The 71,425-nt window shown below is 41.9% G+C and overlaps 3 protein-coding genes across 3 annotated transcripts; all 3 read right to left on the bottom strand.

The window, feature by feature from the left end:
* Positions 1-6,838: 6,838 nt before the first annotated feature.
* On the bottom strand, positions 6,839-14,857 carry Mmp10 (matrix metallopeptidase 10). The gene is made up of 10 exons (XM_051199613.1): positions 14,843-14,857; positions 14,044-14,288; positions 13,809-13,957; positions 13,291-13,416; positions 11,770-11,934; positions 10,677-10,818; positions 9,724-9,857; positions 8,862-9,021; positions 8,215-8,318; positions 6,839-7,035 (listed from the first exon to the last, which is right to left on the bottom strand). Exons 1-10 carry the CDS (start codon positions 14,855-14,857, stop codon positions 6,935-6,937), a joined length of 1,341 nt encoding a protein of 446 aa, XP_051055570.1. The 3' UTR covers positions 6,839-6,934.
* Positions 14,858-19,399: 4,542 nt separating this feature from the next.
* LOC127232919 (interstitial collagenase A) lies at positions 19,400-28,258 on the bottom strand. The gene is made up of 9 exons (XM_051199245.1): positions 28,022-28,258; positions 27,778-27,926; positions 27,453-27,578; positions 26,402-26,560; positions 26,187-26,304; positions 22,233-22,366; positions 20,592-20,754; positions 20,036-20,139; positions 19,400-19,677 (listed from the first exon to the last, which is right to left on the bottom strand). The coding sequence occupies exons 1-9, from the start codon at positions 28,192-28,194 to the stop codon at positions 19,577-19,579; spliced, it is 1,227 nt and encodes a 408-aa protein (XP_051055202.1). The 5' UTR covers positions 28,195-28,258; the 3' UTR covers positions 19,400-19,576.
* A 10,454-nt stretch (positions 28,259-38,712) lies between these two features.
* On the bottom strand, positions 38,713-49,855 carry LOC127233235 (stromelysin-1). The gene is made up of 11 exons (XM_051199627.1): positions 49,807-49,855; positions 47,354-47,535; positions 46,264-46,508; positions 46,029-46,177; positions 45,698-45,823; positions 43,897-44,061; positions 43,589-43,733; positions 42,490-42,623; positions 41,761-41,920; positions 40,081-40,184; positions 38,713-38,971 (listed from the first exon to the last, which is right to left on the bottom strand). The coding sequence occupies exons 1-11, from the start codon at positions 49,853-49,855 to the stop codon at positions 38,871-38,873; spliced, it is 1,560 nt and encodes a 519-aa protein (XP_051055584.1). The 3' UTR covers positions 38,713-38,870.
* Positions 49,856-71,425: the final 21,570 nt, after the last annotated feature.

A 71,425-nucleotide genomic window follows, 5' to 3' on the forward strand; every position in this document is an offset into this window, starting at 1 on the left:
CCCAATATCCCCCCAACCCACTCCCATCCCATACCCCCCCACAATACACATGGAGGGTGATGCCTTTCAGAAGGGATCATCAAAATCTGTCAAGTCATTTGGAGTAGGGACTAGGCCTCCCTCCTGTCTGTAGGTTAAGGGAGTATCCCTCCATGGGGAATGTGCTCCCAAAATCCTTTCCTGCATCAGGGATACATCCTGGTTCCACTATCAGAGGTCCCTTAGTCTGCCCAGGCCTTCTAACTGAGACCCACGTTCAGGGGTCTGGGTTGTTATCAGTTTCCCAGTTATCAGTATTGGGGTCCATGAACTCCCCCTTGTTCAGGTCAGCTGTCTCTGTGGGTTTCTGTAGCCTGGTCTTGACCCTTTTGCTCATCACTCCTCCCTCTCTGCATCTGGATTCCAGGAGTTCTGCTCAGTGTTTCACTGTGGGTGTCTGCTTCTGTTTCCATCAGCTACTAGACGAGGGCTCTATGAGGGTGGATATGTTAGTTATTAATCTCATTATCAGGGAAAGGCGTTTATGGTAGCCCTTCTACTGTTGCTCAGATTGTTAGCTGCGGTCACTCTTGTAGGTCTCTGGACATTTCTCTAGAGTCAGTTTTCTCTTCAAACCTATACTGGCTCCCTCTAATGTGGTATATCTTTTCGCTCTCATCTATTCGTCCCCCGACTCAATCATCCTGATCCCACATGCTCTCCTTTCCTCCCCTTCTCTTTCTCCTAGCTCCCTCTCCACTCACTGCCCCTCACCACTCCCAATGTGCTCAGGAGATCTTGCTCCTTCCTCTTCCACGAGGGACCTTGTATGAATCTCTTAGGTTCCTCCTTGCATCCTAGTTTCTCTGGCTGTGTGAATTCTAGGCTGGTGATCCTTTGCTCTATTGTATAAAATCCATATATGAGTGAGTACATGCCATATTCCTCTTTTTGTGACTGGGTTACCTCATTCAGGATGGTTTCATCAAGTTCCATCCATTTGCCTGCAAATTTCAAGATTCCATTGGTTTTTCTGCTGAGTAATATTCCATTGTGTAAATGTACCACATCTTCTTTATCCACTCTTCAGTTGAGGGGCATCTAGGTTGCTCCCAGATTCTTGCAATTACAAATAATGCTGCTATGAATGTAGTTGAACAGATGTCTTTGTTGCATGGATGTGGATCATTTGGGTATATGCCTAAGAGTGAGATTGCCAGGTCCTGAGGTAGACTGATTCCCATTTTTCTGAGGAACCGCCATACTGATCTCCAAAATGGCTGTACAAATTTGCTCTCCCACCAGCAATGGAGGAGTGTACCTCTTTCTCCACATTCTGTCCAGAATAAGCTGTTATTGATATTTCTAATTTTAGCCATTTTGACAGGAGTAGTAAGATGGTATCTCAGAGTTGTTTTGATTTGCATTTCCCTGATGGCTAAGGATGTTGAGTACTTTCTTAAGTGTCTTTCAGCCATTTTGGATTCCTCTATTGAGAATTCTCTCTTCAGTTCTGACCCCACTTTTTAATATGGTTATCTGGTGTTTTCGTGACTAGTTTCTTGAGTTCTTTGTATATTTTGGGTATTAGCTCTTTGTCAGATGTGGGTTTGGTGAAGATCTTTTCCCAGTCTGTGGGCTGCCGTTTGATGTTGTTGACTGTGTCCTTTGCCTTACAGAAGCTTCACAGTTTGAGGAGGACCCATTTTTTAAGTGTTGTTCTCACTTAATAAATGTCTGTGCTACTGGTATTAATGTTCAGGAAGCAGTCTCTTGTACCAATTTGTTCAAGGGTACCTTCCACTTTCTCTTCTAAGAGGTTCAGTGTGGCTGGATTTATGTTGAGGTCCTTGATCCATTTATACTTAAGTTTTGTGCATGGTGATAGACATGGGTCTATCTGAAATCTTCTACAAGTCAGCATTCAGTTATGCCAGCACCATTTGTTGAAGATGCTTTCCTCCACCATTGTATACTATTAGCTGTTTTGTCAAAAATCAAGTGTTCGTAAATGTGTGGGTTTATATCACGATTTTCATTTGGATTCCATTGGTCTACCTGTCTATTTTTGTACCAATACCTAGCTGTTTTCAGGACTATAGCTCTATAGTAGAGCTTGAAGTCAGGGATGGTGATGCCTCCTGAATTTCCTTTATTGTACAGGATTGTTTTGGCTATCCTGGGCTTTTGTTTTTCCATATAAAGTTGATTATTATCCTTTCAAGGACAGTGAAGAATTATGCTGGGATTTTGATGCAGATTGCATTGAATCTGTAGATTGCTTTTGGGAAGACTGCCATTTTTACTGTGTTTATCCTACCTATCCAAGAGCATGGGAGATCTTTCCATTTTCTGGTATCTTCTTTAACTTCTTTCTTTAAGGACACAAAGTTTTTGCTATATAGGTCTTTCACTTGTTTGGTAAGCATTACTTTATATTGTTTTTAGCTATTGAAAAGAGTAATGTTTTTCTGATTTCTTTCTCGGCCCCTTTATCATATGTATATAGTAGGGCTGCTGGTATTTTTGAATTAATCTTGTATCCTGTTACTTTGCTGAGGGTGTTTATCAGCTGTAGGAGTTCTCTGGTAGAGTTTTTCAGGTCACTTCTGTAAACTATCATATCATCCTCAAACAGTGAGAATTTGACTCCTTCCTTTCCAATTTGTATCCCCTTGATCTCCTTTTGCTGTCTTATTGCTTTAGCTAGAACTTCAAGTACAATATTGAAGAGATGGAGAGAGAGGGCAGCCTTGTCTTGTTTCTGACTTTAGAGGAATAGCCTTAAGGTTCTGTCCATTAAGATTGATGTTAGCTGTTGGTTTACTGTATATTGCTTTTATTATGTTTAGGTATGTTCCTGTTATCTCTGATCTCTCCAAGACCTTTATCATGAAAGGGTTTGGGATTTTGTCAAAGCATTTTTCAGAATCTAATGAGATAATCATGTGGTTTCCTTTTTCAGTTTGTTTATATTGTGGACCACATTGATAGATTTTCTTATGTTGAACCATCCCTACATCCCTGGGATGAAGCCTATTTAGTCATGGTGAATGATTTCTCTGATATGTTCTTAGAATCAATTTGCCAGAATTTTATTGAGTATTTTTGCATCAATATTCATGAGGGATATTGGTCTGTAGTTCTTTTTCTTAGTTGTGTCTTTGTGTGGCTTGGGTATCAAGGTAATTGTAGCCTCATAGAAACAGTTTGGTAATGAACCTTCTGCTTCTATTGTGTGGACCAATTTGAGGAGTATTGATATTAGCTCTTCTTTGAATTTCTGGTAAAAATCTGCACTGAAACAATCTTGCCCTGTTTTTTTGTTTGTTTGTTTGTTTTTTGTTTTTTTTTTGTTTTTTTTTTTGGTGGGCAGGCTTTTGATGACTGCTTCTATTTCATATAGGTTTATTTAAGTTGCTTATATGTTCTTTATTTAATTTGGTAAGTGATATCTATCCAGATGTTCATTTCCTTTGAATTTTCAAATCTTGTGGAGTACAGGTTTTGAAAATATGACCTGAAAATTGTCTAGATTTCCTGTGTCAGTTGTTATGTCCCCATTTCATTTCTGATTTTTGTTGATTTGCATGTTCTCTCTCTGCTTTTGGTTAGTTTGTATAAAGGTTTGTCTATCTTGTTGATTTTTTTTCTAAGAAGCAACTCTTTGCTACATTGATTCTTTGTATTGTTTTCCTGGTTTCTACTTTATTGATTTCAGCCCTCAAATTGATTATTTCCTGGTGTCTACTCTTCCTGGGTGAGTTTGCTTCTTTTTGTTCTAAGGCTTTCAGTTGTGCTGTTAATTCTCTAATGTGATTATCCTGTTTTCTTCATATGGACACTTAGTGCAATGAACTGGTATGTTGTGTCTTCATTCTCATTGATTTCTAGGACACCTTTAATTTCTTTCTTTATTTCTTCTTTGACCCAGGAATAGTGCAATTGTGCATTGTCCAGTTTCCATGATTTTGTAGGGTTTTGTGTGATTTGTGTTGTTGTTGAATTCCAACTTTAAAGCATGGTGGTATGATAAGGTCCTGGGGGCTGTTCCAATTTTTGTTTTGTTTTGTTTTTTGTTTTTCATCTGTTGAGGTTTATTATGTTACCTAGTATGTGGTTGATTTTAAAGAAGGTTCTATATGGAGCTGAGAGGAAGGCATATTTATTCTTCAGTGTTTGGATGGAATGCTCTATAGATGTCTCTTAAACCCAATTGGAACAGAACTTCTGTTAGTTCTTTTGCTTCTTTGTTAAGTTTCTGTCAGGTGGTCTTGTCTAGTGGTGAGAGTGGGGTATTGAAGTCTCTCACTATGAGTGTGTGAGTTTTTATGTGAGCTTTAAGTTTTATTAGCATTTCTTTTATGAATGTGGGTGCCTTTGCATTAGGGCTGTAGATGTTTTGAATTGAGACTTCATCTTGATGGACTTCTGTGATGAATATGAAATGACTTTCTTCATCTCATTTGATTGATTTTTTTTTTTAATTATAACTTGTTAGTTATTAGGATAGCTACACCTGCTTGCTCCATTTGATTGGGAGATCTTTTCCCTGAGGTAATGTCTGTCTTTGAAGCTTAGATGTGTTTCTTGTATGCAGCAGAAGGAGGGATTCTGTCTTTGTATCCATTCTGTTAGGCTGTGTCTTTTTATAGGCAAGTTAAGACCATTAATGTTGAGGGAAAGTAAGGACCCTTGATTGTTAATGCTTGTTTGTTTTAGATTTGCTGTTGGTGGTGGCATTGTGAGTATATTTGCCCCACTTTTTCTTTTGGGTTCTGGTAAAGTGGGATTATCTATTGCCTATGTCTTTATGAGTGAAGTTAACTTTTTTCGGTTAGAGTTTTCCTTCCAGAACTTTCTGTAGGGCTGGATTTGTGGATATGTATTGTGAAAATCTGGCTTCGTCATTGAATGTCTTGTTTTTTCTGTCTATAGTGATTGAGAGTTTTGCTGGATATAGTAGCCTGGGCTGCCATCTGTGGAATCTTAGTATGTGTAGAATATATATCCAGGAATTTCTGGTCTTGAGAGTTTCCATGGAGAAGTCATGTATCATTTTATAGGTCTGCCTTTATACGTTACCTGGCCTTTTTCCTTCACTGCTCTTAATATTCTTTTTTATTCTGTATGTTTGGTGTTTTGATTATGTGGTGAGGGAGGGGTGAGGGATTTTTTTTTTTTTTTGGTTCAGTCTATATGGTGTTCCTGGTTCCACTGTCAGAGGTCTCTTAGACTGCTCAGGCCTTCTAACTGAGACCTATGTTCAGAGGGGCTGAGTATGTCCTATGCTGGTTTCCCAGCTATCAGTCTGGGGCCCCATTAGCTCATCCTTGTTCAGGTCAGCTGACGCTGTGTGTTTCTGTAGCCTGGTCTTGTCCTCCCTCTCTGCATCTGGATTCCAGTTCAGCTCAGTGTTTAGCTGTGGGTGTCTGCTTCTATTTCCAACAGCTACTATATGAGGGCTCCATGATGGTGGATAAGTTAGTCATCAATCTCATTATCAGGCAAGGGCATTTATGGTAGCCTTTCCACTGTTGCTCAAATTGTTAGTTTGTGTCAGTCTTGTAGGTCTCTGGACATTTTTCTAGAGTCAGTTTTCTCTTCAACCCTATACTGGCTCCCTCTTTTATGGTCTCTCTCTTCCTCTCTTTCTGTCTCTCTCTGTCTCTCTCTTCTCTCATCTATTCCTCTCCTTACTTAATCTTCCTAGTCACACGCGTTCTCCTCTCCTCCCCTTCTCTTTCTCCTAGCTCTCTCTCCACTCACTGCCCCCCCCAATATGCTCAGGAGATCCTGTCCCTTTCCCCTTCTGTGAGGGACCTTGTATGAATCTACTCTTTTAGTTTTATTGGTTAGAGAGCTTTCTCTAGCACAATAATGGAAAAATGCATCTATCCAAAAGGATGAGTGAGAGATGGATCTATGCCAAGAAAATATAAAATTACTGTTGAAATCTCATAAGCTAAAAAAAATCTTGTCTTGTTCAAGGGGCTGTAAGAGTAGATACTTTAATAATACCTATCATCTGTAGTTATATAATAATTTGTTTTTTGTTTGCTCGGTTTATCTCCCACCATTTCATATGAAAATCAATGATGCAGGGTTAAATGTATTTTTGACTCAGTCCTGTGCATTGCATCTACGACAACAATAGGCATTTCTGTGAATCAACAATAATGTACCTTGTATGGAATAAAACACTTTTGTGTCAATGCTGCTTTTCAATTAAGATATGTGTGCAAAATCATGTGACCCAGGAATGTCCAGAAACAAAAGTCTAACAAGACTGTTTTGATGAAGGAGTGAAGTTGTTATGAGAAATCCCTTCTCCATGACAGTCAGGAATCCCAATGAATAAATGAAGGTATGTCTAAACCTCCAAATTATTTTTGTGTGCCTACACCTTGGTTTGTAGGCTTCAGCATTCTAGAAGGCTCTTTACCCAGTCTTCAAGGCAACGACTGATGATCTCATTCCTCTTTAGGTACATAGAGAATACAATGTGTATGAGGCAAAAGTAAAGATTCTGTTGGTACAGAGGACAAGAGAGGGTATGTGATAGCCAGGTGGCTTCATCCATGGAGTATGACTCCATTGCCTCTACTGTACATTATCTTTCAGATGTTCAGTACTCAGCATGACTAATGCTCTGAGCAGGAATTACTCTAGGACACAAGGAATGGTCCAAAAATAAAGCTCTTTATTACATAATAGAATATGCATGGAGATGCATGCTCTCACCTGCTGAGATGAGAAGTTTTCTCTTCTGCAACACAAGTCAAGAGCAAGCCCAGGGTTCAGGGGATGCTCGCTAATAAAGATGCCTGCTAGTCTCATCTTCCCGAGCACGCAACAAAGCATACAGGAATAATTATTCATTCTGACATGTAATAAATTAGGTGAGAAACAATGAGACACATTGTCCAGTGTTTGTAAATATCTTCTGTGCCAGTCAGCACAGGAGCCAGCTGTTACTCTTCAGGGTGTGTGTCACTGTCCTGGCATTGGGGTCAAACTCAAACTGTGATGATCCACGGAAGAAATAAAAAAACCCTGCAAACACAGATGAGAAAATTGATGACACTTCCTTAAAGAAATTGAGTTTATGATATGAATAATTAAGAAAGAACAGAAGCTGATGCGACAGAGGATGAGTTAGGTGATGTCTGTCTGGCACCAAGCGGAATAATTTGCATGATTTTGACTCATTGATGAATCCTTACCAAAAATGTCTGCCAAACCAAACGAGGACAAACTGAAAATTAGGAAAGTGCTAGCATTTTTCCAAGGCAATGGCCCAATGAACAGCAGAGTGAGGATTCCATCCAGCATGCTAGAGCAACAGAATATACTACTACTAAACAGAGAATTCAAAGGGGGCTTTAATATTTAAGGGTTCTTCCCTTCTTTCCAACCTCCCTTGCCCAACGAGCTCTTAAATCACGGCATGGAAGGCAATGGACCAAAGGAAATGAGACAAATGATAAAACTCAGAGAGTCATTTTCTTCTTGTGTATATTATGGGCAAGCTGTTTTAATAACAACATCAGTAGTCTCATGATCATCATGACTGAAGTCTAGGAGATCCCCTAGATAAGTCTTCGGAGGGAGCAAGCAAATGCTTTGTTTTCCCATAAGCCCATTACCAGCAATAGAAGTTTGTCTTTTGAACATGTGAAAGGACAGTACTATTTATTTTCTACTGAACAATGTAAGTAATTTCAGACTCCGTCAGGAGCCCAGGCACAGTAGAGGGGACCGGAGACAAGGGCTGGTTGGGGATGGAATCAGCTTCCAGCCAACCTGGCTCACACTTGGTTGTCTCTTATATGACACAGAGGTATTGAAGATTATTCTGAGGATGTCCCAGTGTTATGGAGTGGAATCTTAACAATTGTTAAATAAAAACAGAATTTTAGACCCAATTTGCATCAATTACAAGTTGACATTTCAGGATTTGAGTAAAAATGACGTAAGGCAAATTATTTGAAAGCTTTTTGATTTCTCACTTCATTATTGACATTTTAACAACCTTATCAAGTCTTGACATCACATAAAATCAACCAACCTTGGTAAGTTTCAGTGAATATTATTTAAAAATTTATAGGCAAATGCTTATTGTGACATTTTTTTATAGTAAGATATGAATTAAAATAGCCCCACCTACACTTAACTGTGATGCCATAAAACACCCAAATGCCCCCATTGTTAATGACATGAAGTTCTTCCTACCAAATGCCTGAAACACAGCATCAACTTGTGGCTTGATTCCTGGAAAGTCGTCTTTTATCAGCCTGGGGAAGCCTTTATCCATAAGACCTCTCTTCTCATCAAATCTGCAGCAAGTAAAAGGAATTCAGATACACATCTTGACAAGTCTCATCTTACACATGGTGTGACATGGTGTGACATGGTGTGAACAGTTTAGTTCAGGGTCCTAGGACAAGTTTTCAAATTGTGCAGTGCTAAACATTTTTTTGGGGTTGTGTGTGGGAGGAAGATATAATAACAAGTGAACATCCTGTGATTGTAAGCATCTCTTGTTGAATAATGATGTCCTGAAACAAGGAAATCACGCTATAGTCTATAGAATTTCCACATATGTATCTAAGGTCTATTTTCTAAGCCTGGACATACAAAACTCAAGGATTGACCTGCCATAAATATATAAAATCTACATAAACATGATTAGTGACAATGGAGTGAGGGAGCAATGTGTCTGCATACACGGCCAGTAATGCACACCAGAAAAGCCCTTTCTGTCTGTGAAGTTGATCCACCAGGGAAGGTGGGAGGGAGGGAGGGAGGGAGGGAGGGAGGGAGGGAGGAAACTAACTTCCATAATTAGGCTTCAAGCCAAGTTTCCCACCATAGCTCACCTCCAGTATTTGTCCTCAACAAAGAAGTATGTGGTCTTCTTCTCCTCATCACTTACAGCTGCATCAATCTTCTTCACAGTGGGGGGGAAGCCGAGCTTGTGGAGTGCTTTTGGATAACCTGCTTGGACCTCATTCCCTCGGACTGCCCAGAACTGGTTTCCTGTTGAAATATTTCCCAAGAAAGTCTGTTTGAGTGAAACTAATTGGTTTTAGACATGAGAATAATAAATATGAAAGATGAAGTCTTGGTTTTTATTCCAACCCCTAACCCATGCTTATAGTTCATAGCTGGCGTTTTTTACAAATGTTTCCTGGCTGGGTGTGGTGATGAACACCTTTAACCTTGGCACTGGGGATTCAGAAGTAGGGGAATCTCTGAGTCCAGCTTTCTCCACACAGTAAGATTGAGATAAGCCAGAGCTATACAGTGAAACCTTGTTTCAAAAATAATACTTTCTGAATTGGGGGAAATGGTGAATGAACAAATAGATGAACAGATTCACTGCCCTTTCTGTGTCCATTTTTCTGTCCTTATTCTGTATTTCTATCTTCATTTATTCTGAGTTACCATAGCCAGCTCTAGGCCTTTCTCCCTTGGCCTCTTGTTCTACACTTCTTAGACTTCCCTCCTAAGGTTCCAACTTCTTAGACTTCCCTCCTAAGGTTCCAGCTTCTTAGACTTCCCTCCTAAGGTTCCCCTTGGTAAGTCAGACTTTTAAAATGCTTATTCCCAATCACCAATTCTCATCTACTCATCTTCCAATAAAACATCTAAGATTTAACAAATGGAGAAAACTCATACTTCAAAGGGTTTTACAGTAAACTTTATTTCAGCAAAGTCAAAAATTGGTACTGTTCTTACCTTTAAAGATGAAAACGCTATCTTTGCTATGAGCTTCATAGGCAGCATCTAAGTGTGAAGGAAGGGAGGGCCAAAATGTCGAAATCAAATGGACTTCAGGCTCGGGATTCCAGCGTGATATGCGCCAAAAGTATCTGTAATATATGAAAACTGCAACAGTCTTTCTCTTTAAAATAGTAACACAGAAGGGCACAGGCTTCTGGCCGACGACATTCAGCTGTCCACAGCAGTGCACTACATGTCCCACATGTGATCCCAGGTGATGGAAGCAGCCGGGGTGACACGGATGTCGTCAGCACCCTAGGAGCACCGTGTTCCAACAAGAACACCCAGCTCAACTCCACTCACAAGTGTGTAAAGTAGTATATACTTTATGACTCTGTTAATGTTTATAAGTGTTGTGTACCTTTTTAGATGCGAGCACCTTGGTAAAGTGGAGCAGAGCGGATTGGTATCAGTAGGAAGGAACACATAGGCAGGGGTCTGGGAGAGCAGAAATGGAAGGACCTTTTTCCTGCGCTACTCAAGAATTGTGCATGAGTGTTCATCATCTTTCCTAAAACGAGCTCATTGAAATAATAGCACTAGCTAGCAAGGATAATGATACTTGTGTGGCCCTAAAGATGGCTGGCACTTTTAGAAGTTCCATGACTTGTGATATATAAAGACTGAAAAATAAAAATAAGAGATCAAGTTCCCTTATTTTATGGATCTTATAGTCATCTCCTTGGAGCCTAGAAAGAATTGTCCACACTCTGGACAATTCCAAGAAGATCTTTAAAAATGCAATATATACCAGAGATGAATGATTTTGAAATATGCCAGAAATATGTCATAATCATATAAATTATATTTATTATATACATGCATTATATATATAACCCCAAGTTTATTTTCTTTTCTGAGCACTGAAGCAAAAGAGTAGCAAGGGAAATACAATGTTGTAGTCTAACCTGTCTTTAAAGAAGAGGACTTCCCCTCTCAGGGTGCTGACTGCATCAAAGGACAAAGCAGGATCACACTTTGGTGGGGTCTCAGGTCTTGGAGAGACAGAGGACATGGGTACCACTGTGGCATCAGAGGAGGCATGTGGTCCTGGAGGGAACAGGTTAGGGGAAGCAAATGTTGGAAGATCAGGGCTGCATCTAACAATTTACACACTCTCCAAACTTCTTCACTGCTGAGGGGGCACAGTAGGAGCCATCTTGTCCCCAGGTCCACGCCACACACTGCTTTCTGGCAATCTGACCCTCTGGCTTTCGCACCCAAAGCTCCCTCCCTAACAGTTCATCTATACTCCACAGCTCTTTGTAAATTACTGATTGCCCCAGCCTTAGAAGGACTTCTATTCAAGTCTCCGGATCTCCTGACAACCTGGATGTCATCTAGAGTAGCCATCACTCCAGGCTCCTAACATCAGGGAAGCAGAATATCATCCCATTCAGACAGGTCCATCTTCCTGCCTGCAAGTTCTGTTCCCCTTCTTACAGAGGCATAAACTCCCAGCAGGGTAGACTGACACATGTCCTTGTGGGCTCCCATTGCTGCTGATTTACCACATTTGAGATAGACTCAGTCTGTGGCCTTGGTCTGTGGGCAGACACTTTTAAAAGACTTGTATCTCATTTGGAGTAGGGACAGATTTTGATGATCCCTCCTGGAAGGCATCACCCTCCCTGTGGAATTGGGGGATGGTAAGGGAGGGGGTTGGGGGACATGGGAGGGAGGGAATGAGGGAGAGGGAACTGGGATCAATATGTAAAACAAGAAAAAAGTAAATATACATACATACATACATACATAAAGACTCCATCATTTTGTGGAGTTTTGGGCTTTGAAATTTGTTTAAGCACCAAGCCTACACTAGTTTCTGATGCTATCAATTTTATATTTCTTCTGGGTCATCAGGGCTGAGGTAAAGATGAACTTAGGATCAGCCATTCACACCTTACTGCTATTAATGACATGTACAGTGTTCTAAAAGAACACTGACAAGATCAAGCAAGCAAATAAAGAAGACTCTAGGCCTTTTGTCTCCGTGCTCACCATAGAGGGACTGAATGCCATCTATATCATCTTGAGAAAGCTGGAACTGGGCCGGGCTGGTGGAGAACCTGTAGACTGGGTACATCAGAGCTTCTTTTTTGTCCGAGTGGAAGAGACCCAGGGAGTGGCCAAGTTCGTGAGCAGCAACCAGGAATAAGTTGGTCCCTGTTTGAGAAAGCACAAACCTCAGGCAGGGTCTAGCAGTTACCATTCCACAGACACGCACACACTACTCCTGCCGACGGCACTGGGATCACATACTGCCTTCGCCTCATATGTCGGCTCACTGATTGGCATACTCCATCACATGACTTTCATGGTTAACGTGAAGTCAGTGTCATTAGCTGCTCTCTAGCATCATCTTGGTCAGAATGCTAGTTCACTCTTCCTGTATCAACAGTGGCAAGTCCTGTTTCCAAAAGAGATTTCTTTGGCAGGACCAAGATGAATCACACGCCAATGAAAACACATCTTTATCGTCTAGAAGTCAGAAACCATTGTTAAGATTTAGTAACAAAACTGGTTTTAACCACACTTTAAATCAACCACAAACTATTTATATAATCTTCAACCTCTTAAGTAACAAGACTATGGGGAATTTCATCACCATCATCAAATTTGATTGTTATAAAAATGTTCCCAAGAGAGAGCTTAATGGGAATAAATATATTCACAGTGCATCATATATGTTCATGAAACCATCAAAAACTAAATTTTGGAGGGAACCCACTTGCTAGCAATGGGCGCCGTACAAAGAGCACAGGTCCCAGTATAAACAGAAACATGTCCATTGCCTGTTTCTGTGGTGAACACAGCTGGACTCAGTTTCCTTGCACTATGAAAATTTCTGTTTGTGGAAGCAAAGGTTCAGGCAGTTAAAGGGGAGAAATATCGTTCATATCCCGTGGTAGTTCTGTAGACCTGCACAGTTAGTAAAGGCACCCTTCACATTAACCCACGGACACTTAGAAATCCAGACACCGTGAGTGTTTCAACAGTCTGTGTCCAAACTCCAAATGCTGTTTACGAATTTTAAGTAGAGTGCAGTTAATAGTAGCCACTGTGTTTGGACACCGTAAAGTTTTCCAGGAAAAGTTTGGGGAGGAGAAAGGCTTCCAAGTTAGCAAAGGTAGCATGTATATTTAAACAGAGCATCTTCCTTTAATTTCGGGCATTTTCTCCAAAGCATTGCATTTAAAAGGAAAAGAGGCAAATGAGAATTCGAAGGGCAACTTTCACGGTCTTAACTGGCACTCATTCAACACTACTCTTTTATCACTGGGTGGTAAACGGTACTAACAGCCTCTACGAGATCCTGAGTTGTGGAAATGACAGCTGATAGCACTTATTTGGTACTTGGTGGAGGCAAAAGACGAAGCAGTTTACAGTCTGTTAGTGATGAGATGGATAGAGCCTCCAGTTACCAACAGATAATCAGAAATGGAACATAACAGAACATTCCATTTGAGTCTTCCTCTAGACAAGTTATTCTTGGAAAACTAATATCTAAACTCACCCTACCTGATGGCCCCAGTGTCCATTTCTCATCCTCATCAAAGTGAACGTCTCCGTAAAACCCAGGTCCTGGTGGGTAGGCATGAGCCAGACTCTGTCCTGGTCCATCAAAAGGGTAAAAGTCTCCATGTTCTGATGGGAAACAAATTCATGGAAATGTAACTATAAGAGAGCACATTGGTGTCCCTCAAAGTCCTCATGTTAAAATATAATCTCCATGTGACAGGACCAAAAAGCAGCTCCTGTAGAAGATGCTCAGGGTGTGACGCTCTGTGATGGTTAATGCCCAGGTGAATGGAGCCAGGGGCCCTCTTGGACACTTCTGCTACAGGAGCAAACGCACGAGCTCCCTAAGAACAGACCCTCCACAAACTGAGTCTGCAGCCCCTTTATTTTGTATTTCTAATTTTTTGGAACTCCAAGCAATACCTTTGTGTTGTTTACAGATTTCCCAGTGTAAGGCATTTCATTTTAGTAGCCTGAACAGCTGGAACACCAGCTGAGTGATTATGCAACCGCATTACCTCCAGCTGCGAAGGAGATCATTATGTCAGCCTCTCCTTCCCAGCGCCTGGAGAACTTGAGTGGGGTCACCTCCTCCCAGACTTTCAACGCCTTCTCAATGGCAGAGTCCACACTCTCTTTCGGTAGATCTGGCGTATAATTCACAATCCTGCATGAGAAAAGTGGAAGAGGGCCATGTGTGGCGCGCGATGCCTCTGACAGCTTAACACTAGAAATGTTGGAGCCGTTCCTTACCTGTAGGTGAGGTGGTTTTCCTTCCACTTCGGTGAACCTGGAAAGGTGCTGAAGGCACCAACATCGGGGACGCCACACCTGGGCTTGAGCATCACATCCATAGTGCTGGAGTCCAGCTTCCCTGTCATCTCCAGCCCGAGGAACTTCTGCATTTCTTGGATTTTTTTGACAATGGGACTACTGTCCTTTCTTCTGAATACTTGTTCCTCATTTTTTTCAAAGTTGTAGTACTTTTCTAGATATTGCTAATGGAGTGACAAGTACAGTTTTAAAGCTGTGACTATGAATTTTAAACCATTTATACAAACATCAAAATCTATTTTAATTATAACCAATGTATTGAGACAAAAGTAGGTGTCACACCTAATTTGATTTTTTCACTAAGATGCCCCATTTTATTATTTCATTGCAATTTAATATGCTACCAGGGTAAGGAAACTGGAAAGTGTGTATGTGCATTAATTGAATATACCTAAGTTTCTCCCATCTCCATGATTAACATAGAGCTGCTAATGGCGAATGGTGTTAGGTAAACTCATTTTCTCACACATGAAAACTGAAGGCATGCATTATTCCTTGAAGTGGTAGAAGAAAGATAATTCAGAAGCAAGAGAGACTTCGTCCATTCCCCATTGTCTCTTCTCAGCTCGTTCCATTGCATTGCCATCCACGTTTCCTTGCCTCTCTCCTTCTCCGGAAGGATGGGGTTTCTACCTCTCTCTCTTTCCTATTTCCAACTTCTAATCAAGTCGTCTACTCCAGCTGGAAGGCCAAGGAGGCTCCGTCATGTGTTTCTTACCTGTGCAAGATCCATGCTCGGACGGCCTTGCTTCACTGCTCCATGCAGAGGATATGCTGAAGAGACTGGCAGGCACAACATCACCAGCATGAGCAGTGGCTCCATCCAGACAGCCGTTATTTTAAGAAGCGCTCCTTCTCTAGCTCCTGACTTCTATATCTTCGCCTTAGTGGCCACTCTTTTATAGGGAGTCGGTGTTTAGGTCACTAACGGCATGACTCACATGTGCGTTTATTTTTAATCTGAATGACTGCGTGCTCATTCACAAACACTCAGCATGAAGACAGAATAGCTTACATCAGTGAATCCCTCAACCTACTAAACTTGAAAGAATGCTTAATCTCAAGGAAGTGGCTTCTGTGTTTGTAAAGAGGAAAAGGAACTGACTGGAGAATTAATGTTTGTAGAATATTTAGATGTTTTGAAAACCGTGGTTTTTGTTTGTTTGGTTTTTTTTTTTTTTTTATACAACAAGCATTAGGCTCAAATACATGCAGGCAAGGAGTAAATAGATTAATAGGAAAAGATTCCAAATGTAACTATGAGGACGGCTATCTAGGCAGATAATGAATTTTTTTTGAGTCCTCGAGTGTAACAGGTATTACTGATTTTCAGATGGATTTACTGTCACTTGGGAGAGAAAGGACAGATGTACTGTGAGAAGACAGCCAGCACGGGGGAGGCAAGGTCCAGAGGTGGCGATCAGGTGTCCACAAGCGCCTGCTTCCTGAGGATGCCATCAGGCTTTGCTTCATGATGGCGGCCCCATAAAGACTTGTCGAATAGAAGTCAGTTAGTTTCATATTAGACGAAGATGCTCCCCCATCTCCTTTCTTGTCTTTGATTTTTAGTTTTCATCCTTTCCCTTCTTTCAAAGTACAAGTGATTGGGGTTTACAATGGAATTTCCAGTCCTTTCTCATTAAAAGAATTTTCATTAAACTGACTCTAGAGAAATGTCCAGAAACCTACAAGACTGACCCCCCAACTAACAATGTGAGCAACAGCAGAAAGGCTACCTTAAATGCCCTTCCCTGATAATGAGATTGATAACTAACTTATATGCCATCCTAGAGCCTTCATGCAGTAGCTGATGGAAACAGAAGCAGACACTCACAGCTAAACACTGAGCCGAACACCTGGAATCCAGTTGCAGAGAGGGAGGAGTGATAAGCAAAGGGGTCAAGACCAGGCTACAGAAACCCACAGAGACAGCTGACCTGAACAAGGGGGAGCTCATGGATCCCCAGACTGACAGCTGGGAAACCAGCATTGGACCAACTCAGACCCCCTGAACATGGGTCTCAGTTAGAAGGGCTGGGCAGTCTAAGGGACCACGGACAGTGGAACCAGGATGTATCTCTGGTGCACAAAAGAACTTTGGGAGCACATCCACCATGGAGGAAGACTCCCTTAGCCTAGAGGCAGGAGGGAAGGCCTAGTCCCTACTCCAAATGACTTGACAGATTTTGAAGATCCCTCCTGGAAGGCCTCACCTTCCCTGTGGAGTGGGGGGGGGGGGGTGGGACAGGGGGAGCATGGGAGGGAGAGGGAACTGGGATCGATATATAAAATAAGAAAAAATAATAAAAACAAAACAAAAAAGCATTTTCATTCCTTGCCTTGGTGAAGCTGAATGTTTTTCAAACATAGAAACGCTGCAGTAGTTAGTATGCCAAAATTAGCTCTTTAAAGACATATTTATTTTTACTTATGCATATGTGTACATGTTTCTCTGTGTATATGCCATGTGTGTTCAGGTGCCCTCAGAGGCTGGAAGCGGGAGTCAGATCCCTTGGAGTGGAGTTACCGGTGGTTGTCAGCTGCTCTGTGGGTGCTGGGGACTTGAACAGGTCTTCTGGAGGAGCAGCTCTTCGTTGCAAAGCTGTCCTTCCAGCCCCACAAGCTTGCTTCTTAATATAGAGGTTAGAGGGTGCCAACATGTTTGAAACACATTCTTCTTCCAGTGAAAGGAGAGTAACCCTACTCACATCTGAAGTTTGAAATCCAAATTAATGGGATAAAAACAAGTAAATAAAGGGGTGAACTTTTTAGTAGCATCTAGCTCCTTAGCAGAGGGAGGGCTGTCAGCTGAGACCTCCATAAATCAGGAGGCTCTGAGGCCTCCAAGCCACAGCTTGTGGGAGGGGTGCATGCCCTAGGCCAGCCAAGTCAGCTTGTGAGAGCCTAGGTGCTACCCAGAGACTAACCGAGCTGAAAATCAGAGGCGAAGATAACTGTTAGCAGAGTCAGACAAAGTCAGCAAGTGTACAATTTCATCACATGACTGCTTTTTCTATGGTGTGGGAAACATCACTGGCGGTGTTAGTTTTGATGTGTACTCCATGCTGGGAGCAAGCCCCTTTTCATTTCATTCTCATGGCTCATGTAGATAGAGCTTGTTGGCTGGGCATATTCCTAACAGCCCTGAGGTGCTGACTTGACAGGTTCTGAGATGCCTTAATGTTCGTTTGAGTCATACTTTTGTTGGTGTTGGCACACCCTGCTGATGGTTCCTGCGTGCCCGAGAGCTATGGCTGTGACTGTAGTTGACTAACCATGAAAGGACATGCCTCCCAAGAGGGATTTTGTTGGATAAAATTACTCCGCTTTAAGCCACCACACCTGGAGAAGATTAGGGCTATGGAGTCCTGACTGTTACCTATTAAATTCACTGAATATTTATGCAGTAAAGCAAGCAGTCATATTCAGTTCATTAAGGAAAGGTTCAATTCAGTCCGCAGAACAGAGCTCCTATCTGTGAGATCTCAAGTATGCACTCATCCTAATCTGCATTGTTATTATTGTTGTTACCTAAGAAGTTTGAGACTAGAATAATAAAAACAGGAACAAACTCAAAGCCATCTAGCTAACCTCAACTTACTTGAAAATAAAGGGTGGTTGTAATTGCAATTCCAGCATAGGGAAGGTGGTAGGAAATCTCTTGAGTTTCATTGGCCAACCTGCTCAGACTGTTCCAGTGAGTTCCAGGCCACTGAGAGATGCTGTCTCAAGAAGGAAGAAAAAAAAATAAGGAAAGAAAGAAAAAAGAAAGACGGATAGCATATAAAGAATGAAAACTTAGTTTTCTGTTTGTGGTGGTTTTGATAGGAATAGCCCCAATAGACTCCTGTGTATGGATGCTCAGCCCATAGGGAGGGCACCATTAGGAGGTGTGGCCTTTTTGCAGGAAGTGTGTTACTGTGGAGGCAGGCTTTGAGAGCTTAGAAGCTCAAGTCTGGTCACTGTGACATGGTTTCCTTCTGCTGCCTGCTTATTGAGATGTGGAATTCTCAGCTTCTCCAGCACCGTGTCTGCCTGGGTGCAGCCATGTCCCACCATGATGCTGATGGACTAAACGTCAGAAATTGTAAGCCACCCCAATGAAATATTATTCCTTTAGAAGAGTTGCAGTGGTGATGGTGTATCCTCAAAGCAACAGAAACCCTGAGACACTGTCTGACCCACACAGGCACGTGGACATGCACCTACACTCAGAAGTGCCTCAGACACCAATATGTCCCTTTCCTAATATATACTTTATAGTCTTGGGGAAAACTGCCCCCCCCCCGGCCTTCCTAAGGACCAGAGTCTAGTGCAAGGTGCTTCATTTCCATGCAACCAAGTTCCAGTCTCCCTGCACCTTTCTGACTGCTAACTCAACGCTGTGAGACTGAAGTTTTGATCTTTCTATCATATACTACGAAACATCATTGTGTGCACGATATGAGCTGCCAGGCAAACAGCACTTGGGAACAGCTTCTGGATTCCTTTTGGAATACCAAGTCCCATTTCAATAACTTCTTTCTTGTCTAGCCTTGTAGCCCTGCCACATACATCATAGCCCAGTATTTGGGACCCACTCTGAGCACTGTGCCTTGGTAGGTGACAATAATCAATAAGGACTAGCTGCCATAATGCCTGCGCTTATGAGGCATATTCTGTGCAGGTGAACTCCACAAGAGTACAGACATTTGAAAATCTTGGATAGACTAATTTCTCATGAGTATTTTTCATACTGTTTATTTTCCATTTCAAATTTGAAAGAAATAGCAATTATAAGCGAGGCTTTATAACCAGGTAGTAACGATGTAATGAAATAGAAAGCTTATAAAGCATTAGAGACAAAAGCAGCTTTAAGTATCAAATCTTTATTTTGTACAAGAAGCATCTCTTAGCTGGGCATGGTGGACATGCCTGTAATCCTCGCATTTGGCACCAGCAGCAGAAGATGAGTGAGTACAATGCCAGTCTGGGCTGTAAGATCTGTTTTAAAACCAGAGCCAAAGCACCAATGCATTCTCCTGGCATAGAGCTATTCATGTGTTCTAGAACTGCTTTTCTTCTGGGGAGAGCTTGTCTGCTGACCCTCCTCTCTTGAAAGAGAGGCCTAGGATTAATGTCATAGCCACGCACAGATGGCCTCCTTTAATAACTTATCAACCAGGAACGCAACCTTGTTTGACTGTCAGTCAGTTGTGGCACTAAGCTGTTTTAGTTCGTAACTATCGTGAACTGAAGTATGCAAGATGAGCTATAAAACATATAAAATATGAAATATAAAATATGAAAATATACAAGGTGAAATATAAACACAAGTGTACCTCATAGCTTTGTGTACCAACAATTCTAGAAAGTAAATACAATATAAAAATGCTTGGCTCTTCAGAAAAATATCTTCTTTTACATCATGAGACGTGTATTTTCATTGACTGGCAACAGGCTGCCAGTATCCTTAGCAGTTGAACCAGGTGTTAGATCCCCGGGTAGCATCAACCATTCTTGTCTGGAGGTTAAATCTGTGTTGAGTTGTTTGGTGGAAGAAATAAAAGTACCCTAGAAATAAAATGAAATATAGTTACTATATTATACATGCAGTTTCCAGATTTTAACTTAATCCTGAGTACTGCATGACTTCAGTATATGTATTTTTAACATTTGTATTTTAATTTACATGTACTTTTTTGTGGCTTTTCAAGACAGGGTTTCTCTATATAACAGTCTTGGTTATCCTAGAACTCATCAGACTGGCCTCGAACTCACAGAGATCTGCCTGTCTCTACATACTGAATGCTGGGATTAAAAGTGTGCACCATTACCACCTGCTACATTTCCATTTTTATATTTCTATAAAATAGCAATACTGTTACTTTTAGTATTGTAACAAATGGAGAAAATACGTTTATACTCTTACCATTTTTCTGGAAAACATCATCAACTTTATCACTAATTCCAGGGAAGTCCTCTGCTATTAATTTGGGATAACCTGGATCCATGGACCGTCTATATTCATCATACCTAATCAAAAAGTGGTTAGAGATATCAAGACCTTTGACCAAACATGCAGATTGCTTAAAATATTTATGGGAAATACATCAGCATGGATTGCATCCACATTTTTAATTCTTGAAATTAGAAAAGAATGAATTGGGTGAGGGAGGAAAAGTTGGGTATGTCAAAACATGCATAAGGTCCCTCTGAAGTCCAATGAACTACACAGATGCTCTCTTAAGGTAGAATGCTATGTGAATGGTTAAGTTTAGGCCAAAGTAGCTCAAGAAGTTGGATGCCCTTACTGTCCTATCTTTTCACAGCTCCAAACAGTTCCATAAGCTCACTGGATTCCCTTTTGGTCCACAAACTAATGGATGTTCAGTGGCTATAATCATTCACAAAAAAGGAAGTTGGCCAAGGCCATTTCTGTATTCAAAGGACTGGTCCCCCAGTGTTATTCAGATTTCAGGCTTTACCTCCAGTACCGGTCATCAACAAAGAAGTATGTCTTTCCAGTCTCTTCCTCACAGACAGCAGCATCAATGTTTGTCACATAGCTAGGGAAGCCAAAGAAGCTGTGGATGTCCACTGGGAATCCGCTCAGGACACTCTGTGTGCGAACAGCCCACACCTTATCGCCTGCCAATCAAAAGCCACAGATGAACTTCCTTGTATTTCCAGCTAAGCTCCATAGACTACAGCAGTATCCAGCTACAGACCGCAAACATCCAGGGAAGGCTCTGTGTTAAATGCTGATACTAGGATTCAATTTCAGACCAATTACATGAGTTTACCTTTTGTTTGTTTGATTGACTGGTTGATTATTGTGTTTTTGAGACAGAGTCTCACACTATAACATAGTCTGGTCTAGAATTCACTATGTAACCGTGCTGGGCCTCCAATTTGCAGCAATCCTCCTGCCTTAGCCTTTTACATGCTGGAAATAAATGTATGAGCCACCAGGCCTGGTTTGTATGTGTTTTTTTTTTTTTTTTTTTTTTTTTTTTTTTTTATTTCTTTCTAGGCCATTCTATTCTGTAACAAGCTTTGAGAGTTATCTTTTTTTGCCCTATTTTAGTTGAAGCTCCTTTCCAAAGCCAGATACTCAGACAAATACTTCTAAAGTACTAGGTTACCTCAGTGGTAAGGAAATTCAATGGCATCTTAAAAGGTAGATATGTAAATTTATGCAGATTCCAGAGTCTGTTTACAGTACCTAAGCAATATATCATAGGAAACTGATGTGTTCTGAAGGCAAGGTCACTCTTGTTCCCAAACATGCTTATTTTAGCTCACATGAAACGGTGCTTTGAAATGCTGTGTGTGCGAACTTCTATTTAATTTCACATAATAAAGGCTGGAGATATGCTTTTCCAGTCTGAGCTGCATTCGCTCCTAGACTCTTTGATCTCCCTGAATCACACAGATTCATTGAATTCCACGAGAGACTTTGATTCTCTCATACATTAATCTATGAATGAGTTGCCTGGAAAACTTAGTAAAGTTTAGATTCTCTCAAGGAAGGTTCACAGCAAGACTTGAGAGTCTGTTTTGTCTTTCGAGGCAGAATGTCATCAGGACAAGAGTACTGGGAGCTCGACTGATTTCACACACCCCTCCCCCCCCCCATATAGTGTGGCATCAAGGAAAGAGCCTTAGAATGAGAGTCAGAGGAACATGTTAGCACTTTCCAGGAGAATCAGGTTAGCAGTGTCTCATCTGCCTACCTGGTGAGAGCTGCCTTCTCTCCCAAGGGGATGGCTCACGTTAAAATGGGGTCTAGGAAACTGCATACACAAAAATGTTCTGTGTCATCCTTTGTTGAACTGGCTCGTGTCTCTCAATTTTATTTCTGACCACTCTCAGTGATACGAAGGAAGTTTAAAACACAGCGATCCTTTGCAAGTTCTTTAACAAGCCTAAATAGTTATATCGGATGCTAAATATTTGTATATTTATATATAACTCTTAACTAAGCTGATGGGCTCCCATTAACTTACTTCATGAGATTTAGATTTTTCAGAAGCACACTCAGTGAATATAGCTAACCATTGTATCTCACTCCAAAGCTAAATGAAAATCTCATTATAAAACAGAGAAACAATCAGAAACATTACCTTTGAAAAAGCGGACTTCATCGATCATACTAGCTTCATAAGCAGCATCAAGTTTACCTGGCAGATTTGGCCAGAGTATACCTATCAAATTGAGCTCAGGTTCTGGCATGAATCTGTTTACACGAATGTAGAACCTGATTTGAAAAGAAGAGAGAATACAGTGAGTCTCCCAACAGTCTCCACCCCGCTTTCCACTGGAGTGCTGCCATCAGCAAATGTCTACTGTCTCTCCAAAGGAGAGGCTGGACATGAAGGCTGCCATTCAATATGCTTGACAGAAATATTCATGCTGTGGCAAATCTTAAAAGTGACAATAATATATCATTTGGACACAAATGGCATAAACAAACTCAATAGAAGGAATAAAAGGTAGGGGATCCAGCTCAGTGGTAGAATTCTGGCCTGACATGTGTGAAGTCCTGGGTTTGAGTCTCAGTACTATCAACAGGTTTCAGGGAGGATGACAAACAACGTTTGATTTCTATTATTGTTAGTTCTAGTACAGTTACATGTTGGTCTTGTGATTAACAACCAATTTGTATGAGCTTTCAAAATGTAATTGCTTTGGTGAGCCATGGCTGTGGCACGTAACCAAATGCAACTCAATGTCCTGTACTCAGTGATGGTTGTGATCCCTGAGTATCTGAGGGTGTATGGATACTCCTATGGATGCCTAAACCTGTGAAAGGCTAAATGTTTTATATAGGGTATAATTTCTAACATATGATCTACGAGGCTATCACCTACAGGCCTCTTCAGTGCCACATCCAATCTTTCTACCTAGCCAGAAATTCCACATCCTTTGGGACAAGCCCTGTGAGTCTCACTGACCCTCTCCAACCAGTCAGATCTAGCCTGGGTCCCATACCCACAGTCCCAGCCTCTTCTGGCTACTCCTGCCTCAAACACAAAATTCTAGGCTTCTGCTATGATACCACCTTCCAATCCACATGCTCAACTGACACTACATCTAATGTTTCCATACAGCCAAATCTACCTACTGGGATTGGACCAGTAGGCACATCCTGTAATCAGTCCTGTGTCCTCTGAATATTCCTCCTAAACCATTTCCAAACTCTAGGCCCAACCTACTCACACATCTCTTCTGTCCCAACCTGCTCTGTCCACATCAGATTTAGAGCTATCAAAAGATGCCCACATGCCCAGATCTTATTGAAAATATACCAACAATAGAGAATGAAAACTCAAACCAGTATCTTCTTTTCAAAAGCCACCAGTCCTATAGAAATGTTTGCTAGTAAGAATAGCCTAGTAAGAATAGCCTGAAGGTACAGAATTTAAAAGAACAATCATAAACTTCATCAAAGAATAAAAAGAAGTTTAAAGAAGATACAAAGAAATGCCTCAATTAAATAAAAGATAAAGAACTTAAAGAGAATAAATGTCTGAGTGATACCCAAGGAAACACATACATAAAGTTGATGGAAAGGGCAAAGACAATCCAAAACTTAAGAATGAAATTCAATAAGGTGATAGAAACATTGAAAAGAACTCAAGCTGAAATGAAGATGGAATTGAAAACCCAAACTCAACTAGAAAATGCAAAGGAAAGCCAGGCAATTTTAATGAATTAAGTAGAAGCTAGGGTATCAGGACTCAAAGGAGAGGATCTAGAACTAATAAGCAAGGAATATAACGCAATTCAAAAAGTACACACAGGAAAGGAACATACGGGAAATTTGGGACACCATGAAAAAAAACAAAAGAAACAAACAAATAAACAAAAACAAAAACAAGCCTTTGAATTACAGGCACAGAATGAAAGGAGAACCCCAAGTCAACAGCATAGACCAGATCTTCAACAAGATCACAGAAGGAAACTTTCCCAAACCAAGGAAAAATCCTCCCATGCAGATACAAGAAGCACATAGACCACAGAATAGGCAAGATTAGAAAAAGAAAGTTCCCACAGTATATCATAGTTAAAATGCTAAGTAAACACACATATCAAAGGAAGTGTGCTGAAAGCTGCAAGAGAAAAGACACAAGTCACATATAAAGAGAACGTATTAGGTAATAGATTTCTCAATGGAAACTTGGAAAGCCAGAAGAGCCTAAAGTAGTGCATTCCAAATTCTAAAAACCATGACAGCTAGCATAGACTAACATACCCAGCAGAACTATCCACCACAACTGAAGGAACAAGAAAAACTGTCCACAATATTAATAGTCTAAATTTTTTCTATTCAGTAAGTCAAATCTAAAGAAAATACAGTATTTAGAGCTGAAGAAACTGCAAAATGAAGCCATAATTATTAATACATACTGTATCATTGAGAACACAAAAACAAGAATTAACATCATGAACACCATTAACACACATATTTCAATAATAACTTTAAATATCAGTGACTCTAATTTCCCAATCAAAAGACATGTTATAATCTCAAATACAAAAAATAATACATATAGTCTATGAACATCTTGTTATGCCTTAAATCATCTAAGTAATGCTATTTAAATGTCATTATACAATAAACTTTTAGTATAATATCAAGAAAACTCAGTACAAATGAAGTAAAAAATGTTGGTTAGCTTCATAGATCTGTGACTAATTGAATCCATAGATGTGGAGCACAGATACAGAATACAGACTCAACTCAAAACTAAACAGGCTTACCTACATCCTGGTTTCTTTCTTTCTTTTCTTTTCTTTTTCTTTTTCTTTTTTGGCCTTTTCAAGACAGAGTAATCCAAGCGAACTTCTAGGATTATGATCTTGAACTTGCTTTAAAGGTTATTGTTTGTTTGTTTTAGATTTACTCATTTTATTTTGTGTGCTCGGATGTTTTGCCTACATGTGTATCTGTGTACCGTGTGCTTGCCCAACGCCCACAGAGATTGTAAGCTGCCAGGTGGGTGCTGCAGATCCAACCCAGGACTTCTGCAAGAGTAACAAGTGCTCTGAACTTCTCAGCTGTCTCTCCAGCCCAGTGCTGAACTTCTGGAACTTCTGCCTCTTCCTTCCACTTGCTGAGATTACAGGTGTGTACCATCGTGTTCTGTGATGCTGTGAGTCTGTGCATGGCCTACCTAGTGAGCCACATTGGCAGCCTTTGAGATTTCCCTTAAGGCTGTTTCAAAGCTTCACATCACGCAGGATCCATCCTTATCTTTTATTCTCAAAAGTAGTAAAAGAGAGCCTAGAAAGCATTTGGAGCCAATATCTGGGCATGAGTGTAAATACAACCTAGCCAGATGCCACCTCTGCTCCACTCACTTTTCAGTGGTGAGTATCTGGGTGTGTATTATGTTGCCTGGATCTTTGGTAATCACTGTGGAGAGTAAGCCTGGTGTGTAGAAGAGGACCGGCATGCTTACAGGTCCGCACACTGACAGGGAATTTGAAGTTCTCTTTTCTGAGTGAGTTGTGCAGCATCCTAGCTACCCTTCTCTGCCTGAGGGAGAAGCTGAGGAACTCAAAAATCTCCTGGTAATGGCTATTTCCTTTCGCTTCCCTGAGCCTCCGGGGCCATAGAGACCCTTCAGGAGCAGAGCAATGCTGTGAAAAGAGTTAGAGGGCTACCTCATTGGCGTAATAGTTCATAAAAAGATGCACATGTATGAGAAAGTACTGCCATACTCATCAACACACAGACTGAGAGCTCGGACAGAGCTCTGAATAGGGGGTAGGAGACTGATATCTGCTCTGCCACTCATGAGCTCTGGGTAGCCAGAGTGCCTCTCTTTCCTGCCTAATTTTCAGATCCATAAAATGACATTAGATTTACCTGTTTTCACTACAGTGGTGATTTTTCTCAATCAACTGACCTAATCCATGTGGAACAAGTCATTATAAGTTGTAAAAAGAAAAGAAAAAAAACCATAATCACTTGTTACCACATAAGAACAAGCAATGGTAGGTTAATCCATGAGCCATGTTCATGGCCTACAACAGTGAATGTAGAGCCCAGAGAAAAACAAAGACCTTACCTGCCTTTAAAGAACATCACCTCTCCCCGAAATGTAGTTATAGCATCAAAGGTTAGACCACTATCACACGGTTGTGGTGTTGTCGCACCTGTTGGCTGGACGGGATTTGGGGAAGGTCCTAAGGCATATCAGAGACTTGGAGTTAGTTCCCATGGTTCCAGAAGCCCACCCAAAAGATGAAAGAGCCTTCGACAGCTAATGGATGCTTCACTCACCATATAAAGCCTGGATGCGGTTAATATCCTCCTGGTTTAGCACAAAGTCATCAGTGTACCATGTGTAGCTGGGGAACATTAGTGCCCCTATATCATGAGAATGTGTGAGTCCAAGGGAGTGGCCCAATTCGTGAACCGCAACATAGAACAAGTTGAAATCTGCAAGAACAAAGATCCGTTTCTAGTTACTAAAAATTGGATTGTTCTGAGGCATTTGTAAGGAAATAGTCTGCCAGGATAAGTGTTTATATCTTCTTAGTCCCTTTTTGAAACACACATATGTGTAAATACTGTCTTTTTCTGGTGGTGGGTCCAATAGATGGTGAGTCCAACGGAGATCTCACTGACCTAAAGTTCAGCTCATGTGAGTTCATATTAACAATGAGCTTGGATGAGTTCCTTTGCACAGGGGCAATGAAGCTCTAACAGTTTGTACATTTCTCCTTTCCAGAGCTGGTAAATGATTAGTGCTGGAAAAATTGGAAAGCACAAACCCATTTTTTTTTCTGGTTCAGTTTTCCAAGTTCAATACCAAATTTGTTAAGTTTGTTACCTCTTTCTTATTTAAAAAAAAAAAAAATTCCAGGTCGATGAATAAAGCATTCAAACCCTCAATATTTTCTTTCTCCTTCAAAGAAAAGTTGTTTACGTTTGCTCATTTGTTTTGTGTGTTATTGTATGTGTGTGTGTGTGTATGTGTTCATCGCTCAAGTGCAAGCACAGATTACCCAGAGGATGCCTGTGTGGAAGGCAGAGAACAACTCAGAGGGTACAGTTTCTCCTACCAAGGAATCAAACTGAATTTCAGGAGTTGCATCTCACCAGCCCTCAGAATTTCTTGAGAAGTTTTAGAGTGACCTATTTGCCACCAGGAAGATGACACATGGTCAGAGGTCACTTCTGCTTCATGTTTCTCAGTGTGCCACCAATTCTCTGAGTGATAATAGATTACCTACTCCCATTAATGCTTCCTGTCCATCAAATCAACCAGCCCTGCAATGAACTAGGAAGGGCCAGCGGAATTGAGGGGGAGCAGCACCGGTAGACTTACTTTCACTGGTGTCGGTCCAGTTCTCATCAAGATCGAAATGGACGTCACCCCCAATCCCTGGGCCTGGCTGGAAAGCATGAGCAAGGCCATAGTTAGGTCCATCGAAGGGGTTATTGTCGTCATGGTCTGCAAGAAACAAAATTCAATAGAAGGATCATTTGGATCTGATGTTGGTTAGTTCAGAGCTTTGCTGAGCAGTCAACAGACTTCCATGCAACGTGATGTTATTTTACTCCTCCACCCATAAATCAATAATGCTCTTTAACAAGCAACTGCCCTGAAAAACAGAGGAGGTTGAAGGGCAGGGTGAGGTTGCACAACTTACCTCCTCTGTAGAAAGCTAGCACAATGTCTCCCTCCTCGTCATAGACCCTGGTGAATGTTAGTGGTGTCACATCACTCCAGACTTGAAAGGCTTTCTGGATGGACTCTTCTACAACTGCTCTTGACAAATACGGTGTGTAGTTTAAAATGCTAAGGGAAAAATAAGATGGAGACACACTGGGTCTTGCTTCCTTCTACTCAAATGGCAGGCGATGACTTATTTTGACTCTGATGTATTTAGTTACCTGTATGTCAGGTCCCTTTTTGTCCAGCGCGGATTGTCGTAAGTGATAGAGTATGCTGTCACATCAGAAACCCCACACCTGGGCTTCCTCATCTCACTCAGGGTTTCAGGATCTGACTTTCCAGTCACTTTCAGCCCAAATAATTTCTGCATTTGTTTCAGCTTTGTAGCCATCAACTCCTTACTAGTCAGAGTGTCAACTGCTGGATCTTTCTTCAAGTTGTAGTAGTTTTCCAGGTATTTCTGATAAAATATAAAATGAATGAACCGCTAGATCTGGAGAGATGGCTCAGCAGTTAAGAGCACTTACTGCCTACAGAGAACCCAGACTCAGGAGATCTGAAGACCACTGTTGGCCTCTACCTGAGGTGGGCGGAGACATGGTACACTCACTCATACACTTAATTAAAAATACATAAATATTTAAAGTTATTGAAGCACTAAATGGAAATTGGTTCTCCTTTAAAAAAAAAAAAAAGTCTTGACGTTTTAACCAAACTAGAGAAATTTACTTTTCCTGCCATCATTATCCTCATTATTGCAGAGCAGAGGCCTCCCACCGTTAAGTACCGAGACTCCCGAAGCCTGGGTAGAACAAGATTTGTAGGTGAGGTTTGCACTCTGTTTCAAATCCACATTTTAGTGGGAGCTGCCTCTCCTTCCTTGAGTCCCCTCCCAACCAGAAAGGAGGTATCTAGACCTGGCTAGACACATTTTTGAGAAGGTTCCTTTTCTGACAAACACCATTTCTCTTGGAAGAAAATCAATCCATAATTGCCAGCATGCTATAACAGAAGGATGCAAAAGAAAGACTCGCATTGCCATCATACGTAATGTAGCGTCCATTACCCAGGCAGTCTCCTCATCTTGCTGGTATCCGTCTTGAAACACAGGAAAGGCATAAGAGCTGGTGCCCCAAAGAAGCAACAGCAAAGGAAGGCTAGGCATGGTGTCCCTTTTCTCTGGGCAGACCACCAATGGCTCCCTCCCATGCAGGAAACTCCATCTTTATATAGGGACTTCTTGCACTTCTAGAAAGCCAGAGGCTGTGTTACTTATGACTCACAACATCCTCTTCATCTGCAGCAAAGAGCCTGGGAAATCAAAACTGTGACCCCTAGCAGATTCTTTGGGCAGGTTTGGTGCCGTAATCCCAGTAATACATCAAAGAGGACATTGGGAAAAGAGATGTCCTTCGCCAATTAAATAAATGTTTTTTCCAATTCACGTCCATCGTTTTTTTTGAAAAGGCCAGGCCTGTTAAACACATAGACCCAGCATACTCCAATAGCATGCTCCAAGGCCGTGTGTGTGTGTGTGTGTGTGTGTGTGTGATATGTGTGTGTTATGTGTGTGTGGTGTGTGTATATATTGTGTGTATGTGATATACTTGGTGTGTGTGTGTGTATGATATGTGTGTGTTATGTGTGTGTGTGTGGTATGTATGTGTGTGGTGTGTGTGGTATGTATGTGTATGGTGTGTATGTATGTGTGTGTATGGTGTGTTTATAAGTTGTGTATATTGGGTGTATTTAGTGTGCGTGTGGTATTTGTGTGTGTGGTGTGGTATATATGTGTGTATGGTGTGTAGTGTATGTGTATGGTATGTATGGTATGCGTATATGGTATGCACAGTATATGTGTGTGGTATGTGTAATGTGTGTGTGTGGTATGTGTATATGTGTATATATGGTGTGTTTGTGGTATGTGTGTGTTATATGTGTATTGTGTGGTATGTGTTTTGGTATGCATAATATGTGTGTGGTATGTGTGTATAATATGTGTATATGTATGTATATGGAGTGTGTGTATGTGGTATGTATGTGTTTTATGTATATTGTGTGGTATGTGTAGTATGTGTGTATGGTGCGTGTAGTATGAGTATGTGGTGTGTGTGTATAGTCTGTGTGGTATGTGTATATGTATGTATAAGATGTGTGTGTGGTGTGTGTGTATGGTGCATGTGGTATGTGTGTGTGTGTGTAGTATTTGTGGTATGTGTATATGGTGTGTGCATGGTGTGTGTGGGTGGTGAGTATGTGTTATATGTGTATGTGTGTGGTGTGTGTAATATGTGTGTATGGTGTGTGTGGTGTGTATATGTTATATGAGTGAATGGTATTTGTAGTATGTATGTGTAGTGTGTGTGGCATGTGTGTGTATTAGGTGTGTGTGGTATGTGTGCATGTATATGTATGGTGTATGTGTGGGGTGTGTATGGGTGTATGGTGTATGGTATGTGGGGGGTGTATATTCACATGCCTGTATATATGTGCATAATTGAGCCAGGGGACACATGTTCACACTACATACACACACATTCATGCCCAAATTTATATGTTCATCCATTCAGAAAGTCACACAGAGCCTCTCTTGTATAGCAATACACAAGGTTCACTGTGTACCAAAAGACTCATGTTTCATGTAACATTGAAGTGGGTGCTGCGTCATGGCATCTGTCTCCCTGTCAGAGAGATGGGTTGTCTCCTTGGGTGCCTCTTCTCCTGTAATTTCCGTGGAGAAGCTCTACTCCCTTACTTCAGCCCTCACGGCATCGCCCACCTTCCCCATGGTACCAAAGTCAGTATTCTCCGGGTAGTCTCACCTTGAGAAGGTCTGTTCTCTCTGCACAGCCAATATCTTATCCATAAATGATGCTCTAATGGATCTTGTATTGATGTGAAGTATTCATTTGCTCTGTAGTCATTTAACCACAGCTCCCTCATCTAAGAGGGGTAATATGGGAGTCAAACAGCCAGGATGAGACTTGGAGAAGGTCTCCCAGAAACAGAAACCTCCGTGTGGGCTTTGGATGCAGGGTAGGTGGGCATGAGGAAGACTTCAGTGCAATGGCTGCAGCCTAGGCCAGGACACTGAAAACGGTCATCAACAGAGAGGCACAGACTGTGCTTCACCAGGTAAGGGGGCTGGCACTCCGTGCATACTCTTTTTATTTTACATTCTGTGTAAAATAGTTATTTTCATAGAATATATTCTGAACATGGGTTCCTGTTCTACCCACCATCCCAGCCTTCCAATTCCAACTCTCGCTCTTAAAAAAACAGACAGAAAAATAAAGACAAACAAGGATAAAACAAAATGAAAAAACTAACAAACAAAAAGAAAGAAAAAGAAACAAATATCAAGAGACACCACACATACACATACATACACACACACACACACAACATACATACCACATACATACACACACACACATACCATAAAAATATAAAATCGGAAACCATAATATGTATAAGCAGAAGACCAGTAAGGAACTATGGAGTTCATTTTGTGTTTGTCATCTACTGCTGGGCATGGGGCCTGCTTTGAGTGTGTGTCCCTAGTGAGACTTCCTTGGAGAGACTAACTTTTCCTTCTGGAGCAGTTATCAACTGGATAGTTTCTTGGTTGGTGATGAGAGCTTGTGTCCACTTCTCATCCCATCTCTGGGACCCCGTCTGTTTTGGACCTGTGCAGGTCCTGTGCATGCTGTCAGTCTGAGTCCGTCTGTGCGTCAGCCCTGCTGTGACTGGAGGGTATTGTTTCCTCAGAGTCACCCATCCATCCCCTCTGGCTTTCACGATCTGTGCTTCCTCTTCCGCATAGTTCCCTGGACCCTGGGGGGAGGGATTTGATGGAGCCATGCCAGTTAGAACGAAGTGTTCCAAAGTCCCCAATTCTCTGCATGTTTTCCAGTTATGTATCTTTATATTAAGTCCTGTCTACTGAAAGCTTAAGTTTCTCTGACGATGATGACTGAGACTGAGTGAGACTCTGTCCTGTGGGTACAGCAGAAGGTCGTTACGAATTTTACTGCTGTGTTCCTTTAGCCGAACAGTAGTATCTGCTTTTCTCCTAGGCCCATGACCTATCTAGTCTCAGGTTCTTAGCCACACAAGCAGTATCAGGCATGCACTCCATCTCATGGAGCTGGCATGAAATCCAATCAGATACTTACTGGCCACCCCCACAATGCTTTGTACCACTATTATACCATGCAAACGGGCCGCCGCCGTAGACCACATGGTTTGCAGCTGGGATGGTGTTCATCTTTCTCCTCTGGTAGTGTGCAGGCTACCTTCCAATACCATGAACACTAATCAGTAGGAGGGAAGGCCCTAGGAAGGCACCCCCTCGACTTCTCTCAAACTCTCAGAGATCTGTCTGCCTCTGCCTCCAGAGTGTTGGGATCAAAAGTGTGCACCACCAATGCCTGGCTCCCATGTATATTTTAAAAGACTTTAATGCAGTAGGTTTTTGTGTGGCTTCTCAGATACCCTGTTGTTTACAGTTCTTCCCCATATTTCTCTTCCCTTCCTCTCCCAGTTTAACCCTCCCAATCCAGGAACCCTTCTACTTATCTCTCGCTGTATTTTCTATTTCCCCTTCCTTGGGAGATCCTTCCTTCTCCAATAGTTCCTTACTCTACACCTAACCTCTGTGGTTATTCAGATAGTGTTAAAAGATAGCATCCACATATAAGCCAGAATCTGCCATATGTGTCTTTTGGGATCTGGGTTATCTCATTCAGGGTGGTTTTTTCCTTACTGTACCCATTTACTCTTGACTTTCATAATTTTTTAACAGCTGGGTAATATTCCTTGTGTGAAGATACTGTGTCAGTTCACCTGTTGATGGGCAGCTAAGCTATGTCCACTCTCAGGCTATTATGAAAAAAGCAGCAATGAATATGGATAAGTAATTGTCTGTGTGGTAGCATGTAGAGTCCATTGGGCATGTGTCCCAGAGCTGGATCTTGAGATAGAATACGAAGTCTTCTTTAGCCCTAGAAAATATGGGCTACTAAACTCACTTGAGAGAGGATAATGTGACCTTCAGGGTTTAGGGAGGCAACAATTGTACACAGTGTGATCCTCAAAGAGGCTCAGAAAATCTCTGATCTTGCAGGAATCCATGTGTTATACAGTACAGAAGCTTCTAAATTTTTATAAACTACTATCCTTTACTTAAACGAAACACTGAAAACCATTTTTAGAAAACCAGCTTACTTGGACATGGTAGTGGCACATGCCTTTAATCCCACTACTCTGAGGCAGAAGTAGGTGGATCTCTGTGAGTTGGAGGCCAGCCTGGTCTACAGAGAAAGTTCCAGGACATCAAGACAGGAAAACCCTGTCTTGAAAAGCAAAAAAGAAAAGTTCTTACTATTACTATTGTTTATGTATGAAGCATGGCTCACATGTGTGGTCAGAAGTCATCCTGTGGAGTAGGCTCTTTCCTTCACCTTTTCATGGATTCTGGGGATCAAACTAATGTAACATGGCTCACACAGGAAGCACCTTTGCCCACCTGTCCCCTGATAGAAATGGAAGCTCGCTGATGGGCATTGCCCATGCCCTGTATGACCCACCTTCTTCAGCAAGGTCACTGTTTTCTCCTGGTCCAATCCCAAAACCATTAACAGAAACCTGAAGACATTTCATGACCTGTCCAAGTGCAAACAGGGGTTGGAAACTGGAAGCTTAAAGTATCATTTTATTCAATTTCTTCCAAAAATAACAAAAGAATTGTGAATTAACTTTGGGTAAGTAGCCAATCTCAGATAGCTATTCACAGCAGAACATTAATATCCACAGGTAAGTTGTGGGCTGCTGTGTGTTTATTTGAGAACAATAACTAATAAATTGAGAGATTCAATAAAATGAAGTTTAGCAATGCCTAGAATTGGTATGGTTTACAGGAAGATAAAAATAAGTTAAAACCCCATTTGTCCTTTATATCAGCATTAGTTTCTCTTCTTCTAGTAGAATCTTCCTCCCCCACTGCCTATTTTGGGTATAATGTTATAGACATTTCACTTTCTGCCTGTTGTCCCCGAGGAGAAGGACATGCCTAAAAGGACTTTTCCCGAGGGTAACTGTACCATCTTGACTCCCAGCTCTTTCTACACAGGCAAGTGAGTCTGTGATTTCCTTGGCTGTGATTTCCATGCTGGATACCTTATGAGAGGCCTCAAAATGGTTTGTGTTTTCCATAGTAAATTCGGTCTTTGAATTTCAACTTGGGTCTTATTTTTTTAGACTTAGTTTTTTAGACCAGCCTTTTGAACATTATTAGTTCATTTGAGCTGCTTCTTCTCCTCCTTCTCTGTTTTCTACTACATGTGTTGACATGGTCTTTAACAAGAAACTTTTACTTTTTCATATATATTTTTTAAATTTAAATTTGAAACAAGCTTGTTTTACATGTCAATCCCAGTTCCCCCATCCTCCCATCCTCCCCTGTTCCCCTCCATCAACCTCCATCCCATCCCCTTTCTGCTCCCCAGGGAGGGTGAGGCCTTCCATGTGGAGTCTTCAAAGTCTGTCATATCATTTGGAGCAGGGCCAAGACCCCCTCTCCCCCTGATGTATTTAGGCTGAGAGAATGGAATGGGCTCCCAAAGTCCATTCGTACACTAGGGATAAATACTGATCCAATACCAGAGGCCCCACAGACTGCCCAGTCCTCCTAACTAACACCATATTTAGGGGATCTGGATTGGTCCTATGCTGGTTTCCCAGTGATCAGACTGAAGTCCATGAACTCCCCCTTGTTCAGGTCAGCTGTCTCTGTGGGTTTCTGTAGCCTGGTCTTGACCCCTTTGCTCATCACTCCTCCCTCTCTGCGACTAGATTCCAAGACTGTCGGCTTCCATCAGCTACTAGATGAAGGCCCTAGGATGGCATATAAAGTAGTCATCAATCTCATTATCAGGGAAGGGCATTTAAGGTAGCCTCTCCATTGTTGCTTAGATTGTTAGTTGGGTCATCCTTGTAGGTCTCTGGCCATTTCCCTAGTGCCAGATTTCTCTTAAAACCTAGAATGGCATCTCTTTTCTTGCTCTCCTCTATTCTTTCCCCAACTCAATCTCCCTGCTCTGTCATGCCTACCTCTTCCCCCCTCTTCCCCCTCCCTCCTTTCCCCCTCCCTCCATGCTCCCAATTTGCTTGGGAGATAACAAGAAACTTTTAAATATTGATGATTTAATACTGTTTTGTTAGGGAGTGGCATGTAGGGAAAGATGGTTCTATTCTATTGATCTATCTATCTATCTATCTATCTATCTATCTATCTATCATCTATCTATCCATTCCTATAAATGGCTGCATAAGATTTCCTTTTAGATATAAATGGTCCACAGACCCTAAGTTCTAGGTGACAGCAGGTAAGGGACAGAGTCATTTGAACATAAGTATTTGTGATGGCAGTACAAGCATGTGCCCTCTCTAGGCATAGAAATTGGATTCTCAAACAGGAATAGTGTCTGAAGACATTAGGGCATCCCCTTAACTTCCTCAGGCCTCCATGTAACCACCTTGTCCCTCTGGCCTGCAGAGTCTCCCCTACTCTCCTGGAAGCTGTGATATAATTGCCCTTATTTCCTTACAAAAGGTCCTCAAATTGCCACTGGGATTTTTTTTTTACATCAACTCCCTAGATTTTTAAAAATAATCATTGAATAAATCAATGCATAAGGGATGAGTAAATACTTAAGAGATACATATATTAAAGGATGTTTCCTACTAGGCTTGATTGTCTGAAAAGGGCCTTATGCTTGTGGTTGTTTTTGTTTGTTTACTTTTCTAAGACCAAATGACTGAAATGATCCTGAGTGTGACTTCTTCCACTCACTAGATAGTGTCTGCAGTCCTGGACTCTGCTTATGAGAGGACAACACTACCTTAGCTAACAACTTGTTTATGATGCAATCAGAGACACAGCACAGGAAGTTTTCTAGCCTTTAAGATATGCCCTGCAATGAGGTCTTAGTCAACAGAACCTAGTCAACAGAGGGACTCCTAGCCCTAAATCTATTTTCTTGTTTGTAGTTTTTGTCTTGTCTTGTAGTGCTTTCTTGGTCTATTAAGAGACTGATTTCTAGAATATTAACCCAAACACTGGACGTATTGCAAATTCTCCCTATCTCTACTGGCTGAAGTTCTATGTGTCCCAGTTGTATATACAGAACAGGCTACAGAGCCAGGAGGACCATCCTGTTGTGAAAATGATCTGACTCTGGGGGGGGGGGCGCATAGGATGCAGAGTCCAAGTTCACAGCTTTTGAGGCCTGTACTCTTGGTCACACCAACTGCTTTCATTCTTAAGGTTTGAATCTGAGGTGTAACCCACAGTCTCATGGTTGGAACACCTCCAGGGTCGCTTGCCCTACCTTGTAACTCAACTTGCTTCAGAGGACCAACCACTTCCTCTGTCTTTCTCCAGCTCACCTCCGTCAGTCTCTCCTTATTCTACCAGCTTTGTTATTTACCACTTCTCCAGATCAGTCAGTCAGCCAAAGCAGGCAGGCATCTGAGTGAGTGGGGGCAAGCCAGCATCAGACAAGTCTCTCCTTACAGCCACATATCCTGAGCAAGCTGTGCAGCCTTTCTGAAAAATGGCTATCTGTACTGTAAGACAGCTAGAACAATGCCTGTCACACACACACACACACACACACACACACACACACACACACACACGATCTGCTTCCTTTCTCTGTTAAAATAGAAATAGTTCTGTATGCCAAAGCTTTGCTTGATTTTCTCCTGTCCATTGGGGGCTTTGTTTTTATAAACTTCTTGATAGTTTTTTTGTTATCATAATCCTGAAAGTCAGTGCTGAGGTGTTCTCAAGACATTAGCTTTGGCCAGGTATGATGGTGTACACCTCCCATCTCAGCACTTCTTGGAAGGCAGAAGCAAGATTATCTTACATACATGATCGGCCTGGTCCACACAATGAATTGCACACCAGTAAGTGCTACTTTGTGAGACCTTGTCTCAAAATAAAAAGGTTTACGTTCATTCCTAGCCATGCCATTCTGCTTCTTACACAGCATGCTTGCATAAATGTAAGTACCATCTCTTGCACTAATTTTTATTAATATTTACTTGACTAATATAATTAAATATAAAGTATTCCTAGTTACTTGAATTGCATTAAAATAAGTACCTGAATTATATTAAAAGTGACATTTAATCAGTATTCATATCATAATGATGATTTTAATGAGGATGAATTTTTAAATAGTGCAAATCTTTTATGTAGACAGACTTAAAAAGACAGTAGTAGTATTTCTAAACATTTAGACAACTCCCATTAATTTAATTAATCAAAAGTTGGGTTTCTTAAGTCAGTTCTCATATACTTCTCAAGCACTGTGAAACAGAAAAAACCCAGTGTTCAGGAGAGGGCAGGGAGCTATATACCAAGTGTCATGACTTATCAATACTCTTTTAAAAGCCTCAGTATTGTATCCCCCCTTCTTGACATGGATACAGATGCATGTATTATATGTAAAGGGCTGGGCCCTCATCTCACCTGTGTCAAATTGCTTCTTCTCTTGGTTTATCCCTAATTCCTCTCCAGATCATTAGCATCTGCTTTCCTTCCTCCTAACCTGTGGCTCAGGCACGCCTCACTTCCTGTAAACACAGAAGACTGGACTTTCCAGGACCAAACATGCCCAAGGCAATAGGCACTAAGCCATCCTGGAGCCTTTAGGGCCAGCCTGAATGTAAACTCTCCAGGATGGAATGGAGATAGTGAGTGAAGGCAAAGGGCCCAGGGCCCAGGTCACACCAGGTTCTAAAGTTCTTCCGCGATGCCGACTGCCTCTGTAGTCTGCTTAGAATTTTCTTCTGTTTATGGCCAAGGCCGCCTTCTCATTTACCAACGCTCCCACTACAGCTGGTTCTATTTTGGGGTTCCAACAGCCTCAAATATTCTCAAATATCTCCCTGAAAGTGCACAGTTCCGAGAAAGCCTTCTAGAAGTATACACAAAAGCGTGATTTCTTTTATAACTCCTTCACCTAAGTGCTTCATCATATTAGTGATGACATGTGTATCTTTGTTGGATTTTAGCGATAATTATAATAACCCCAATGAAGACCGGAATTGTGTTCATATTTTCAGGTTTCTGTGTCTCCAGTCTAGCGCAATGCCTGTCACACCGAACATGATGAATAAATTACTTTCTAACGGATGGCTAGTGTAAGGGTGTGTAAGCACCCACTGCATATTTAGGCATTGAGCTTCAAGTGCTTCTGAGGAATGAGAACCCTGTTTTACAATTGTTCTTTGCAAATGGACATTCACCTCAAGGCACACACAGATACAAAATGAGCACAGGATGATGTTTTCATGTGTACACCTGGTAGATTTGAGGGAAGTTGATGGTGGAGGCAGAGAAGGACAGTACTGGGGAATATGTAAGTTAAAGGGATAGGTTTGATTCCCTCACTGTAAAATGAGCCATTCAAACTAGATTGTTTACTATGAGTGTAGGATTCATTGCATTTATAGCCAGCCCTATAATGAGACTCGCCCCTGGCTTTTTCCATTAGGTATGACAAAGACATATGAAATCTAGGTGGGGTTTGTAGGGGTGTGTTAGGTGAGTGACTGGTACATTTACTTTATGAGCAAGCTCAGTGGTGGAGACAGTGAATATCTATCTCCAGTGGCCCAGCATCTCAAGCTGTGCATTGCTCAGTCCATCAATGCCCCAGATGCTGAATCCTTGTTCTGGAAATCAGCAGGCAAAAGTCCATGATTAAATAAATGATCCATCATCTTTATTAAATAAAAGGAAATCATCTACATAGATACATACTGTCACTTGTTTGTTGCCCAGGAGTGACCTCATTTTCTTCATGTGACGATGTGCAAGCTAAGTAGTGCTTCGCGATGCCCTGTGACAACTCGGGCTGGCTGGTGAGATCGACAGCCTCCATCTGTTTCTGCCACAGCACATAGAGGAGAGGAAGCCCTCAGTTCACAAAGATAAAGAACTGTCAATGAACTTCAGTTGGAATATGCCAGGCCTTCCTCAAATCTCTTCTAACAATTAAACCAACTGTTACTCTTCAATACGTGGCTCACTTTCTTTGCATTTGGGTCAAACTCCAGCTGTGAAGATCCACTGAAGAAATAGAAAAATCCTGCATATAAAGACAAGAGGAAATGTGAGCTACTGTCTTCTAAGTAAAAATTTGGGGAGACAGAAAACTCAGTAAGAGGTGAATGGGAAACAGAAAAAATCAGGGATGTGACTCAGTGATAGGACACTTGCCTAGAGCATCCAAAGTTGTGTGTTCAAATCCTTGCCTAGAATATTCAAAGTCCTGAGTTTAAACCCTTGCCTAGAGTGTTCAAATCCTTGCTCATCTGAGAAAACAACAAAAACAGCACAGAATGTCTCTGTAGTTTTTAGTCTGTGCCAGGGACAATGTTAAGCATTTAACAGAACTACTATTTTTAAAACTTTGGCTGGAAAAGAGCTCTGTGAAGTAAAGCTATCTAATCCATCTTTCCCATAAACCAGTTGAGGTTTAGGCAGATGCAAACATTTGTCTCGGTGTATTTGCCAGGGAGGGAAGCATACAGCAGGGGGTCTGTGTTTCCAATCAGAAAAGGTCCCTGCTTGTTTGAAACTATGATTTATTTTCTTCCTTCCCAGCCCCTCTCCTCCCCTTCATCATCTTCTAGTCCAAAGGCTCTTTCTGGCCATAAGACTGATTTTTAATCGCCACACTCTGCAGATACGGCACTCTGTGTCGGCAAGATCACCATCTTACTCTTGCATAGGAAACAACATTCTTTTAAGCTCCAGTACATGGAAAGATGAATATTTCCAAGGAACCAATGTTGCCAGTCATTAACCGAGTCCGGAAAGACAGAGAAAGCCTGTAGCTGAATAGTGGAAACGGATGGGGTGCAGAAGGCAAATCGGCCTGAAACCGGGTGCCACCACCCAGGGCAGCTTTGTAATAACATGGAGCAAGAAACGCAAGAGCCCTCAATGTGAGGAGCGACTGCGGGCACTGTGGTCTTCCACATGTGTGTATGATAAAAGAGTTCACGTTAATCAGCTTCAGCAGTCAAAACTGCTCACCTGAAGGAGAACCGTGATTGCTACAAAAGCAAAAGAGTTGAAATGCTTGGGAGATCAGTGAGTACTGATATTTTTTCTTTTTAACTTTGTTATTAAGTCTTCTCATGCTACAGAGCATTCCAAGGCCTGTTGCCAACAGAGTAAGCGGCCCCTTACCAAATGCCTCAAAGACGGCATCCACCTTCGAGTCCACGCCAGGGAAGTCTGCAGCTATCTTCCTGGGAAATCCGGGCTCCATGGATTGTTTCTTTTCATCAAATCTGCACAAAAGAAAAGCACAGCAGCTCAGCGGTGCACGGAAGGCATGCTCCCCAAACTGGTGCGCTTGTGCAACTCCAGTGACCTTTCCAAGTTCCCTGCATAAATGTCAAGTTTTATTTAATGCCATGTGTTTCTAATAAGGTAAAACTTAGCTCTTAAAAACTGTAGGAACACAACAGTCTCCTACTACAGCAATGCTGTTTGTTACCGTTCTTCTGAAGCCTGGCCAAGAGAACCTTCATCTTTCAACCACAAGTGCATGAGCGCGTGAATGTACAACCATGTATACATACATATGCATATAAGTACGCAAACACGTGAATGTGTGGATTGAGTTACTGATCAGAAATATAATTACCATGGCTACAGAGATGCCTTAGTGTAATGAGCACTTCCTCTGTTCTTTCCCATGACAGCCACCTGCCTGTAACTCTAGCATCGGAGGATCTGGGGTCCCCTCTTCTGGCTGCTGTGGGCACCAGCATGCCTATGTACACATTCTCACACATATGTACCCTCATAAATAGAAATGGAATATTTGGGGCTGGAGTGATGGCTCAGCTGTCTGCTTTTACAAAGGTTCCAGGTTAGGTCCCTAGCAATTACATGGTGACTCACACCCATCTGTAACTCCAGTTCTAGAGGAATTCTATGCACTTTTCTACCTCCAAGGACACTGTATGAATGTGGTGCACAGTGAGCACACACACACACACACACACACACACACACACACACACACACATTGCTCATACACATAAAATAATAAAACACATTTTGGGTTGAATATTAAAAATGAAAAATAGGCTTTCCTGTTTACCACCATAAGTAGGCTATCCCTTACCACCATAAGTAGGTCCTTGCCCTACCCTGTACTCTGAAGTTTTCTAGGAAAAGGGACTGAATGAGAAGCAAAGTATAATATATGTGGTTTTGGCAATGGGCTGCACACCGGAGGGTCTGCCCTGATGTCTCAACATCTGGACTGGTAGCCTGTGAGGGGTCCCGAGTGCAAACCGTGAAACTGGTCGGCGGTTGCGTCTCATTTCCAGCCAGGCAGAGGTTAGCAGCGTATGAGCCCAGCTGAAGTCCTTATGAGGAAGACAAGATGGATGCACGCACGGGAGACAACGAGAGCTTTGGGGCACTGGGAAGGGAACAATAGACTGAGGCATGGGGTGGGCTCCATAAGGACACGAAGGCCAGATGAACTTGAAGACAGAAAGACTTCATGAAGGTGGAGGGAATTAAGCCTGAGCTTGAAGTATGTGCAGGATGGAGCAGGTAGAGAAGAGGCGCTCTACACGAGGTGTGTGTGTGTGTGTGTGTGTGTGTGTGTGTGTGTGTGTGTGTGGCACGATCTAAACAACACTTAAGAAATGCCTGTGTTTCCAAGCCCTCCCCACAGCTGTCAAAGCCTCTGTGTGGGTTTCCAAGCCCTCCAACAGTTGTCAGAACCCCGGTCCTCGCCCAGGAAGAAGAATGAGGATCAGGGTGTGGTCGAAGTGCTTCCTCAGAGGGAGAAAGCAGTTCTGAAGTCGGTCTCTTCACAAAGCCATCCTCACAGCATCTCACCTCCAGTATTGGTCCTCTACAAAGAAGTATGTCTTCTTCTTCTCCTTATCAGAGACAGCGGCATCAATCTTCCCAACAGTTGTGGGGAGACCCAAAGTATGGATGCTTTTAGGGTAACCCGCTTGCTCCTCGTGACCTCGGACAGCCCAGAACTGATCCCCTGTACAACAACAAAACAGCAGCAGAAACATCAGTCGTGTTAAAAGTCCAGGAAGATGCCAAGCAATTTTGGAAATACGTTCTTAGCACCTTGTCTGTTGGTGGCAAATGGATTTAGACCTTAGCTCTATGATGGTCAGTCAACAAAAACGCCCAGCTGGGAACAATGAGCAACGGTCCAATGAGGGAATTTTCAACCCAGTCACTGTATCTCCCTGAGTTCACTTTCTATTTATTCATTTATTTTATTTATTGGTTTGTTCAAGACAGGGTTTCTCTTGGCTTTGGGGGCTGTCCTGGAATGAGGTCTTGTAGACCAGGCTGGTCTCAAACTCACAGAGATCCTCCTGCCTCTGCCTCCCAAGTGCAGAGATTAAGGGCGTGCACCAGGTGGGGACCACCTGGCCTGAATTCACTTTTTAACTATAAATAAATGGTTGATTTTATGTGTTTCTTTATTACCTTTAGCTATTTTTTAATTGCACAGAATTTGACATAGTAAAGCCCTGTTCAGTTTTCCCAACAGAAGGCTTGTTTCACTGAGTTGAAGCAAGGTTGTGGAATAATCACCTTTAAATATGAAAACAGTGTCTCTGTTAGTAACCTCATATGCCGCATCCATGCTGGAAGGGAGCGATGGCCAAAATGAAGAGATCAAATAAAAGCCAGGCTCAGGGGTCCTTAACGATTGTCGCCAAAAATACCTAAAAAATAGATGTAAAAGAAAAACATAGCATTTGGAAAACAGCCTTTTATCTTTAATGTATTATCCCCCTGTACCAATTCACCCAATGTTCTCTCATCCTCTAGCTCCCCCCCACCTCCACCCCCCACACACAAACTCTCCCTCGGGAGGACTGCAACAGATTTCCTGTCATAGATTTCCAGAGCAATCTGTAAAGCAAAGTTCTTCACCATGTCAATTAATTAGTTCAGCATAAGCTTTAAGTACATGTAATACACGTGAAACAGTGTGTAATTAATAATTAAAGTATCACCCACAATTCCCAAAAAGATGGACAGTGAGTGAGAGGTGTGTGCGCGTGTGCGTGTGCATGGGTGTGATGTATAAATATGTCCTTGTACGTTCACAGGAAAAAAAATCTAGGACACACAAGAGGTCTTGAAGTAGGATATGGTGGCTCAGCCTGGAGTCCTAGCACTTGGAAAGAGGCGAAAGCACGGCAGCTTCCGGCCAGTCTGGGCCTCTCGGAATATCCAGACTGCTTATCTGAGGAGAGGTGGGGACGGACTTCGTGAGGAGAGGAGATGGGGGGACTTCTCAGCTCCCTTCCGTGTAGATGCATGTTTTCTCCCAGGCATACTTGCTGAGCAGTGTGTGAGCCAATAAAACCTGAAGCTTCTCCTAGCATCATTTTGGAAGAAAGTAAAGATAGAACTCTGCCTCCGAGGATCATTGTTTTTTGCAGCAGCAGCCTGTGCCTAGAACATCTGGGAACAAAACTTCTATGACAAGAATCAAACTATCTGGCTTCAAAAATGAACTTGACGACCTTAGAGACGTGGAAAGGTCATTGCCAGATCTGAGAGATTCCAGGCTCCAGAGTTTGTCTTTAAGATGCGTATATCTACTGTTTTTCCTGATTCTTGCACTTTCTAAGCATTTTTCACCAAAAATAAATAGCAACTTAGGGTCCTTTGGTCTGACCTGTCTTTAAAAAACAGGAATTCTCCCCGAAGGGTGCTGACTGCGTCAAAGGACAAAGCAGGACTACACGTCAGTGATGACTCAGGTTCCAGAGAGTTAGCTTTGGTGGGTACCACGGGGACAGCAGGGGATGCTGTGGGAGGTCCTAAGGGGAACAGGTTAAAGGAGGAAACGTTAGGAGAAACATGGCCTGCCTGTCAAATCTGTGGTTCGCAAACACTCTCAAGGACCCTGGATTTAATCCCAGATACTTATGTAACAACACAACGGCCTTAAGGACTCTTTTTTTTTTTTCCAGTGTTGCTCACCATAGAGGGACTGGATGCCATCCACATCGTCTTGAGAGAGACGAAAGCGGGCCAGGTCTGCGGAGAACTTGTAGACTGGGTACATCAATGCTTCAGGCTTGGCTGAGTGAAAGAGACCCAGCGAGTGGCCAAGTTCATGAGCAGCAACCAGGAACAAGTTGGTCCCTATGGAAGAAATCATACTTATCCTACATCTACATCATATAAGCCAGCTGGCACAGCATTTATTTACTTCCTGAAAACACACAGACTTGTAATCACCTGGTTTGCTGTCTCATTGAACAATAGACTGATCCTACACTTGGCAGGAAAACAAGCATACTTTAAAACTTGTGCTTGAGATCAGTCTAAAGCCCCCAGACTCATCCAGCAGCCCCTTTCTTTGGCCTCAAACTGTCTGAACAGCAGGTCTCACTCATTGTTAGAAATTGAGACTATTACTTATTGTTTAGCATACCAGAGCTCTCTCTCTCTTCCTTTGTCCAGGAAAAGCTAAGAATACTCCAGCAAGTGGTTAGCGTTTGCAAATTCAGTACCAGCTAACTAATCTCAGAGTAGTATCATCTCAATTCCAAACCCTTAAAGAACCTGAACCTGTTCTTTCTATTGGATTTTGCCTACGTTATTTTACAGATTCATCATCCTTCTACATACCAAGTGCCAAAAGATGACTAAGGACAGAGATGTCATAGGGTTTGTAAAATTGGTTTTAAACATAACATGCCTAGGTGGTTGTCATAAATGAGATCTTGGATTCTAACTGTATTCACACTATTCTCATTAGAGTTGTGTGCAAGAATGCCTTCAGTGCAGAGATCAGGGTGTGTGAGGAGATTATGACCGGCAGAAATTTCCGAAATATCTGCTGTGGATTTTGTGGGCCAGAGGACATTCTCATTTTGCATAAGGGTCCTCTGGCAGGGTGGGGGGGTGCTAATTCTATAAAACATGAACTTTATTCAGTGCAAAAGCTGGATTTGTATTTCCAACAGATGCCAGTTTATGTTTTCATTATGAATCCGGTTCTGTCTCAAAGGCAATACTATTTATTTCAGCCAAGTTTTTGAAAACGCAGTCAATCCCCGAAGATAAGAGCTAAGAAATCTTCTGCCTAGACAGTTTGGTTGTTGTACTTCAGAAAGAGTTCTTCTCTTTCAGGAATTGATAAAAATTCATCTTAGCCAGAAGACACAAAACGGTGAACTTAATAAGACAAAAATCTCAGACTTCTGAAGTTTAATTTTGGCTTCAGTCTGAAAGGTAAAAGGAAAAGTGGATGTGGTACCCTATTGCTGCCCGAATATCTACCATTTGATACCATTAGGCAGTTTGGTTATAGTAGCTTGCAGGTCACACAAGACCCACAACTGCTAAAAATTCAGAGGTTTTTCCCCTGTACTGAGAATAGATTCTCTTCTCACACAATATGTTCTGATTAGACTTTCTATTCCCTCTGCTCCTCCCAGTCCCCACCCCCATCACATGCAGATCCTCTCCCTTTCTGTTTCTCATTGGAGAAGAATGAGCTTCTAAGGGATAACAACAAGATATATAAGATAAAACAAAAACCATCACACCCAAGTTGGACAGGTCAAACATTTAGTGATATATTTTATGTTGCACGTACTAGGAAAAGAAATGCTTTTTAGACATCTGAAAATACACTAAATAATGTTTAAAACAAAAAATGTATTCCACTAGAGTCCAGAATTCACTTTAGCATTAGTGTGGCTGATTATGAAAATTTCCCTAAACATGAACAGAAAGGAACCTAAGTCATGCTGTGAAGCAGAGCACTTACCTGTTGTGTCCTCTGTCCACTGTTCATCATCATCAAAGTGAGCATCTCCATTAATCCCCAGCCCGGGTGCGTATGCGTGAGCCAAGACTAATCCGGGCCCATCAAAAGGAATGAAGTCTCCATGTTCTGAAGGGAGAAGATGTATGTATGCATGTATGCATATGTATGTGTGCATACATACATACACATATATACATATACATACATGCAATGCATACACACACACACACACACACACACACACACACACACACCTGCACCAATTAGGACCCCCTTTTTCAGTAAAACACCACTGGGCAATGTGTGTTTCAGGCAGTTCTTGTGTTTTTACCTCCAGCTGCGAAGGAGATCATTATGTCAGCCTCTCCTTCCCAGCGCCTGGAGAACTTGAGTGGGGTCACCTCCTCCCAGACTTTCAACGCCTTCTCAATGGCAGAGTCCACACTCTCTTTCGGTAGATCTGGCGTATAATTCACAATCCTGCATGAGAAAAGTGGAAGAGGGCCATGTGTGGCGCGCGATGCCTCTGACAGCTTAACACTGGAAACGTTGGAGCCGTTCCTTACCTGTAGGTGAGGTGGTTTTCCTTCCACTTCGGTGAACCTGGAAAGGTGCTGAAGGCACCAACATCGGGGACGCCACACCTGGGCTTGAGCATCACATCCATAGTGCTGGAGTCCAGCTTCCCTGTCATCTCCAGCCCGAGGAACTTCTGCATTTCTTGGATTTTTTTGACAATGGGACTACTGTCCTTGTTCTTAACGAACTGCTTTACACCTCTTGCAAGGCCATAGTAGTTTTCCAAGTATTTCTAATGGAATCAATGCCACTCTTAAGTCACAATTCTGATTTTTTTTTTAGCTATTGCTATTTATAGTAAATGTGTGTAGCCATACACCTTCATTTCATCCATCCATCCATCCATCCATCCATTCATTCATTCCAGGATCTTACTATCTAACCAAGGAACCCCCTGAATTCATGACCTCCTTGCATCTAGGACCCAAGTCCTGGGATCACAGGCTGGGAGCACCAAGCCGGACAGTGGCTTGACTTTTCTTAGTCTCTTAGACCTATTTTTCTCATTCGCTGAAATCATAAGCATAACACTTCATTTAATTTGTCAGCGATAGCTTCTTCCTTGCTTTACTTTTGAAACACGATGTCTCTGTTTGCCATTAAAGCAATGGAAACGAGGAGAAATTCACAAGTATTTGGTGCAGTGAGAACTAAAAGAAATACATATGCATTTATGAGAATATTTGTCCTCAATTTTCCACTTTTCACAGAATGTGGCTTGCTAGGGAAAAATTAGGCAAGCCTCTCCTGCACTAACACAATTAATATTTTTCTAAACTGCAGTGGACTCCAGCTCTAAAGGGTGGTGCGAAGCAAGGCGCACTCCACGCCCTTCCCCTGGACGCTGCTGCTCCTCTGGAGTTAAGGCTGCATCTGCTGCCATGCTGTGTGACCTTGGAAGTGTCGCCCAGCACTCCTGGCCTCTGTTCCTTCTATACAAAAGAGAGAATCGTGTGATATTGAGACCCAGTATCTCCTAAGGTTCCCGCACCGTGGAATCACCCGTACACAGGCAGTCAGAACCAGCCTCCAGAATGCAAAGCTGTGCCCTTCCAAAGAGCCTGGAGGCCAGCTTACCTGAAGAAGCTCCATGTCGGTATCTCCACCCCTTGCACTACCACCATGTAGAGGATAGGACGAGCAAGCTGCTGCACACAGGCACAGCAGGACCGGGAGGCTCTTCATCTCCGCCAGCTTTCCTCGTCCCTGTGCGGCCTTCGCTGTGTGTTCTCTGTCTACCTCCTTGTGCATCCACCGGCCTGAGCCCAAGTTTTATAGAGGGACAGTGCTTGCAGAGATCACCCGCAAACTGAGTCATCGTTGCTTCCACCCAAGTGGGACTGTTTCCAAAGACCCAAAGTCAAAGCAGGGTGTTACAACCTTCTGTACCAAGTTCTCTGAACCTTCTGAATTTTGCAAGGCAAAACAGTGATTAATCTCCAGGAAATGTTTCCTGCCTGGCAGGAGAGAAAACTGGGCCTTTTTTTTTTTTAATTTGGAAAACTTAATTATAGTTCAGACACAGGAACGCTTGTGACTCGGATAGAAGTAGACTAACTTGGTAAAAAGTCCTAGTTGCGCAGAATGTCTAGAAGCCAAAACTAAACACGATGAGATGTGGCTAAGGGAAATATATACCCATATAGCTACATCACATGCTGTATGTCACCACAGCCTATGTATGATGTCACTACATACACACACACACACACACACACACACACACACACACACACACACGGGATGGAATATTCAGAAGGAAATCTGAAGGAACAAAAAAACAACCTTTTCAAAAAAGTTTTTTTAAACCCACCACTGATTTATTTACTGATTGACTGATTAAGACAGAATCTCACTGTGTAGCCCTGACCTGAAACTCACTATGGAGACTAGGCTGGCCTTGAACTCACAGAGATCCATCCACCCCTGCCTTCCAAGTATCAGAATTAAAGGCAAGTGTCAACCACGCTGAACCCCACATTTGATGATGATTAAGAAGGGAGAACTCGTGGGAAGGGAAGAGCAAAGAGAATATGACACAAAGAAGCTAATCATTTGAGGGGTTGTCCCCACCTGTGGAAAGATGGTGGGCCCGTAGCAGCATTCCCACAAGGCTCTTAGAACTGAGGTTATTTACTGGGCTGAAATACCACTTCTTTTTGTTAGCAGTTTTCTTTTTTCCTTAGATTCGAATTAGTGGGTGATCTGAAGCTGACAAACACACCTGATTCTTTGCTCATGCTTCTCTTTAATGTTCCCTTTCTCCCTCTCTCTAGTCTCTCCTCTCCGTTTGTCTCCCTGCTCTCCCTCTCCCTTTTCTCCTCTCCCTGCCTCTCCTTTTCCTTTCAAGTAGAGCCCTGCTCATATTGTTGGTATATGACGGATGATTGTAATGAAGACCTTAAACATTTTCTTGTGGCGGGGGCAGGATTTTTCTGTATTGCTTTGGAGGCTGTCCTGGAACTTGCTCTGCAGACCAGGCTGGCCTTGAACTCGCAGAGATCCGCCTGCCTCTGCCTCCCGAGTGCTGGGATTAAAGGCCACCAATGTCTGGCTGACCTTAAACATTTTTGTAGACGTTTTTGTTAAACGTTTCCCTGGCCCCTTTTCCTGCCCATCCCCCCAGTCTTACCCGTCACTGTACATTGATCTCCTTTTGCTTGCTTGTGGTAGGCCATTTGCTTGCTAAGGTGCGCACTGTGCTGGAGGTGAGAACCGGGTTAATGGTTATTGTGCACAGAGGTGTTTCATGAGTAGAGGCGTTGTGAGCTCCCGCCCTTTGCCCTACTTTCACGGGTAATTTTTGTGCCAATTATTTTTCCAGTGGGGGAAAGACGGGGTCACTCTTCTGAGAGTTAGACTGCCAATGCTTGAGATGGGAGATAGACATCTGACAGCCAGTCGGCAGAGGATGACACATCACACCACAGCGAGGCATCAGTTTCTACTCCAAGTTCTTGTTAGAGGCCTCCCAAACGCAGAGTTCTATGTCTCTGTTCCTTAGAGGGAACAAAATCTGTGTACTTATCTTGATTGAAAAAAGAGAGAAATATTGGTCCGTGCTGATGTGAGGACAAAGGCCGGGGTTGGCGGCAGACCTTTAGAGGGTGTGACATTCAGGAGGGAGACCCAGGCAGAGAGAGTGAGAGACACAAAAGACGAGAGAGAGAGAGAGAGAGAGAGAGAGAGAGAGTCGTGGCGGCCATATTCCTCCTAGGTGAATGGCTTTGGTTTTGTTTCATATTGTTTTCTCTGAGATTATCACTAAAATATGTGTTAGTGTATTTAGAGTTTAGAGAGAGGTCTGAAAGATATGTGCTTATACTCTCACTTTTACGCATGTGATTGGCAAAACGGTCACATTGTCCTTGAAATTAAACAAACAACAAAAACTGGTGATGTGCAATGAGATGGGTTTTTCTATCCTGCCAGCCATCTCCCCCTCCCTCCCCCCACAAACCCCATGCAGCCTTCTTATTAACTATGAAGACTTGCTGCATGGCTCGGCTTGTTCCCAACGTCTTACTTACCCGTCCCCACTCGTGCGTACTCCCCATGCTGCTTCCCTGCTTCCTCCATGCCGAGCCGGGGCTTTGCCTTCTTCCCATCGGCTTCTCTGCCCCTAAAACCCTGACTAGCTATTGGCTGTTCAGCTATTTATTAAACCAATCAGGGTAGCAAATCTTCACATTATACAGAAAGATTATTCCCCAACAATGTAACAGGATGCTTTTATCTTTATGAACAGCTTGAGACTTCCCTGAGCAATCATTTCAGGTCCCAGCCATCATCCCTCACTTCCCAGTGGAGCTCTATGTCCGTTTCTATGAGTGCGTTTTTCAAATCGACTGTGGTGCCATGGTTTATGTATCTGTCCGTCATAATTTGCACTAGGTTTCTTGACTCATTTGATTCTGTATTCCTAGTACTTAGTATAGTACTGGGCATAAAATACACACCTGAAATATTGCTTAGACGTCAATTAATATATTAATCGCGAATGAAAAGCACATAGAAAAACAATGTATAAATCCTGCAGACAATTCTGAATTCTCAGAGCCTATAAATGCTCTTATTTTAGTAACTGGTTTTTAAGTCTTTCTAAAGATAAGTTAATTCATTTACTGTGTGTGTTTCCTTGTGTTCCCACAGGTACTGCCAGAGGTCTACACCATGGCATGTGTGCAGAGGTCAGAGAACAAGGTTTGGGGGTCAGTCCTTTCCTCTTACCATGTGGACCCAGGGAAGAAACTCGGGGTAGGGGGCTCAGCACCTTCATCACCCGAGCCATCCCACTGACTTTCCAAGAATTACATTTTTGAAAGCTTTATTTCCACAGAAGAAGTTCAAGAGTGTATTTGTATGTCTTCTGACTATTCAAACTAAAAGCATAGGACCAGCTACTTTTCTTACAGTCAGGTTGTACTCTGTTGCTTGAATATAAAAACGTATTTCATTACTGAAAAGCAATAGATAAAATAAACTAAGTGGAAGGGGGAGGGAGGAGAAAGGGAAGTCAGGAAGGAGGGGAAAGGAAGAAAGACAGGAAGGAGGAAGGGGAAAAGGAAGTCAGGAAGGGAGGGAGGGGAGGAAGGGGTAGGAGAAAGAATGAATCAATATTTTGAATGTAGAGGAACATGTGAACACCAGGAAAAACGTATAGTTCCAACACATAAATGGGAATGATGGCCCCACAGAACAATCACATGCAAGGATCTGATGGCTGCTAGTGTAATAAATCTGGCCCCCGAGTGAGCAGAGGCCTGAAGCGAAACTGTTCTACAGAAGTTGCAGCTGTTTCTAGCAGCATCTTATCTGATAGGCCTTCGGTTCCGCTTCCTGTTGGTCATACACCTTCCTGACTAGCCTGTCACGATCGTGTGGAATCCTTGCTCTGGTGAGCAGATAAAATCGTGCAGCTCTACACTAATTTATCAAGTATCCAAATCTGAAGTGCTTCAAAATACCCAGACTAAGAGCTCACATTGGTTGACAAAAATTTGAAAGAAATTTAGGGGATGGGGAGTAACAAAATTAATTAAAGATAATAGTTTAATTTCACTTTTAAAATTGGAAATAAAAAGCAGAGGAAGAAAGAAATGAAAGAATGATGGAAAAAAAGGCTACAGTTAAGAAGAGGTGTTCCCCGCCAGAGAAACTAGGATACAAGGAGGAACCTAAGGGTCCCTTACAGAAGGGGAAAGGGAAAAGATCTCCTGAGCATATTGGGGGGGGCAGTGAGTAAAGAGAGAGCTAGGAGAAAGAGAAGGGGAGGAGAGGAGATCATGTGGGACTAGGAAGATTGAGTCAGGGGATGAATAGACAAGAGCAGAGAGAGAGAGAGAGAGAGAGATACCATAACACAGGGAGCCATTATAGGTTGGAAGAGAAAACTGACTCTAGAGAAATGTAGAGACCTACAAGGATGACCCCATCTAACAATCTGAGCAACAGTGGAAAGGCTACCTTAAATGCCCTTCCCTGATAATGAGATTGATGACTAACTTATCCTCCATCATGGAGCCCTCATCTAGTAGCTGATGGAAACAGAAGCAGACACCCATAGCTAAACTCCTGGAATCCAGATGCAGAGAGGGAGGAGTGATAAGAAAAGGGGTCAATATCAGGCTACAGAACAGAGACAGCTGACCTGAACAAGGGGCAGTTCATGGATCCCCAGACTGATAGATAGCTGGGAAACCAGCATTATACTGACTCAGACTGCCTGAACATGCTTAGTTACAAGGCCTGGGCAGTCTAAGGGACCTCTGATGGTGGAACTAGGATGTATCCCTGGTGCAGGAAAGGTCTTTGGGAGCACATTCCCCATGGAGGGATACTCTCTTAGCCTAGAGATAGGAGGGAGGGCCTAGTCCCTACTCCAAATGACTTAAAAGGTTTTGTTGACCCCCTCCTGGAAGGCCTCACCCTCCCTGAGGAGTGGGGGGGGGATGGGAGGGAGAAGGAACTGGGATCGATATATAAAATAATATATATATATATGTATACATATATATATATATATATGTTCCTTACACAATAGTTCTATAAGACATAGGAGTTAAATAGAAAGTGTTTAAAAATAGATAAAGCAGCAAAAGCTGTTAGCAAAATGAGTTTATACAATGATGAGGACTTGGGGAAATCTCAGGAGTTAAAACATTATCTATCTAGAGAAATAATAGTGGCAGAAAACTTGCTTAGCATGCAGGGGGCTTTGGGTATGATTCCCAACTGGAAAAGAAAAAGTTAAAAGTTAGGCCCCCTCTGAAAACCAGAGAGCAGTTCCTTCTCATTGAAATGAAAAGGGCAATAAAGAAATATGAAAACAAAATTGTGTGAAGGCGAGCTTGGAAGCCCTTAACTCTCTAGGTGAGGTATTTGGAGTTTATTCTATGGGAGATGGAAAGACTTGGTTTTGCAAAGCATGTGGAAGCTTAACTATTTATGATGGAAAGCTTAGAATATGAGCTTGTAGAGGGAAATAAACCATTTGCAGTCCCATTACAGGAGGAAATTGCCTGACTATGAATTGTATGTTTGTATTTTTTAAGATTTATTTTCATTTTTGTGAGGATAGATGATGTTTTCATGTATGCATGTCTGTGCACCATGTGAGTTTCTGGTGCCCACAGAGGTCAGAAAGCGGTGTTGGATCCCTGGGGCTGGAGTTACAGATGGTTGTGAGCTGCTATGTGGGTGCTGGGAATTGAACTCAGGTCCTCTGGCAAGTCAGCCAATGATCTCAGTCATTGAACCATCTTTCCAACCCTGAATTTGTATTTTTAGGCCTGTATGTGGTTTTCATGTAATGATGGTCATGGGAACTTAGGAAATTTCAGCTATCTGTTCTCAAAATTCTGAATCCTACTCCCCAGAGACGCCTTAATAAACTGATACAGCCCAGTCTGAATTATAGTAGAAATGATTACATAGAGAATTTTTGAAGTGTATTTTTCAATTAAAGGTGTGCCATATATGCTGACTTTTACATCCATTGGCTACAGAAACACCAAGCTATTCTAACTGGAATGGGCAGGAGATGAGGTTTTAGCTCAGTGACACTCATGACCTAGCTTGCTTACGGCTTGGGATTTCCACCCCAGCTTGGGGAAAAGAGTATCTGCACTAAATGGCTTCGTTGGGTTTAGCTCTATAAAGGTCTCAAGAGGAGGGACCGAGAAGGTGGTTCAGTTGTCAAAGTACCTGCCTCGTTAAGCAAACACGAGGACTTGAAGGGCTTATGTCTGCATCATTTTATTAGTTCTTTGGGAATTTCATCCAGCGTATTTTGATTGTGTTCACCTGCCGACCAGCTACACTAGCCCTATCAAGACAGTGAGCAGAAGGTTCAGAGAGAGAGACCCCGTCTCAAAAACTAAAGTGGGGACCGATTGAGGAAGACACACGTGGTGTCTGCTGGGCCATTAGTCTTTGTATTATGTCACATGTCTCTTCTCCCTTTATGATGCTGTGTGCTATGTCGAGCCCCCAAAGGGACCTACATCAGAGATGAACCATACTGGGGCTTGAACTTCTGGAACAAATCCTTACAAAATAGCTTCAAATGGCAGGAATAACTTCTCTGGAAGATGGCTGACCAACTCAAACCACAAAGAAACGTTTCCACGACAAGTGACAAATGACAAGAGCCTGTGCCTCAAAGTTCAGTTGAGGACAAGAATAAGTGTGAATTTCTACCAACACTACCCAGTCATCATGCCTTTAGATTCTAAGGGAGACTAACCTGAAAGGCTTTGTCTCATGTATGCCAGGCTAGCCTTGGCCTTCTGATCTTATTACCACCACCTGCCTATGACGAGACAGCAGCAGGGTATATACCCAGTACATGCGGTTCTCGGTATTGAGTCCAGGGTTTTGTGCATGCTAGGTAAGTGCTGTACTGATTGAGCACTGGCTCCTGTCCTTTCCTCTTGAACATTTCTTGGTGGGTGTTGAAGCCCTTCTGCTACTGTTCTAATTGAAAATGTTGTTCTTAAATCTAACAGTAGACGCTAGACTATGGGATTTAGAAAATCTTGTAACTGAACTGATTGGTGTGCCATCCTTAGCATTATGTAATGATCTTCAGGTTAAGGAAGCGTACCTCTCTGAAGATCTCTTTAGAACAGTAATTTAATAATTATCTCATAGCAGACATACTATGTCTATTGGTTGAGGGGTCTCAATATTCCTCAAACTGTAAATTGTGAAAATACAAACTCACAAGCATCACATAAATTGGTTGTATTTGCTGATGTCTATGCTGAAAAGGCAGGCCATCTTTTAGTTTCTGTACTGTCTTAAGAGGCACAGACTGGGGAGGAAGATGGGATCCATTCTTTTCCTTTTGGTCATGTGCTGTATTTGTGGGGGGTAGTAATTCACTGGAAAACATGGAGTATACAGAACATGTACCCAACTTGAAGAATGGAGCACGGTACTTAGAATGGATAACAATCTCTGCCATCACCCTCCATGATGAAAGTGTAAGAGAAGCTAGAGAAATAGAATCCTGAGCTATATTTTTGTAACTTTTTTTCAAGGTAATTGGAAGATAAAAATATGTCGTTATTCTGTTTTAAAATGCATAATGATTCAGGTCACTCCCAAGAGTAGTAAACAGTCAGTCATTCAGTGTTCTTGGCACTAGCAATGGCTTTCACGTGGTTTCAGGCAACGCACGCTAAGAGGGGGCATTTTGCAACATTCTTAACACAAATGTGCAAAATGTGCAAAATGGAATAACAAAAATTAATTGTAGCACTACTTTTTTTTAAAAAGTGATTTATCCCATCTGACTGTGGAGTGACAGAATGTTGTTCTAAAGACATTTTTTTTCATCTGTGGATCTCTATGGAAGGGGACGGGGGGAGGGAATGATCATGACAACCAAAGGTAGTGAAGGTTATGCAAACTCATCCCAGCAGCAAGCCAGGAAAGGAGGATTGTGAGTTCAAGGCCAACCCAGGCTACATAGCAAGATACCTTCTCAAAAATGATATATTTCGTGTGTATGTAATTTGCAGGTGTGTACATATACATTATACATATACATGCCATCTTGAGGAATGCAGGTAAACATGAAAAGATTTGATAGAGGAAAGGAGTGATATGGAGAGAAGAAAGGCAAGATGATGGGCATGACATGGTATGGCACCCTGTACATTGAGAACAGTGAAAGTAGCCACCCACAAGAAAGGCTGGGCTGCTTGGGAACGGCGAGGAAAGGCGCGTGCCTAGGACCCACACGGAGGGAGGGGATAACTGACTCCCACAAGTTGTCCTCTGACCTCCTATGCCCACTTTATGTTCATGTGCCCATATAAAACAAATTAAAATTTACTTAAAATGTAAAAGCAAGTAAAAAAGCCATGTTAGGCTACTTTCGTCCTAACTTGTGAGACCTTCACCTGCTGTGAAAATAGTGAAAGCTGCCAGAAGGTGGAAGCTTAAGGCTATATTATCACAGCTTACTAAAACAGATATGTGAGCCGTGGTCACGAGTTCTGACAGACACCAAGATGGAGGGAAAAATAGGAACACTTCATGGTGGGGGGGGGGGGTTCAGACCATCCCGACAGAGAGAAAGGGGGAATCAGATCCCCTCAATAGAGGGAGAAGGGGGATCAGACCCTCCCTACAGGAAGCTATTGGCAGGAAGAATTGAAGGCAGGGTACTTGGACATATGGAAAACTTTGTTAATAGGTTGGTGTTCATATTTAGTGATTTTTTTTTATTTATTGTTCCTAAGTTGGAATGTGGAACAAAAAGTGTGTCCCTGTCAGCTATCAGTAAAATCCTGGCCATTTGGAGGCAATTGATAGAAGCAATTGCTCTTTATGATCATAAAATGCTGTGTAGTTTACAGCCCACCTTCCTGAGAGCATGAAAATATATATGCTTTTATTCTAGATAAAGAGACTGGTTTCCTGGGAATGTTGCTGGAGATCAAACTTCTACATAGCACTATGTATACCAGTCCCTCACTGGGAAAGGTGTGTATTAAGTCCACAGCTTTCCACCCCTGATTTACACAAAAGCCTGGGATACTCCATTAGCTGAGTGATAACATTACTTATAATAGGGATTTGTTTTCATGGCTCTACTTTCCTTCTCAAATGCCTACAGTCAGTACTGTTCACTACATGAAAATCTGTGACCATGAAACAAACTAATGTACTTTTCTTTTTTGGTCCCTGCTCTGGGGAAATCTCATTTTCTTTTGAGTCATGATGGTGACACAGCTTTTGGATGGATCACATTATATAACAAGAATGACAGAGTTGTGGGAACATTCAAAATTAGGCTTGGATGTATCCCGAGGCAAAGCTTGCTCTTGAAATTTCCAGTGAACGGATGTAGGCCAGTCTGTTCCTCATTAAACCCGCACTATTGGAAGAAAGGGATCAACGCCAGAATATTCGTCATCCAGTAATGCCTTAGGTGATGGATGACTCTAGGTCTTCTAAGAGTGTGTAACATGCTCATAAAATACACATGGAGCATAATTATTCTTTGGGAAAAGAGAAAAAAGTTGCAGATATTGCCAGTAGGGTACCTGCCTGGCTCCATGAATCCCCAGGTTTGACCCTCAGTGCTTCGTAGACAGAGATGCATGCTTGCAATTCCACCACTTGGTAGATGGAAGCAGAAGAATCCCAAGTTCAAGGTCATCCTCAGATATATAGCTGTTTAAGGTCAGCTGGGGTATATGAGATTATGTCTCAAAAAAAAAAAAAAAAAAAAAAAAAAAAAAAGAAGGAAAGAATGGAAGAAAGAAATGAAAGGAGGGAAAAAAGTATGTTCCAATCATTTCTGATCATTGTGCAATCTTGTATTCTACACTATAAAGTAAAATTAGCATGCCCATTTTACAGATTAAGGCATTGAAAGTCAGAAAGTGTTAAAATGTTTTTCCACTCTATTAGCACCGTATTTCACAGTCAACCCCACAACAATCAAAAATAATTTGCTGAATTTTTTTTTAGTTAATCCCAATCCTTCATGCACTCTGTTAAAAGTATTCTTCTAATCCAGATATAACCTACCTCACACATTTTATTGCCCAGATGTTCACGTTCTTAGAAATTGAATTCTGGGACTGGTGGGATGGTTCAATGGGTAAAGTGCTTGTCACGAGGGTGAGAGGACCTATGTGTGCATCCGCAGAACTCACAAGGGTGAAGGCAAGTGTGAAAATATGTATGTCTGTAATCCCAGAAGTCTCACATCCAGATGGCAGAATCAAGACAATCCCCAGGGGCTTGCAGGTCCACTAGAACGGAATAGTAGGAGACCCTGTCGGCACAAAGAAAATTTGACCCCTTGCTCCTTTTTCAGGCTCAGTGTTTGGTAGTCCTCAGTTTGGGGGGGGGACCTCTCATGATGTCTCTGAGTATCAGATTCTCCTCTCCCATTTCTGAGCCCAATTGTTCAGCCCACCTTCTTGCCCCTCATGGTGTCCAGATGTGACCCAGTTAGGACACATGGAAGATTCATAAGCACAGCAGGACTCCTGCCTCTTAAAGGTCCGTCAGGGTTCCAAATCCTACACAGATCTTTAAAATCTTGCTGTTCAGGAACCCCTTGGTGCTCTTCAGCAAAATCCACATTGAGCATCAGCCAGCACACAGAACCCCACCCTCTGTAATCTAGCACACACTTTATGGGTTCTTGGGAGGGCGTTGTGTTGTTGTTCATTTCACATTTTTTGGAAAATCATATTTTGCTCAAATACAAAGATGGGGACACGCTGTTCAAAGTCATAAATTGAGAGTCTATGTGGAAATTTTCCCTTGGCCTCACTTGCATGTTGGGGAATATTCCTTTACGCCATGTGAAGATGTGTCCTTGTGGCTGGTTTAAGAGGGCTGAGCCGACAACAGCTATGCAGTAAGAGGTTAAGCAGGACTGCTGGGGAAGAAGAAAGGAGTCGCCAGTCAGATGGAGAGGTGTCAGGGTGGGGAGTAGAGAGTAAAGGTAACTGAGCCACATAAAGAACGCAGATTTTAAGACATGGGTTAACTTTAGTTATAAGAACTAGTTGGGGGACTAGAGAGATGGCTCAGATGTTAACTGCACTGGCTGCTCTTCCAGAGGTCCTGAGTTCAATTCCCAGCAACCACATGGTGGCTCACAACCATCCGTAATGAGATCGGACGCCCTCTTCTGCAGTACAGGTAGAACACTGTACACATAACAAACAAACAAACCAATGAATGTAAGAACTAGTTAGAAACAAGCCAGAGCTAGGGCCTAGCCTTCATAATTAATAATTAGTCTCTGTCATCTTTTGGTGAACCAGCAGCACAAAGAAAAATCCGTCTACACTTACATATACAGAAGTTTCTCCAGGTGCTGGTGGCGCACACCTTTGGGATACAGAAGCAGTAGGATTCGAGGCCAACGTGGTCTACAAAGTGAGTTCTAGGACATGCAAGAATGGTACACAGAGAAACCCTGTCTCAAAAAATAAAACAAAAAGACATCTCATGGGACATGTACACTGTGCTCTGAGACTGTTCATGGTAGTGTACCTGCTCCAAAAATACAGAGGAGAGCTAGGACTTTCCAGCTGGATCACTTAGGAGCCATTCACCATGTGTCTAACAAATGTGGGTGTTTTCCTTGTTAGTTAAATGACTACCAGCCAAAGCAGCCAACGAGGACAGAAAAAAGAACGTGTCTTTGGGAGTTAGAGTCTTCAGTCTAAATCCGAGCTTCCAGACTTCCTAGTCGTGTCAGTAAATGAACTGCGTATTTCTTCTGTCTTTTTCTTCATTCTTAAGGTGGTAATAGTATATCAATGCTATGAGTTTGATGTGTAGAACAGAAGTTATACATACATCCCTAGTATAATAACTGTTATTCAAAATTAGATAGCTGGAAGAATAAAGACAAAGGTAATGGTTCTGTAGCTTTGGGTGATCTGGAGTAGCATGTCATGAGGGAAACAATGGATGAAACACATGATTGTGCCTTCCCCACAAATAAAAGCGATCCCTACGGGGATGGATGTGCCTGCAGAGGAGATGCTCTGGTTTCATTCTCTTGCTATAACCAAGCACTTTTAACCAAAAGCACTCTGGGGAGGAGGGGCTTATTTGGCTTACATTTCCAGATCACAATCCGTCACTGCAGGCTCAGGCAGGAACTCGGGCAGGGATCTGTAGTAGAAAGCACAGAGACACTTTTTACCAGTGTGCTCTTGGAATTGCTTAGGCTCATGCTCAGCTACGTTCCTTATGTGGTCTGGGACCTAGGGAATGGCGCTTTGCACAGTCAAATAATAATGCCTGCAGACTAAGCTGATAAAAACTCATTCAATAGAGACCCATCCCTATTAGTTCTACTCTGAGTCAAATTGATAGTCGGTGCCACTGAGGAAGGAGGTGGCACACTCTGAAGGGCCTTTCTATAGGAAACCAGACTTGATAAACCTCAGTGCATTGCTGGGCTAGAAGGTGATGATGTTCCTGGTTCGTCTACATAGGCACACACACACACACACACACACACACGCACGCACGCACGCACGCACGCACACGCACACACACGCATGCATGACTGCACATGCATACACACACACATGCACGCACACATGCACACACATGCATGCACGCACACACTTGCAGAGACACATATCTGCACACAAAATGAACTGAAGTTGGATTAGGCATAAGTGAGTATCCAGCCAAGGAGAAAGGAAAATTCCATGAGGTTGTAACTTGTAGACTTTGAGTATCCTGAAGTTGAACAATTTGAAAGGTAGGAAAAGATATTACACCTAAGCTTTGTTTTCACAGATATTAAAAAGAGGCCAGATTGTCTCTAGTGAAAAATTTCCTGATTCTTATCAGAAACAGTGTTAAACATAAAGAAAACCACAGCTGGGTGTGATGGCACACATCTGTAATCTTAGTACTCCCGAGGATAAAATAAGCATATAAGCTACAAGCATGAGGCTAGTCGGAACTACATAGAGAGAATTTGTATCAAAAAACACTATTTAAGATGGGATTTTTCCTTTTTTAATTTAGTTTTTACATTCCAATCCCAGCCCCCTCTCCCTTCTGTCCTCCCTCCACACCCCCTTTCCTCCCATCTGCTCCATAGAGAGGGTAAGCCCCCCCCCCAGAAAGTGTATTGAGCCTGTCACATCATCTAGTTGAGCAGGACCAAGGCACCTCTCCACCCCACACACCCGTGTCTAGGCTGGACAAGGTGTCTCTCCATGTAGAGAATGGGCTCCACTAAGTCAGTCTGTGTATTAGTGTTAGAGCTTGGACCCACTGCCAGTGGCCTCAGATATTGTCCCAGTCACACCATTGTCATCTACAGTAAAGGAGTCTAGTTCCATCTTATGCTGGTTCCCCATTTGTCAGACCTGAGTCAGTGACCTCTCAGTAGCTCGGGTCAGCTGATTCTGTGTGTTTCCCATCATGGTCGTCTTGACTCCTTTGTTCATATTATCGCTCCTCCCTCACTTTGATTGTACTTCAGGAGCTTGACCCATTGGTTAGTTGTGGATTTCTGCATCTGCTTCTATCTGTTTCTGGAAGAGGGCTCTAGTTTTTCTAGAGTTGTGGATTGTAGGCTGGATATCTTTTGCTTTATGTTTTATATTCACTAATGAGTGAGCGATACTATATTTGTCTTTCTGGTTTTGTATTACCTCATTTAGGATTGTTTTTCTCTAATTCTGTCCATTTGTCTGTGAATTTTAGGATGTCATTGTTTCTTACTGCTGAGTAGTGCTCCAATGTGTATCTGTTTGTCATTTGAGGGGCACCTAGGTTGTTTCCAAGATCTGGCTATTACAAATAATGTCACTATGAACATAGTTGAGCAAATGCCCTTGTGGTGTGAATGTGCCTCCTTCAGGTGTATGCCCAACAGTGATGTTGCAGGTCTTGAAGAAGGTTGATCTCTAATTTTCCCCATACTGATTTCCACAGCAGCTCTACAAGTTTGCATTTCCTCTAGCGATGGAGGAGTGTTCCTCTTTCTCCATATCCTCTCCAGCATAAGCTGTCATTGGTGTTTTTTATCTTAGCCATTCTGATCGGTTTAAGATGGAATCTCACAGTGGTTTTGATTTGCATTTCCTGATGACTAAGGATGTTGAGCATTTCCTTCAGTGACTTTTTGCCATTTGAGATTGCTCTGTTGAGAATTCTCTATTTAGATCTGTACTTCATTTTTTTTAATTGGATTATTTGGTAGTTTGATTTCTAGCTTCTTGAGTTCTTTGTATATTTTGGAGATCAGCCCTCTGTCAGATGTGGGGTTGGTGAAGATCTTCTCCCACTCTGTAGGGAGCCATTTTGTCTTGTTGACTGTGTTCTTTGCTTTACAGAAGCTTCTCAGTTTCAGGAGGCTCCATTTATTCATTGTTGTTCTCAGTGTCTGTGCTACTGATATTCTATTTAGGAAGGGATCTCGTGTGCCTATATGTTCAAATGTATTTCCCACTTTCTCTTCTATGAGGTTCAGTGTGGACAGATTGATTATATTGAGGTCTTTGATCCATTTGGACTTGAATTATGTGCATGGTGATAGATATGGATCTATTTGCATTCTTCTACATGTCAGCATCCAGTTATGTCAGCATCATTTGTTGAATATTATTTTTCCATTTTATATTTTTTGCTTCTTTGTCAAGTTAGGTGTTCATAGATGTGTGGGGGGGGTTGATATTAAGGTCTTTGATTCGATTCCATTGGCCCACCTGTCTGTTTTTATGCAAATACCAAGCTGTTTTTATTACTATAGCTCTGTAGTGGAACTTGATGTTAGGGAAGTCAGGGATGTTGATGCCCCCAGAGAATCCTTTATTGTGCAGGATTGTTCTGGCTATCCTAGGCTTTTTGTTTTTCCATGTGAAGTTGAGAATTTCTCTTTCAAGGTCTGTGAAGAATTGTGCTGGATTTTGATGAGGAGGATTACATTGAATCTGTAGATTACTTTTGGTAGGATTGCCATTTTTTACTGTGTTGATCCTATCTATCCAAGAGCATGGGAGATCTTTCCATTTTCTGATATCTTCTTTAATTTCTTTCTTTAATGACTTGAAGTTCTTGTCATGAAGGTCTTTTGCTTTTTTGGTTAGAGTTACCCCAAGATATTTTATGTTATTTGTGGCTATTGTGAAGGGTGATATTTCTCTGATTTCCTGATTTTTGTTTTAGTTAATCTTGCATCCTGCTACATTACAGGTTTTTATTGTAGGGCCCTGCATGAACCCCCGAGGCACCTAGAGCAAGCCTGAAGCTGTTGGCTGGAATATCTTGCCCCCCATCCCCCAGAGTTGTTATTGGTGCTTTTCCTGTTTTGCTAACACACATCTGCTGGGGAGGAGCTAAGCCTGAATACATACATGTACTCTTAACCCTGTTGTTTTCCACTGTGTTGTGAGTCAGTATATAAGCTCACTCCTTCCCCTCAATAAATGCATTAGGCATTCTGGCATTCCTGTTGAATGAATAACCAACCAGCTGTCTTGTCTTTTATTTCAATCTCTAGGCCTCCACCCGATCAGTGAACAGATTGTAGTGTGGGTGCTATAAGTGGAAGTCCCATCAAGATTGGAAAGAAAGGATCATCTAAGAGATCGCACTTGGAGGCCAGCTGGCAAAGTAAGTGAATGAGGGTGTATTGAAGGATGGGTGCCAGTAACTCTAAGGAAATTCTCAGTGGGCAGTTAGTGGTCCTATTGAAAAGACAGGGCACCAGGATTAAAATAAGACAGCCAAAGAATTGATTGCCATGTTAGAGAAACACAGTCCCTGGTTTATGCACTCTGGAGGCATCAACATCCCCGATCGGGAACAGGTAAAAAGAGATCTCCAAAAGGCTTATAAAGAAGAGAGGCCTGATAACTTCCCTATCGCCACCTTTTCCCTTTGGCGTCTGATTGAAGATGCGCTCCTGAGCCACATTGTCAAAGTGAAAGAACAAATGGCAGAGATGAATAGGACTTTTGAGGAAGTACAAGGTTTAGAATCTGTGAAATCTATCAGGGAACAAGAGGGGTCTCATCTAGGAGATGATAGTCCTACCGAAACTGATGCAGAAGAGACTTTGGAAGCAGAAATTGAATAATTAAAACAAAGAATTGCTGAAGCTGATGAGCACAAATGTCCGCTGCGGCACAACCTTTTTTCCCTTGTGATCCCTTTAGTAGGGCCTCTGTGCTGAGATGGATAGAGGAGGAGGTCAAAGAGTTAGTAACCAAGGTAGAAGCATTAGGAAGGGAAAGACAAGGTTCCCCTGTGATTGAGACAGTGGATCTTCAGGGTAACATGGTTAGGGACCACAGCCCATTAAATTTCAAGGATGGAAACCAACTTAAGGAGGCTGTCACTGCTTATGGGCCCCACGCTCCTTTCACTCAGGCAATTTTTGAGCATTAAATGTAGATCAAAAACAGATGCCTTTGGTAATCCCTTACCAACTCCAGGAAACAGGAAGTAGAGCCAGCCTCGGGCCCCTAAATCCCTTAAGGGCCAATGGATTCAACTGTACTGAGTAGCCCTGTGTGGCCATCTTTCCTGACCACTATTGATAGCTTGCGAAAAGCAGCTATAAAATGATATACTTTGGTCCAAAGGATAAGAATTTCACCTTCATTTCAGGCACCTGTGTTCTGGCTCCCTTCTTTTGTGTTGTAACTAATGTACTATTTTGGAGGAAGTCTCAATCGTTCTCAGCAGGTCTGCAGACTGGTTAACTGCTGGATGTATGAAGTAACAGCTGTCATAGTCCGAGTACCCCAGGTGGTACCTATGTGGGAGGCCTCCTCTACAGATGACCAATTTGTGCGGCACAGAGGAAAGGAAATTTCGGATCATGGCTGGGATTGTTATTGCCGTTGCCACCTTCACCGCTGCAACAACAGTTTCTAGGATAGCCTCTCCCAGTCTGTGAATACTGCAAACACAGTGGATGAAATATCAGGTGAACTGGTTGAAGCCTTAGCCACCCAAAACACACTCGATTATCTAGTACAAATTGGCATTTTTAAACTAAATCTACAAACTAGCCTCCTACATGAACACTTGGATTTATTGTGGGAGGCCCATATGGCTTCTTGTTCTCTCTCTTTCACACATATCTGTGTTATACCCACTAAAGTTGAGAATGCATCAGTTGTAGTTACTTTCTCCAGGGGTCCTGGAGTGATTAGTTTTTAAATTACACACATGCTTTAGCCATGCTGATCATTAACATCAATGAAACCCGACTACCACCTGCCAGTGCAGAAGACCTTTTACAAGGACTCCAACTTGCGGGCAGATTAATTAGACAGTGGGCAAGCTCTCTCTCACTGGGGCTCATAGCCCTTGCCTTTGGTGCTATTTGCCTGATCTGCCTAAGCACCACAGCATTAGGCAGGCCCAGGCCAACTTTCTAACAAGACAGATTCTACTGTCTTTGGCTCAAGAGAACTTCTGTGCCCAAGTATGGCTGAACTAACAAATGAACTAATCACTAGAGACAGGTAAGGCCGAGGGGGCAAATATCCAACCTAAGACAGCAAGCCTGGGTGACCTCTCCAATGACGGGTAAGGAGTTATGCTGATGTCCTCTACTGCCTAAGACAGGTGTTGGTTTACATTAAAAGAAAGGGGGGCCTGTAGGGCCCTGCAGGGACCCCGAGGCACCCTGAAGCTGTTGGCTGGAATGTCCCTCCCCCTTCCTGTTTTGCTAACACACATCTGCTGGGGAGGAGCTAAGCCTGAAAACTTGGACTCGACCCTGTTGTTTTCCACTGTGCTGTGAGTCAGGATATAGCCCACTCCTTCCACTCAATAAACGGCATTCGCATTCCAGCATTGCTATTGAAGGAATGACCCACCGTCTTGTCTCTTATTTTAATCTCTAGGCCTTCCCCTGATTAGTGGAACAGTTTATAGTGCTGGCGCTACAGTTTATCAGTTGTGGGCATTTTCGGGTAGAGTTTTTGTAGTGAGTTATATATACTATTATATCATCGGAATAGTGACTATCCCTTTGTTCTCCTTTTATTGTCTTATTGCTATGGCTAGAACTTCAAGTACTATGTTGAATAGATATGGAGAGAGTGGACAGCCTTGTCTTCTTCCTGATTTCAGTGGGATTGCTTTGAGTTTCTCTCCATTTAGTTTGACGTTGGCTGTTGGGTTACTATGTATTGCCATTATTATGTTTTGATATATTCCTGTGCTCCATTCTCTCCAAGACCTTTTTCATGAAGGGGTATTGATTTTTGTCAAAGGCTTTTTCAGCATCTAGCGAGATGATAATGTGGTTTTTTTCCTTTCAGGTTGTTTATATGTTGGATTACATTGATGGATTTTTGTATGTTGAACCATCCTTACATCTCTGGGATGAATCCTTCTTGGTCATGGTGAATCATTTTTCTGATGTGTTCTTAAATTCAGTGTACAAGTATTTTATTGAGTATTTTTGCATCTATGTTCATGAGGGAAATTGTTCTGTAATTCTCTTTCTTAGTTGTATCTTTGTGTGGTTTGGGTATCAGTGTAATTGTAGCCTCATAAGAAGAGTTTGGCCATGTTCCCTCTATTTCTGTTTTGTGGAATAATTTGAGGAGTATTGGTATTAGATCTTTGAACATCTGCTAGAATTCTGCACATCTGGGCCTAGATTGTTTTTTGGTTGGGAGACTATTGATAACTCTATTTCCTTAGGGGTTATAGGTGTATTTAAGTTGTTTATCTGTTCTTCATTTAATTTTGGTATGTGCTATTTATCTAGAAAAATGTCCATCACCTTAAAAGATTTCCAATTTTGTGGAGTACAAGATTTGAAGTATGACCTGATGAGTATCTGGATTTCCCCAGTGTCCGTTGTTATGTCCCCTTTTCGTTTCTGATTTTGTTAATTTGCATGTTCTCTCTCTGCCTTGTGTTTAGTTTGGATAAAGGTTTGTCTATCTTGTTGAATTTCTCAATGAACCAACTCTTTGTTTCATTGATTCTTTGCATTGTTTTCTTTGTTTCTATTTTATTGATTTCAGCCCTCAATTTGACTGTTTCTTGCCATCTACTTCTGGGTGAGTTTGCTTCTTTTTTTGTTCCAGCACTTTCAGTTGTCCTGTTAATTCACTAGTATAGAATATTTCCAGCTTCTTTATGTAGGCATTTAGTGCTATGAATTTTCCTGCTCTCATTGTATCCCATAAGTCTGAGTATGTTGTGAGGTCATTTTCATTAAATTTTAGGAAGTCTTTTAATTATTTCTTTATTTCTTACTTGACCCAGTGGTGGTTCAGTTGATCATCATTCAATTTCCATTTGTTTGTGGGCTTTCTGAAATTAATGTTGCTGTTGAATTCTAACTTTAACCTGTAATGATATGATAGGATACAAGGGGTTTATTGAAGTTTTTTTTTTTTTTTTTTTGTAGCTGTTGAGGTTTGCTTTGTTACCAAGTATGTAGACTATTTTTCAGAAAGTTCCATGAGGTGCTGAAAGGAAGTATATTCTTTTGTGATTGGGTGGAATGTTCTATAGATGTCTGTTAAGTCCATTTGAGTTAAAAGAAACCTCTGTTAGTTCCCTTATATCTCTGTTAAACTTCTGTCTGGCAGATCTGTCCAGTGGTGAGAGTGGGGTGTTGAAGTCTCCCACTATTAGTGTGTGGGGCTTGACTTATGATTTAAGATTTAGTAATGTGTCTTTTACAAATGCAGGAGTCCTTGTGTTTGGAGCATAGATGGATTTTTCCTGTGATAAATATGAAATGCCCTTCTTTATCTTTTTTTATTTTAGTTTGAAGTCTATTTTGTTAGATATTAGGATAGCTACACCAGCTTGTTTCTTAGGTCCATTTGATTGGCATTTTTTTTCCCCAACCCTTTTCTCTGAGGCAATGTCTGTGAGTTTGAGGTGTGTTTCTTGTATGCAGCAGAAGGATGGATTCTGTTCTCATACCCAATATGTTAGCCTGTAACTTTTTATAGGTGAACTGAGACCATTGATATTAATGGATATTAATGACCAGTGGTTGCTAGTTCCTGATATTTTTGTTTTTGTAGGTGGTGATGGCATTGCGTGTTCAGATCAATTCATTTTGGGTTGCTGCTGTAAGCTCATCTATTTCCTGTGCTCTTGTGGACTTAGGTGATTTTCTTTGATTGGCATTTCCCTTTTAGTACTTTACGTGGTGCTGGGTTTATGGATGGGTACTGTTTAAATTTGGTTTTTATCACAGAATGTCTTCTTTTCTCCATCTATATTATTGGAAGCTTTGCTGTGTAAAGTAGTCTGGGCTGACATCCCTGGTCCCTTAGTGTCTGCATAAACTTTGACCAGGACCTTCTGACTTTCATTGTTTACATTGAAAAGTGAAGTGTAATTCTTTTTTCCCCCTTTTTTAACTTAAATTTGAAACAAGGATGTTTTACATGTCAATTCCAGTTCCCTCACCCTACCATCATCCCATATCACCCCCACCAAACCCCAGCCCATCTCCTTTCTGCTCCCCAGGGAGTATTCAAAGTCTGTCATATAATTTGGGGCAGGGCCTAGGCCCTTCCCTATGTGTCTAGGCTGAGAAAGTATCCCTCTATGGATGGGCTCCCAAAGTCCATTAATATACAATGGATAAATACTGACCCATTACTAGAGGCTGCATAGACTGTCCAGTCCTCCTAACTAACACCCACATTCAGAGAGTCTGGGTCTGTCCTATGCTGGTTTCCCAGCTATCACTCTGGCATCCATGAGCTCCCCCTTGTTCAGGTCAGCTGTCTCTGTGGGTTTCTATAGCCTGGTCTTGGTCCCTTTGCTCATCACTCCTCCCTCTCTACAACTGGATCCAGGAGTGCAGCTCAGTGTTTAGCTGTGGGTGCCTGCTTCTGCTTCCATCAGCTACTAGACAAAGGCTCTAAGATGGAATACAAGATAGTCATCAACCTCATTATCATTAAGGTATTAATTATCATTAAGGGCATTAAAGGTAGCCTCTCCACTATTGCTTAGATTGTTAGTTGGGGTCATCCTTGTAGATCTCTGGACATTTCCCTAGTGCCAGATTACTCCTTAAATCTATAATGGCTCCCTCTATTATGGTTATCTCTTTACTTGCTCTCCTCTATTCTTTCCCTGTCTCAGTCTTCCTGTTTCCTCATGCCCACCTCTCCCCTTATCTTCTCCCCTTCTTTTTCTCCTAACTCCCTCCCCCCTTCCCCCATGCTCCCTTTCCCCTTCTCCAGGGGACCATGTATGTCTCTCTTAGGGTCCTCCTTGTTTCCTAGCTTTTCAGGCGGTGTGAATTGTAGGCTGGTGATCTTTTGCTCTATGTCTAAGATCCATATATGAGTGAGTACATACTGTTTTTGTCTTTTTATGACTGAGTTACTTCACCCAGGATGGTTTCTTCTAGTTTCATCCATTTGCCTGCGAAGATCAGGATTCCATTGTGTTTTTCTGCTGAGTAGTATACTCCATTGTGTAAATGTACCACAGTTTCTCCATCCATTTTTCAGTTGAGGGGCATCTAGGTTGCTTCCACGATCTTGGTATTACAAATGATATTGCCATGAACATAGTTGAATAGATGTCCTTGTTGTATGAATGTGCATCTTTTGGGTATAGGCTTAAGAGTGGAATTGATGGATCTTGTGGTAGACTGATTCTTATTTTCTTGAGGAATTGCCATACTGATTTCTAAAGTGGCTGTATATGTTTGCACTCCCACCAGCAGTGGAGGAGTGTTCCCCTTTCTCCACATACTCTCCAGCATAAGTTGTCATTGGTGTTTCTAATTTTAGCCATTCTGACAGGAGTAAGATGGTATCTCAGAGTTGTTTTGATTTGCATTTCCCTGATGGCTAAGGATGTTAAACATGTTATTAAGTGTCTTTCAGCCATTTTAGATTCCTCCATTGAGAATTCTCTATTCAGTTCTATACCTCACTTTTTAATTGGATTATTTGGTGTTTTGGTAACTAGCTTCTTGAGTTCTTTGTATATATAGAAATCAGCCCTCTATCAGATGTGGGGTTGGTGAAGATCTTTTCCCATTCTGTGGGCTGCCATTTTGACTTGTTGGTTGTATCCTTTGCCTTATAGAAGCTTCTCAGTTTCAGGAGGTCCCATTTCTTAATTGTCAATCTCAGTGTCTGTGCTACTAGTGTTATGTTCAGGAAGCGGTCTCCTGTACCAATTTGTTCAAGGATACCTCCCACCTTCTCATCTAATAGGTTCAGTGTAACTGGATTTATGTTGAGGTCTTTGATCCATTTGAACTTAAGTTTTGTGCATGGGATAGGTCTGGATCTATGTGCAGTCTTCTACACACCATCATCTAGTTGTGCCAGCACCATTTGTTGATGATGCTTTCTTTTTTCCTTTGTATAAATTTAGTTTCTTTGTCAAAAATTAGGTGTACATAAGTGTGTGGGTTAATATCAGGGTTATCAATTCAATTCCATTGGTCTACCTGTCTATTTTTGTGTCAATACCAAGTTGTTTTCAGGACTATAGCACTATAATAGAGTTTGAGTTTGAAGTCAGGGATGGTGATGCTCCTGGAAGTTACTTTATTGTACAGGGTTGTTTTGGCTATCCTGGGTCTTTTGTTTTTCCATATAAAGTTCAGGATTGTTCTTTCAAGGTATGTGAAGAATTGTGCCAGAATTTTGATGTGAATTGCATTGAATCTGTAGATTGCTTTTGGCAAGATTGCCATTTTTACTATGTTTATCCTACCTATCCAAGAACATGGGAGATTTTTCCATTTTCTGTTATCTTCTTTAATTTTTTTTAAATACTCAAAGTTCTTATTATATAGGTATTTCACTTGTTTGGTTAGCATTACCCCAAGATATTTATATTGTTTGTGGCTATTATAAAGGGTGATGTTACTCTGATTTCTTTCTCAGTCCCTATATTGTCTGACTATATCAGGCCTACTGATTTTTTTGAGGTAATCTTGTATCCTGCCACTTTACTGAAGATGTTTATCAACTGCAGGAGTTCCCTGGTAGAGTTTTTTTGTGTCACTTATGTAAACTATCATATCATCTGCAAATGGTGAAAGATTGACTTCTTCCTTTCCAATTTGTATCCCCTTGATCTCCTTTTGTTTTCTTATTGCTCTAGCTAGTACTTCATTACAATATTGAAGAGATATAGAGAGAGTGGGTAGCCCTGTCTTGTTCCTGATTTTAGAGGAATGACTTGAGTTTCTCTCCATTTAATTTGATGTTGGCTGTTGGTTTGCTGTATATTGCTCTTATTATGTTTAGGTATGTTCCTGTTATCCCTGATCTCTTGAAGACCTTTATCATGAAAGGGTGTTGGATTTTGTCAAAGGTCTTTTCAGCACCCATTGATATGATCATGTGGTTTTTATTTTTCAGATTGTTTATATGGTGAATTACATTGATGAATTTTCATATGTTGAATCATCTCTGCATCCCTGGGATGAGCCTACTTGGTCAAGATGGGTGATTTCTCTAATGTGTTCTTGGATTCGGTTTGCCAGTATTTTATTGAGTATTTTTGCATCAATGTTCATGAGGGATATTGGTCTGAGGTTCTCTTTCTTAGTTGTGTCTTTGTGTGGCTTGGGTTACCAGAATAATTGTAGCCTCATAACAATAGTTTGGCAATGACCCTTCTGTTTCTATTGTATGGAACACTTTGAGGAGTATTGTTGTTAGCTGGTCTTTGAATTTCTGGTAGAATTCTGCACTGAAGCCATTTGGTCCTGGGCTGCTTTTGGTTGGGAGACTTTTGATGAATGATTCGACTTCATTGGGGGTTATAGGTCTGTTTAAATTGCTTCTTTGGTCTTGATTTAATTTTGGTAAGTGATATCTATCCAGAAAATTGTCCATTTCCATTAAATTTTCTAATTTTGTGGAGTACATGTTTTCAAAGTATGATCTGAAGATTCTCTGTATTTCCACTATGTCCATTGTTATGTCTCCCTTTTCATATCTGATTTTGTTAATTTACATGTTCTCTCTCTGTCTTTTGGTTAGTTTGGAGAAAGTTTTGTCCATATTGTTGATTTTCTCAAAGTACCAATTCTTTGTCACATTGATTCTTTGTATTGTTTTCCTAGTGTCTACCTTATTGATTCCAGCCCTCAAAATTGATTGTTTCCTGGTGTCTACTCCTTTGTAT

Source organism: Phodopus roborovskii, unplaced genomic scaffold (genome assembly GCF_943737965.1).
Source record: "Phodopus roborovskii unplaced genomic scaffold, PHOROB, whole genome shotgun sequence".
NCBI lineage: Eukaryota > Metazoa > Chordata > Mammalia > Rodentia > Cricetidae > Phodopus > Phodopus roborovskii.

Bases quoted from the DNA above. Each gene is read 5' to 3' on its own strand.
- LOC127233235 (XM_051199627.1), bottom strand. From the start codon at position 49,855: ATGGAGGAAGCAGGGAAGCAGCATGGGGAGTACGCACGAGTGGGGACG. The intron at 45,824-46,028 runs GTAAAAACACAA...TTCTCCCTTCAG, and splicing joins GATCTCCTTCGCAGCTGGAG to AACATGGAGACTTCATTCCT. The intron at 40,185-41,760 runs GTGAGATGCTGT...TCTTTTGTGCAG, and splicing joins GTAGAGGACCAATACTGGAG to ATTTGATGAAAAGAAACAAT.
- Mmp10 (XM_051199613.1), bottom strand. The intron at 13,958-14,043 runs GTAAGGAACGGC...TTTCTCATGCAG, and splicing joins GAAAACCACCTCACCTACAG to GATTGTGAATTATACGCCAG. The intron at 8,319-8,861 runs GTGAGCTATGGT...TACTTGCTGCAG, and splicing joins GTTGAGGACAAATACTGGAG to ATTTGATGAGAAGAGAGGTC.
- LOC127232919 (XM_051199245.1), bottom strand. From the start codon at position 28,194: ATGGCTACAAAGCTGAAACAAATGCAGAAATTATTTGGGCTGAAAGTG. The intron at 27,579-27,777 runs GTAAGTTGTGCA...TGTTTCTTGCAG, and splicing joins GCTAGCTTTCTACAGAGGAG to ACCATGACGACAATAACCCC. The intron at 26,561-27,452 runs GTAAGTCTACCG...TTGTTCTTGCAG, and splicing joins CTGGACCGACACCAGTGAAA to ATTTCAACTTGTTCTATGTT.